The sequence below is a fragment of the Loxodonta africana genome, chromosome 9 (assembly GCF_030014295.1).
Source record: "Loxodonta africana isolate mLoxAfr1 chromosome 9, mLoxAfr1.hap2, whole genome shotgun sequence".
NCBI classification, from domain to species: domain Eukaryota; kingdom Metazoa; phylum Chordata; class Mammalia; order Proboscidea; family Elephantidae; genus Loxodonta; species Loxodonta africana.
The window spans coordinates 31867897-31939985 of NC_087350.1; the positions used below are offsets into that span (position 1 = coordinate 31867897).

Sequence of the window (72089 nt, forward strand, 5' to 3'; positions counted from 1 at the left end):
GTTGGTTAATAACTACTATCTAAGCCCTAACTATGTTGGCCTCAGTTGCCAACAGGAAAGACAGTGCACCAGGAACCACAGTGGGCTAACGCAGGTTGCTCATCTGACCCCCTGAGATTGTGGCCACCTACAGCCAGTTGGTGCCTTCCTGAGGTTGCCCTTCTGTGGTCACTTGCAGGAACTGCAGCCTCTGCATTATACCATACTAGTGGTGCAATATTTTGAGTATCACACACCAACTCTAACCCATGGCGAGCCAGTGGATTCCAACACACAGCGACCCTACAAGACAGAGTGGAACAGCCCCACAGGGTTTACAAGGCTGTGATCTTTACATTCCACATCTTTCTTTGGAAGAGGAACTTCCTGGGTCAAACCCCCGACCTTTCGGTTAGCAGCTGAGCGCCAGTGCTTGACCACTGCGCCATCAAGGCTCCTGTACATGAATTCTGAGAGAAAGAAAAATAATAAATACCGCCCCAAAAAGGTCCAAATTGCTCGTATCTCCCTAGTCCCTTTTCTTGATTAACTCCTGCTGTACCTTTGGGGGACTCTTCGTGGCCCAGTGGTTAAGAGCTCCGCTGCTAACCAAAAGGTCGGCAGTTCCAATCCACCGGCCACTTGCTGGAAGCTCTATGAGGCAGTTCTCTTCTGTCCTATACAGTCGTTATGAGTTGGAACTGACTTGACAGTAACGGGTTTGTTATTGGTTTATCTACCTTTGGAATCTCAGCTGAAATGTCACCTTCAAAATGCCAGTCTGGAGTGTGTCCCCTTACGCCTCACAGCACCTGTGTTCCTTTACCTCATACATTGTACTCATTTGCTGACTGGTTTATTGTCTCTCCAGCCAGACTGTAAGCTCCATGAGAGCAAGGATGATGGATCTCACTGCTTGCACCCAGCATTCCTCCATCCTGGCAACAGAAACCAGTTTACTTGGCCAACTACCCAGGTTTCCAGATGGTTTAGGTAGAGTTGGCCCCACCCAGCTCCAAGACCAGGCCCTGATTTACTCAAGCCAGTCAGCACTTTTCTTCTTCCCAGCCCTCGTAATTGGTTCAGGAATGAGAACTTGATCTAAGCCAGCCCAATCAGAGGGAGCCCCGACACCCTTGCTGAGAATGCTGGGATATACAGACCTACTCTTGTCATCTGGGCAACGTAGTGTGAAGAGGCAGTGTGGGAACTGCTGCTACCCTGACAGTTGTCATGAAGCAAGATGTCAAGGAGGGCAAAGCCACAGGAGTCCTAGAAAGGTGAACCCAAAGACTACATGTTATCTTAGTCTCTGGAGCAAACCGTACGTGGGGCTGACGCTACCTTAGGACTTCGCAGTTGTATCAACCAATAACCTCCCTCCCCTCCTTTTTTTTTTTTTTTTTTTAAGCGATTTTGGATCAAGGTTTCTCTCTCGTGTCACCAAAAAAATTTTATTTGATACAATACCTTGATTGTTTTGCAATGGGTATGGGTATGCACAAAAACTTTGTGCGTGGAGGATACTGAGTAAGTGTTGAATAATGTTAAGGGTGAAAGAACGTGCTGCTGGGAGAATAGGGCATGGCTTTAATGAGGGAAGTGACAATCAGTGGGCGCCTTAACTTGAACCTGTTTCCTTAGAAAATGTGTAATATCCCCCAGATTTAACTGCAGCAGAAATTCAGAAGTGTTTTCCCCTGTGTATTTGATACCAGAATGTTTGCTGCCTGAGTTATTAACGTGCTCACCTGTCATTTCTCAAGAACTCCCGAAGATTTCTGCTTCAATTCCTGGACTTTCCACCCAAAGAAAGTATGGTTTTAAACTGCGGGAGGGGAGCAGGAAAAAATGATTCCGCCTGTAGCCAGCTTTGACTCTGCTAGATGAGCTCGTTCCTCCACCCCACCCCGAACGATCTGCAGCTTCTTATATTTCAACCTCAAGTTTCATTTCTCAGCCACTTAAGATGCCTTCGGCTTTTTACCTGGCTAGATGGAAGCCCAGACTTTATTCTTCTCTCAGGGGTTATTCTGCTGAGCTAGAATCATCGGAAGTAACTTTAACTTAAGGCTGTTATATGGCATTTTTCAAAGGATAAAAAATTTTTTTTTTTTTTTTAACTCAGGCTGTGGTTCTTAGTCTGGCTATTAGATTAAAGGTCTGTGTTGTCAAAGGGCTGTATTTCTCAAAATACCGAGAGATAAACTTGACAGGGAGAGAAAATTCCACAAGTTAGCGCCTATATCCAGATGAGGGAACTCCTTGCCTGCTTTCCTGGTCCACCAAAAAGCACACTTTCTCAGAATATCCGTAGTATGAAAACATGTCTGTTACTCTTGGGGCTGCTGAGATACATATCCTCCAACATGGGTGTCTAGCTTTTCTACTATACTTTTTTTTCCTAATATATTTTTTGCTCATCTTTGCTTATATTTTAGGGGTGTTTTATGTATGTAAGCTTTTTCTAACATGCCCAGTTCCTTATTTTCTTACAAAATCCAATTTAAATCTTTGAGATTTCTAATACCACATGCCGTTTTTGTCACATCAATTGAACTATTTTATTCTTTAGCATCTTTTTTAAAAAATTCAATAAATCTTTGCTCATTGCTAGCTTTTTTCTCTCCCAACAGCTCTTTGATCAAATTCTTCCAACCACTCTGGAATAATTCAGGGGTAATTAGAACTTCTTACCTTCTTTAGCCTAAAAGGAGCCAATTTATCACTAACTGTCATGGATTCCGATTTTAAATTACCAAGAGGCCAATTACCGACAGAGGCCAGGAATCTTTCCAATTAAAGTGATTGATTTCTTAGCAGACCCAGGAACATTTCATTTTTTTAATTATGCTCATTCTGATCAAATGTGAGAAAATTCTTCCTCATCTTATTTTCCTTCCAAAGGATGCGATACAACAAACATTAATCATAGCGTAATACAAGGCCAGACCTGGTAATGCCTTCAGCCAAATTAGACGATATCTAATCTATCAGTGGGTCCTGTCCATTTTTATGAGTCTTAGTGGTTCCTTCAGCACCAAAGAAGAAATAATAATATCACATAGTTCCCCTAAGAGCATGCCAGACTTTGCAGCATCAGCTTGTGATGGGACAGCATTACCCAGTTGCCACTGAGTCACTTATCACTCATGGAAACCCTGGGTGTGTCAGAGTAGAGCTAGGCTCCGTAGGGTTTTCGATGGCTGATTTTTTGGAAGTAGACAGCCAGGCCTTTCTTCCAAGATGTCTCTGGGTAGACTAGAAAGATCTCCAACCTTTTGGTTAGCAGCTGAGCATATTAACGATTTACATCACCCAGGGACTCTGAGACAGCATTAGGTATTTTTTTTTTTTTTTAGGGTAGCAAGATGGAGCCCCAGTAGCACAATGGTTAAGTGTTCAAAAGGTCAGCAGTTCAAACCCACCAGCAGCTCCACGGGAGAAAAGACCTGGTAATCTGCTCCTGTAGATTACAGCCTAGGAAACCCTATTTACTGAGTCAGAATCTGCTCCGTGGCATACAACAACAAGATAGTTGGGACATGAGGAGTTAAGGGATGGAACACAATTTTGTTTCTTGTGTAGACACAGAGACAAAGCAGTGTGTGGAGGCAAACATACAAATTTGCTTTTTCTTCCTTGGATGGCAATAAAACGGTGATTACATGTCATAAAGAATTTTGAAAGGGAAAAATGACATAAAGTAGTCCCCCCCTTATCTACGGTTTCCCTTTCCGAGGTTTCAGATACTTTCAGTTAACTGCAGTCTAAAAACGTTAAATGAGTAGTGTGATGAAATCTCACATCCTCCCACTCTTTTATTATGGTATATTGTTATAATTGTCCTATTTTATTATTTGTAATCTCTTACTGTGCCTAATTTATAAATTATCATAGCTGTGTATGTATAGGACGAAATATAGTATGGGGGTATTTGTGGTTTCAGGCATCCATGGGGGGGTCTTAGAACATATCCCTGCAGGTAACGGGAGACTACTGTACTTTAAATTGTTTGGAGGAAGAAGTACAATTTAGAGGCTGCATTTCAGGAGGGAGCATAAAAGCAAGAACCAATGGTACCGAAAGAAGAAGTCCAAGTTGCACTGAAGGAATTGGTAAAAAACAAGGCCCCGGGAATTGACAGAATACCAATTGAGATGTTTCAACAGAAGGATACAAAGCTGGAAGCACTCACTTGTCTATGCCAAGAAATTTGGAAGACAGCTACCTGGCCAACCAACTGGATGAGATCCATATTTGTGCTCATTCCAAAGAAAGATGATACAGCAGAACGGGAAATTTATCAAGCAAAGTCATTAATACCACGTGACAGTGGTATTAATTTTGCTGAAGATAATTAAAAAAATGGTTGCAGCGGTACATCAACAGGGAACTACCAGAAATTCAAGCCAGATTCAGAAGAAGATGTGGAATGAGGAATATCATTGTTCACATGGATCTTGGCTAAAAGCAAAGAATACCAGAAAGATGTTTATCTGTGTTTTACTGACTATACAAAGGCATTTGACTGTGTGGATCGTAACACATTATGGATAACATTGCGAAGAATGAGAATTCCAGAACACTTAATTGTGCTTATGCGGAACCTGTACATAGACCAAGAGGCAGTCGTTTCAACAGAACGAGGGGATACTTTGTGGTTTGGGATCGGGAAGGGTTTGAGTCAAGGTTATATCCTTTCATCATACACATTCAATCTACATGCTGAGCAAAAAATCTGAGAAGCTGGATAATATGAAGAAGAATGCGCCATCAGGATTGGAGGAAGACTCATTAAGAACCTGTAATTATGCATATGATAAAACCTTGCTTGTTGAAAGTGACAAGGACTTGAAGTGCTTACTGATGAAGATCAAGGATTACAGCCTTCAGTATGGATGATACCTCAACATAAAGAAAACAAAAATTCTCACAAATGGACCAATAAGCAACATCATAATAAACGGAGAAAACACCAAAGTCGTCAAGGATTTCATTTTACTTGGATCCATGATCAATGCCCAAAGAAGCAGCAGTCACGAAATCAGTGTATTGCACTGGGCAAATCTGTTCCAAAAGACCTTTTTAAAGTGTTGAAAAGCTGAATGAGAGCTTCAGAACACAGCTGCCTGGCATATTTAAGGTGGCTGGCCCTGGAGGAGTGCTGGTTAATAAGAGCTCAGCTGCTAACCAAAAGGTCAGCAGTTCGAATCCACCAGCCGTTCCTTGGAAACAAGGTGGCTCTGCCCTACAGGGTCACTATGATTTGGAATCAACTCAACGGCAACAGTTTTGGTTTTGGTTTGACCTAGGAACAGGCCTGAATCCATTTTTGTTACAAGCTCCCGCTTCTGCGTTCCTGAGAATGTAATTTTCCATTTATATACATATGGTTGGGCCTCTCTCTGGTTGGGTGGGACCAACAGACAACGTGGCTGTGCTTAAACAAACCCAGAAAGCCCAGGGAGGGCCAACCAATCAGAATCTTGCTGGGCGGTGCCTAATTCCACCCCTTGGATTCGTTGGTCTTCACTCTGTGGGGGCTGTCTCCCCATTCGAATGTTTCTTATGCTTTCCATCAATCTTTGTTTTTACTTTAACAGAGTCTGAAAGTTTTACTGTAGGACAAAGCAAAGATGTCACTTTGAGGACAAAGATGCTCCTGACCCAAGCCATGGTATTTTCAGTCACTTCATATGAATGTGAAAGCTGGATAATGAATATGGAAGACTGAAGAATGGATGCCTTTGAATTATGGTGTTGGCAAAGAATACTGAGTAGACCATAGGCTGCCAGAAGAACGAACAAATTTGTCTTGGAAGAAGTACAGTCAGAATGCTCCTAACAAGCAAGGATGGTGAGACTGCATTTCATGTACTTTGGACATGTTATCAGGAGGGATCAGTCCCCGGAGAAGGACATCATGCTTGGTAAAGCAGAGGGCTAGCAAAAAAGAGGAAGACCCTCAAGAGATGGACTGACACAGTGGCTGCAACAATGGGCTTATGCATGATTGTAAGGATGGTACAGGACCGGGCAGTGTTTTGTTCTGTTGTACAAACGGTCACTATCAGCTTGAACAGATTCGAGGGCACCTAACAACAACAAAGAATCATGAGGTCATTCCTTTCAAAGCCTCCACAAGACTCCAAAGAAAGACATTGTCTACTTCGCTCTTAAAGGCCAGTCTCTTCTGGCCCCCACAGCCTGCAGACCTGGGAGCCTGCATCCTTATCTCCCCTTCCACCTCTCTCCACATGGTCAGCAGATTGTCATCAGTCCAGTGGAAACACACAAAGGTCAAGTTTTCACCGGAATTATCTTCCAGCAATCTGTGCTGCAGAGCCTCCCTGCCTGGCAGGACAATAGTAATTACCTCTCATGTATATGCAGCTGTTAACCATTTTCCAAAACCTTTCACCAGTTTAAAAGGATGACTGGGGGCCCTCTAAGGTCTTAAGTTTCCCTACTCAACCCACAGAATCATGTTTCATCATTTTAGTGGGAAATGAAATTGTATTTTTATTTTTTTTAATAAAAAATCCATATACGTGGGAGATGGTACCTATGGCTTTCCTTCAAGCTCAGCTTGGAGTATTCAGGAAGACCAACACGGAACAGGTAATTATTGAGCACCTCCGAAGGGAAAGGCAAAGTGCCAGGTGCTAGAGATCAAGTAACATGGTTCCTTCCACACTACTTCACTAGGCAAAGCAGGTAAGCACATACCTGAATACAGAAAATAATAAAATGTTCTGATGGTATAAGAGTCTCTAGATGGTGCAAATGGTTAAATACTCAGCTACTAACCAAAAGGTTGGCTGTTCAAATCCACCCAAAGCCACCTTAGAACAAAGGCCTGGCAATCTGCTTCCGAAAGATCAACCAAATGAAAACTCAGTGAGTCAGCGTGAGTCAGAATCAACTTGATGGCACCTGGTTTGGTTCAGAGTTCTGATGGGATAAAAGGGTCACCCTCGTGAGAACAGAGATTCCAATGGGGGAGATAAAAACAAGGTTAGGATGTCGGCAGGAGTCTTGAAGACAGGTTGGCTTTGCTGAGCAGAAATAGGAACTTTGATTTAAGAATACTATTTTTTCCATTTGTTTTTACGTTATAATGTGGGCAATATGTACCACATTCAAAGAACCATAACAGAAGGAAGAGAGAAGTGGTAAGAGATGCTGTAAAACTGTGCCAGGTTAAGAAGTCTGGCTTTTGTACACATCAATGAAAAGCAGGAGAATAATGTCCTCCCGGCATGAGGAGGGGACTGTGGCATGAGGAGGGGACTGCAGAGATGAGGCTGCTGACAAGCAGACCAGTCGGGAGGCTCCTGAAATAATCCACTGAGGGCTGACACAGCAGAATGGGTGGTAAATACATGAGTGGATGTAAGTAGACACTCAAGAAACACAGGTCAAAGGACAGGGACTTGTAACCATCACATGAAGCATGGGGAAGGAGAGTTGCTATTAAATATCTTAACGCTTAAGTTGGACTCCACGGACTGGCGGACTTTTGCTACTTACATTGTGGTTATCGTTCTCATTCAGCACTGAACCCTGACCTTGTTTTAAACTCTTAAACATCCCTGACTTAAGTCGGGATGTTATTTCAAGCTTCATTTTACAGACGAAAGAACCAACACTGGGAGGCTGTGGCCTGACCGGGGCAACCCACCTAGTTGGTGCACAGCTAGGACGAGAAATCCATGCAGTCCCATTACACAATCAAACGGAACATGAAGACAGCTCAGAACCATCACAGTGGCATGTTTCTGCTATACGTGGGACATAACTTTATACCACGAGCTGCGCTGGCAGGTGTTTTGCTGATAACGTTCACTCCAAAAGCAAGTGGAGAGCCACCACACTGTTAAGTCATTTTAAAAAAATGCATGCACAGGATTTAGGTTTTACACTTTTCATTGAACTAAACTACCACTCTCAGGTACTATTTTCAAACTCAAGTTCTTTTGGTTTTTTTTTTTCTTTCCATCATAAAGTTAAAATAAGAACCATTTGTCTAAAAAGCAGGTAGAGAAACCCAATGACAAAAGTTTAGATGGTTTAGTGTCTTTAATGTTCTTCACACGGTCAACATAAGATACTGACAATGTATACACAAGAGGGGAAAAGGCTCTTGAGCAAAGATTCTTCTGGAACTCACAGTATCACTCTGGTCAGACACAATGAAGAAAACAATCAAGTGAACAAGGGACAAGGGAGTTTAACAGAGATTTTTAGTTTGAAGGCATTACTAAAAAACCAACAGCAAACCAACCGAACAAACCTCTCTTCTAGCTACTAAATAGACAGCAAGAGTGAAGCACATAACTTCGAAATCTCATTTCTCTGAAGCAGCTTGTAGAAGGGTCACAACCGTTGCTAACGTAATGCACTACGTCAAGGATTCGAACAAACTCTAAACGTTTCTACACGTCACTGAGAACTGTGTGACTACAAATGAATAAAGGTATAAACTCTACGTCATTAAAAACAGGCCTTGCTATATAAAATACAGTATGCCACGTTTATCTCTTTATAAAAGTAACAGTATAAAGAAAGACCTACAGTTTGCCCTTGGCCTAGAAGTCCCAGATGCTCACCAAATGGCCAATCTTAATGACCTCTGAACCCAGGAGACCCCATTCGTGTCATTTTGGAAAAGTTCTAGACTCAGCACCCAGTGGGTCCCACCCACCTTCCATACTGTGAATCTGTGTGTCTCCAGAAATGATTAACTGTCATTTGCATAATTCAGTCCACCGGCAAGTTTGAATACTGAGATCTAGCTAGAAAAAGCAGCAGCAAAGACAAAATAAGCTTGAGTTAGTTAGAAAAGCAACAGTAAGATTTAAAACAATGCTTCAAGTCAGAGTTAGAGTCGCCGTCAAGTCCCACCAGCTCTGCAGAGCTCTTGATGTTTTGCTGCTGTGTTCTGAGAAAAGAAGAATCTAAATTAAGCGTGTTCATTCGAGAAAAATACTGTGTTAAGTTTTGGTAGCCATTCCCTTGTCATTTTAAATTTCATCCATCATTCAACGACAGAGTATACATTGGTCAGGATGTGTTCAAAGCTGATGCATCTCCAAAAAATTTTTCATGAAGGCTGCCAGCTTCTGAACATCTTCAATGGTGACGGCGTTATACAGAGAGGCACGGATGCCTCCCACGGACCTGGAACAACCAAAGAACCAGCCATTAGGACAAAAGCATCAAACTTAGCATCAAGACAATTCTCTTTTCAGCCACCTACTCCTGAGAGTCCCAGCACCTGACACCATCTTGTCCAACCTCCCACTTGAAAGCCCCGACAGGTGCCCGGGACCTTCGGACATTCTCAGTCATTGGAAAACTCCCCCGTATGCACCGAACATTCACTACGCTCACACTTAACTTAGAGTAATGCCACTCTTCACTCTTGGCAAAGAAAAAACAAAATTGGGAAGACTTTTAAGTTAAATAAGGTGAGTGATTCTGCTCACCACACCACTGAACGATCCCTGCCACACAGCACGGACAAGATGGGAACAGGGAGCCCAGGACTTCCTGAAGCAACGGCCTCTCACTGCTGCCTGGGTGCTATTCTTGAGGGTGAGGACGTCTGTTTTTCATAAAATATGCGAGATTAACTACTTTCTCTGATGTTCAGATGGAGCACACAGTGATCCACTATTAGATGGAAGAGACTCAAGAAACACAGGAGGCATCAGTGAAGAAACTTTACTCGTAGAACAAGTGAGACAATTTCTTTTTATCGGTATTAAAAGAGAATTTTAAGGCTGTAATGCTAGTTCTTTATTCCTCAAAGGGAAGTAGTTATTGTAATGATGTACTCTGAACCACACAGCTAGTTAGCACCTTCCCTCTTCACTGGAGAACCATGAAATCTATTATGCTCCCTTAGGAGGGTAGTTTTCAATGAGAAATTGCCACATTTATGAAGAACTTATTGACTATGATGGAATAATTTTATCCACACCGACACAGTGACGACAAAATTGGACATGACTGAAAGGTTTGGGCAGCCCAACTCCTAGCAGCAAAACCTAGAGACAAATGTCTTGGTGCCCATAAAAATGCTCTGGGGTGTTACAGGGCACTGATCTAAGCCTTCAGTTCACATCCCAGTGTGGGTGGCCTCGCAGGTGTTTCAGATCAGTGGTTTCCACATGTTTTTAGCAGAACACCTCTTTACTCAAACAAACTCTTACATGGAACCCAGATATGTAAATAAAAATAAAGCTGAACCTGGTTGGAAAATATGAAAATGGCACCCATGGAAGATGTGCCCCCACTCTACTCTCAGCCAGGAAGTCATGCAAAGGGTATATAAACAACAGGCAGAACTACCTCCGTGACAACTGGCTCTTCCCAACTAGGTTACATAACTGCCCCTCCACGCTGGGCAGGCTCCTGGATACACTTCAGTCTGCATGTGAAACAGTAACCCAATTCCCTGCCAAGCTTCTAGACCGGGTGTGCACTCACCTGTGCCCTTTCAAGGACAGCATGTTGAGTTCAAGAGCTTTATCAACAAATCTCTTTTCTAGAGCGTCGTCTCCTTTGGCATTGCCAATGCGGAATGGAATATTCATCTTGCTTCTATTCTGGGGCTCCACTGGACATCTAAAAAACAGGTTATTGTCCCATTTATTTGTGTGGACTGTCATTAGCAAGTCAACAGACTTTTTTCTTCTTTAAAATTTTGTAGGGACAAGCAGGAGATTGTTGTTATTGGGTGCCGCCAAGTCAATTCCAACTCATAGCGACCCCAGGTGACAGAGTAGAACTGCACCACAGAATTTTCCAGGCCGTAATCTTTACAGAAGCAGATTGCCAGGTCTTTCTCCCGCAGAGCTGCTGAGTGGGTTTGAACCATCAACCTTTCAGATAGCAGCTGAGCACTTACCCATCGCACCACCAGGGGTCCTCAGCTGGAGATTAAAAAATAAAAAAGGAGGACCTGCCCCCAGCACATTTATCATTTACCTGTGGAGACCATACACTTGCATATGGAACACTGAGTCAGCAGTCTCTTGTACGACTTAATTTCTATGAACCTCAGTTTCCCCATCTGAAAACAAGGACTAATAACCTCCATTTCAGACTCGTTGTGATGATTCAAGGTCCCTGGGTGGTGAAACAGTTTGCACCCAACGACTAACCTAATGGTTGGCGGTTCAAACCCACCCAGTAGCACTGCACAAGAAAGACCTGGAGATCGCCTTCCATAAAGATTACAGCCAAGGAAACCCTATGGAACAGTTCTACTCTGTAACACATTGGGTCACCATGAGTCAGAATCAACTTGACAGCAACAGGTTTGGTTTGGTGAAAATTCAGTAGTACAACATATATGAAATTTCTAACACATGGCAGCCTGTCTCTAAAGGATGCAGAGAAGTAAATAAGGCGGTACTAATAGTGACTGTAGGAAACCCTGGTGGTGTAGTGGCTAAGAGCTACATCTACGAACCAAAAGGTTGGCAGTTCAAATCCACCATGTGCTCCTTGAAAACCCTAAGGTGTGGTTCTACTCTGTCCTTTAGGGTCGCTATGAGTCAGAATCAACTCAATAGCAATGGGTTTTTTTTTTAATCCTGACTTTAAGACTTAAAAATTTTAAGTAGCAACTTTAAAGTACTATCATACTATATAAGCTGTGTGATTATTCTAAATTACCTAATCTCTGTGCCCCATTTTCTTCATCTTAGTGGGAACAGAAATAGAACATACCTCACTGGGTTGCTGTGAGCATTAAATGAGCCAATATTTACAGAGAATGTTTGTGCTACATTTAAAAATGACCATAAATTCTCTGCTCTCCCTTCCAAAAAGAATTGAGATCTTATTCTCCACCTTTTGAATCTGGGCTGAATTTGTGACTTGCTTTGACCAAGACAATGCAACAGCAGTGATGCTGTGCAATTTCTAAGCCTAGGCCTCAAGGGGCCTTGCAGCTTCTCTTCTTGCCCTCTTAAAAACGTTGCTGCCATGGAAGCAAGCCCCAGCTAGCCTGCTGGAGGTAAGTGGCCCAGCCAACAGCTAGCATCAACTGCCAGACATGTGAATGAGGCCATTTTAGACCATCCAGCTCCAGATGAGTCACCAGATGACTTCAGTTGAACGAGGGACCTCAGGTGAGACCAGCAGAAGAACCGCCCAGCTAAGCTCAGCCCAAACTGCTGACCCGAAGAATCATGAGCAAACAAAACGGTTGTTAATCACTAGGTTTTGGGGTGTTTTTCATGTAGAAGCAAGTAACTCATACAATTTAGAATAGTGTCTGGAACATACTAAATGCTATGGGGCAGTTCTACTCTGTCCTATAGGGTGTCTATGAGTCAGAATCGACTTGAAGGCAATGAGTTTATATAAGTATCTGTGAAATACAATAAATGTCTTTTTTATTTCCAGTATCTTACACAGGGTCTAATATGTATAGCACTCAAAAATGGATGATGAATGAATTTTTATCTAGGAAAGGTTAATATCTGACTTTAGTTTTAAATTTAGAAAATAAGCAGCCAAAATTACTTTTCCACTGACAACCAAAGGAGACAAAAGGAAAAAGAACTGATGTGTTATCCTGGAATAAAAATAAAGCACAATATGTAATAACCCTCTCTCCTCCCTTTCTCCAGCATATTCTGTTTTATTCTCGTACTTCCGCAGGGTAGGATTCATTAAAATTAAACAGCAAATAAAAGCAGAATGAGAAAGCCCCCATTAAAAGCCCCCTGAGGGCACATACATAATTCCTGTTCTCATAGGAGTCAAGTGTACACCTTCAGGCAGAAGAGACGCTGCAGGGAGGAGCCATATGTCTGGTATTAGACATGGAGCTTAAAATCCTAGACCCCCTTTTGTACAAGGCAGTAGATTTCATGGCTGACATCTAAAATTAAAAATTCAATGGCTTCCTCTTTTGATAGTCTGCTGCCTAAGGCACCCACTGTGAGGGCTCCTATTATGGGGTAGAGCAACATAAAACACAACTAACTTAACAAAGGAGTCCCTGGATGGTGTAAATGGTAACACGCTGGGACGTGGTGTCCACCCAGAGGAACCTCGAAAGGAAGACCTGGTGATCTAATTCTGGAAAATCAGCCATTGAAAATCCTGGGGGTGGGGTCTTAAACGCTAGCAAGCAGCCATCTAAGCTGCATCAGTTGGTCTCAACCCACCTGGAGCAAAGGAGAATGACGTACGCCAAGGACACAGGTAATTATGAGCCCAAGAGACAGAAAGGGCCACATAAGCCAGAGCCTACATCAGCCTGAGACCAGAAGAGCTAGATGGTACCTGGCTACAACTGATGACTGCCCTGACAGGGAACACAACAGGGAACCCCTGAGGGAGTAGGAGAGCAGTGGGATAAGAGTTAAATAAATAAAAATTATTATACAGACCCCAAATTCTCATAAAAAGACCAGACTTAATGGTCTGACTGAGACTAGAAGGACCCTGGTGGTCATGGACCCTAGGCCTTCTGTTAGCCCAACAGGAACCATTTCCGAAGCCAACTCTTCAGACAAGGATTGGACTGGACTATGGGACAGAAAATGATACTGGTGAAGAGTGAACATCTTGGATCAAGTAGACACATGAGACTATGTTGGCATCTCCTATCTGGAGGGAGGTGAGATGGCAGAGGGGGTCAGAAGCTGACGGAATGGACACGAAAAGAGAGTGGAGGGAAGAAGTGTGCTGTCTCATTAGAGGGAGGGCAACTAGGAGTATATAGCTAGGTGTATATAAATTTTTGTATGAGAGACTGACTTGATTTGTAAACTTTCACTTAAAGCACATTAAACAAAAAAACCCTGTAGGGCACGTTCAACTCCGACACACATGGGGTCTCCATGAGTCGGAGTCGACTTGATGGCAACTGGCTTTTTTCTTTAAGAAAAAAATAAAAAGGAAGAATTAAGAAACTGTATTTACAGTTCACCCTCCCCCTAAATTTACCCATCCTATTTTTTTTTTATCTTGAAAGCAGGAAACCCTGGTGGCGTAGTGGTTAAGAGCTGGGGCTGCTAACCTAAAGACTGGCAGTTCAAATACACCAGGTGCTACTTAGAAACCTTATGGGTCAGTTCTACTCTGTCCTATAGGGTCGCCGTGAGTTGGAATCGAATCGACGGCACTGGGTTTTTTGTTTTTTTTTTGGTTTTATCATGAAAGCAGAAGCTATCATACAGAAATAACATCATAAAAACTAGAAATTGAAGGTGAAATCTCCATACAACAGGTATTTACATAGTGCCCACGGCACTGTGTCTCTGGGAAGGAGCTGGGGAAGAAAAAGGATTAAGGGGAATGAACGGATCGCAGTCTCAGAAGGTGGTTATATAAAAAAATTACATAATTATAACCACAAATAGTAATATTAAGAGAGAACACTTAAGGATTGCTTCCTGTGAGCTAAACACTGTTTCCAGTGTTTTATACAAATTAACTGACAGGACAGCCCATGCTCTTAGCCCCTATACTATAAACTCCTCATTCACATACGTTTTCATTTAATCCCCATGACTATCATAAGAAATATGTACTATTACTACATCCATTTTATAGATATGAAAACTAAGGCTTGAAGTAGTTATTTGCCCAAGGTCACGCGTCAGTAAGTGACAAAACTAGGCTTCCAATCCCAAATGTCGCCATACCATCCTCATGGGCACAGCTCAGGGTCAGCTAGCACATGTAGGTGATAAAGCTATGGAACTAACCCACCGACTTCAGCAGTTGTCCCATCTAGGCTTAGAGTTCTCCTCCAGGGTCACTAGGAAGCCTCTAACATTGAGGGGGCTGGTGCAACCCAGAACTGTGCTCAAAAAAGGGGATGCCCCATGAGTTGGTGGGGGGGATACTGAAGAGGAAAGGGGCTCATCTTCTCAGAGACAAAAACATGGCGCACAGGGTGATAAACTGCAAATTCTAGGTGACACAGTACTGCTCGTTAGAGCTGCCCACCTTCCCTTTGGAGGCCATTTTGCTGAGCTTCCTCTACTTGAAGGAAAACTGAAGAAATTTCCTAAAGTGAGAATTTCCAAATGAGCACAGGAACAGCTGGTGAGTCTCCCCTGTTAACACCGAAGAGCAGCAGGGCTAAACCGCAAAGCTGACTTTGGTAACAAGGCCCCACAGGAACATCCTGGGCCCCAGGTGACGTTTTTCTGGCAGGCAGCTGAGGGGGTGGATGGAAACAAAAAGTTCCCAGGAGGAGGTTTACTCTAAAGAGGAGGTAGTTCCGGATCAGGCTGTTCATAGGCTGTGTGGAGTTCTGGGTAGCAGGGGTGAAGGGGAAGGGTATCAGACCCCTAGGACAGACCTACCCCATTGGCCTAACAGGCTGCCTTTTTAGGGAAATGCCCAGACTTGGAGCTCTGAGGAAAAGGAACCTCAGGGAAGAGAATTCTGGGGCTTCCTAGAGCTGCTTCTACACGTTTTGCTTCTAGTTCTCTAGAATTTTCAGGGGTGGTATCATTCTTCCTGTCCTTGGGTTTTCTGCCTACACCTCTCCTGAGAAATACATGGAGCCAAAAGCTCAGAGAAAGACTGGTCTCCCCTCCACAGCAGTCTGCAAGTGCTTTCACTCAGGCAGGTTCTGAGCACTGCGGGAGCCAAGGAAGGTGACTTCTTCATCTGTGTATCCTTAGAGCCTAGGACAAGGCTAGCCCAGAGTGAGTGCTCGGGAACTGTGTGCTGGATGGATGGATGAGTGGATGAATGAATGAACAAAAAGGTGGTCCTTAGACCTGCCACACTTTCCTTCTAATCCCAGCATAAGCCATCCTCTCCAGGCAGCCCACTCACTCTGTTCCTCATTGTGCCTTTGTGAGATCCGTTCTCTGCCTTCCAAGAAGTTCCTGAAAGTACTTCTGCTCTCTTCTCTAACTTCACTCATACCCAAGGCTTGGCTCATCCAGCCTTATCCTCCAACCAGAACAGTTATCTCCCTGTTCCAAGCTCACACTGTTATTCCTTAGGCCTTGGCTATGAACGACTTGGACAGTCTGCTGTTAATCCCGCATGTTAAAATGGCTCCAGTAAGCATGGCAGGGTCCTTTGGCTTCCCCACCCACACACCAGGACCAAGCACTTGGCCTGCCCTGACAGTGATGTGGGTGTGCACCCCTCCCCCTAGATGGCACAGCGCTCTCTGATGCTGCATTTGAGAGAACCCCAAGGCAGCCAGCCAAGCCGGACTCTCCCAGGGCTTGTGGCCAGGGGAAACTGCGTGCCAAGAAGTCACAGGAGCAGTCACGAGGCATTGTAAGGACAGAGGTGACAGCAGCAGGCCACTTAAAGTCCCAAAAGCATACCCCCCTGCACACATGGGTGGTTTTGGTGAAGTGTTAGGAAGTCTTGATCAAAACACACGGTTCTATGTTAGGATTGCGGAATCATTTTTTCTGTCCCCCATGTGGCCCACTGAATTCTCAAAGACAGTATAAATCCCTATGCAAGTGTCAGTCAGGTATTTTTTCATTACAACAAAACTGAATCCCAAAGTCATGACTGCTAAGAAGGGGGTCTTGGCTTTCATAAGAGAGTTTAAGTGTCTATGAATGTGTGTGAGAAGTGTGTAAAAATGTGCACATATTCACACACATACACATACATGCATGCACGCATGCACACACATAATATAAAGTTTGGTCCTTGCACACCTGTGCCCACCTGAGGGAGAGGGAAAAGCAAATAAAGATATCATTGTAAGCTTCTCTGTGTGCCAGGCCCGGCGCTCGGCTGCTTCACATCTAGCATTTTGGTGACAGGCCAATAGTGAGTTGAATGGTGCCCCCCAAAATATGTGTCCAAGTCCTAACCTCTGGAACCTCTGACTGTAAATTGCTTTGGAAGAAGGATCTTTGGAGCTGCAATTAAGGATCTCAAAACGAGATCATCCAGGATTATCAGGGTGGGCCCCAAGCCCAAGGGGAAGCATCCTTCTAACAGACAGAAGGGGAGAAGACGCACAGAGAGAGGAGAAGCCCACGTGAAGAAGAGGCAGACACTGGCATAAGGCAGCCACAAGCCAAGGAACACCTAGAACCACTAAAAGCTGAAAGAGGCCAGGAAGGTTCTGCCCTAAAGCCTCTGGAGGAAGCACAGCCCTGCAAACACCTTGATTTTGGACTTCGGGCCTCCAGAACTGTGAGACTAAATATCTGTTGTTTTAAGCCATTAAATTAGTGATCATTTGCTACTGCAGCCCTGAGAAACTAATATAATGCCCATGACCCCATGCTCAATACACATTCACTAGTCATTTGGTCACAGAAATATTTAACTAGGGATTACCTATCCCATAGCCAGCTCCATTCACAGATGGCAGGCCTGGGACGGGAGCCTCTGGGCTGCATTAAGGGAAGCAGTGAACTTTCCTAACCCAGGAGGAGACCAGGAGTGGGTGTTTACACCAAGAGTTGGCAGTGGGAGCAAGACGACAGCTTCCAGCAAGGAGGCATGTTTTTTTCCCAGCTGACATACAGAGAGAGTGGGAGAAGGGTTTGCCCAGGGCTGAAGTGAGGTTCTTCCCAAGGGCAATGTCTGATGTGAGAGACGTCACCACCCCGGGACGTAGCCTAGGGATATGGGGATGTGGATACAGGGAAGGACATACCCCTCATGCTCATGGGGCCACCCAAGCTCACCAGCAATGTCTCAGAGAGAGGTGAATGTGTCCTTTTTTCAAAAGTCCACAGTATATACATGTTTCAAAATTCACAAGAAGTAAGTTGTGAGGTAAAATCCATCGACTTACACATAGAATCCTTGAGAGTTATCAATGATATCATAAATCATTTCAGATTTGATGGAGCTAAGCTTCTCCATGGCTGCCGCACCACCGTTGTTCTTAATCCACTCCAGGACCAGGCCCATGACATAGATGCTACAATAAAGGTAAAAAAAACAAAAATTTAATTCAGCATTGGAAATGAGGAAAGACATCTGAGGGGGAAAAAAAAATTTTAAGAAACAGACTTACAGACTTCATGAGAAACAGACCCCAGAAAAGCAGGCCAGGTTTCCTGGGACTGGAGGAAGAAGGAAATGGGGAGTGACTGCTAAGTAGTGTAGGGTATCCTTTCCAGGTAGTGAAAATGTCCTGGAACTACGAAGACGTGATGGCTGCACAACAGTGCAAATGTACTAAACGCCACTGAATATACACTTTAAAATGGCTAAAACATAAAAGCGGGTGCTATTTTCTGCAAAGGGTGATGGGAAAATATGAAAATGGACAGTAATGGTGTTCACACAATACGATGAACATAATTAATGTCACTGCATCACACGTGAAAAATGTCAAAATGACAACTGTTTTGTTACACGTGTTTTTAATCCCAAAAAAGTTTTTTTGTGGTTAAAATGCTAAGGTTTGTGTTATGTGTATTTTACCACCAAAAAAAAGGGGCGGGGGGGCCTCTCCACAGCCTCAGTATCTGGTTCCGTGACTCTACTTAATACCAGGGCCTCCTGGCTTCCAACTCATTACTAACCCACCTTTCTATCCCCCTGAAATTCAAACTCTTGAAAATACAGAGGCCCTAATGCTTATGTGGAAACCCTGGTGGCATAGTGGTTAAGTGCTATAGCTGCTAACCAAAAGGTCAGCAGTTGGAATGCACCAGATGCTCCTTGGAAACTCTACAGGGCAGTTCTACTCTGTCCTACAGGGTCACTGTGAGTCGGAATTCACTCGACAGCAATGGGTTTTCATTTTTTTTTTAATGCTCACACGGAGCCCTGGTGGCAAAGCGGTTAAGAGCTTGGCTGCTAATCAAACCTGGCAGTTCGAATCCACCAGGCACTCCTTGGAAGCCCCACGGGGCAGTTCTAGTCTGTCCTATAGGCTCCTATGAGTCGGAATCGACTCGACAGCAACATGTAATGCTTATGTATTGGCAGCCCATGCACCTCATGCAGAGCCACCACCCGTGTGTCAGCAGAAGCTCGCGTGCTGCTATGATGCCGGACAAGTGTCACTGGGGCCTCCAGACTAAGACCAGGAAGCCCTGGTGACCTACCTTTGAAAATCATCCAATGAAAACCCCATGGATCACAATGGTCCAATCTGCAACCGATCATGGGGATGGCACGTGACTGGGCAGCATTTCATCCTGTTGTGCTTGGGGTTGTCACGAGCTGGAGGCCGGCTTGATGCCAGCTAACAACAAAATGCTTACACAGCTTTGTGACCTGGTCTCAATTCTCCCCACTACCACTCTTGTTGTTAGGTGCCGTCAAGTCAGTTCCAACTCATAGCCACCCTATGCACAACAGAACGAAACACTGCCCGGCCCTGCGACATCCTCACAATCATTGTTATGCTTGAGCTCATTGTTGCAGCCACTGTGTCAATCCACCTTGTTGAGGGTCTTCCTCTTTTCCGCTGACCCTGTACTCTGCCAAGCATGATGTCCTTCTCCAGGGACTGATCCCTCCCGACAACATGTCCAAAGTATGCAAGACACAGTCTCGCCATCCTTGCCTCTAAGGAGTAGTCAGGCCGCACTTCTTCCAAGACAGATTTGTTTGTTCTTTTGGCAGTCCGTGGTATTATTCAATATTCTTCGCCAACACCACAATTCAAAGGCATCAACTCTTCTTCGGTCTTCCTTATTCATTGTCCAGCTTTCACATGCATATGATGTAATTGAAAATACCATGGCTTGGGTCAGGCACACCTTAGTCTTCAGGGTGACTTCTTTGCTCTTCACCACTTTGAAGAGATCCTTTGCAGCAGATTTGCCCAATGCAATCCATCTTTTGATTTCTTGACTGCTGTTTCCATGGCTGTTGATTGTGGATCCAAGTAAAATGAAATCCTTCACAACTTCAATCTTTTCTCCATTTATCATGACATTGCTCATTGGTCCAGTTGTGAGGATTTTTATTTTCTTTTTGTTGAGGTGTAATCCATACTGAAGGCTGTGGTCTTTGATCTTCCTTAGTAAGTGCTTCAAGTCCTCTTCACTTTCACCAAGCAAGGTTGTGTCATCTGCATAACGCAGGTTGTTAACGAGTCTTCCTCCAATCCTGATGCCCCGTTCTTCTTCATATAGTCCAGTTTCTCGGATTATTTGTTCAGCATACAGATTAAATAGGTACGGTGAAAGAATACAACCCTGATGCACACCTTTCCTGACTTTAAACCAATCAGTATCCCCTTGTTCTGTCTGAACAACTGCCTCTTGATCTATGTAAAGGTTCCTCATGAGCACAATTAAGTGTTCTGGAATTCCCATTCTTCGCAGTGCTATCCATAGCTTGTTATGATCCACACAGTCGAACGCCTTTGCATAATCAATAAAACACAGGTAAACGTCCTTCTGGTATTCTCTGCTTTCAACCAGGATCCATCTGACATCAGCAATGATATCCCTGGTTCCACGTCCTCTTCTGAAACTGGCCTGAATTTCTGGCAGTTCCCTGTCAATATACTGCTGCAGCCGTTTTTGAAGGATCTTCAGCAAAATTTTGCTTGCATGTGATGTTAGTGATATTGTTCTATAATTTCCACATCCAGTTGGATCACCTTTCTTGGGAACAGGCATAAATATGGATCTCTTCCAGTCAGTTGGTCAGGAAGCTGTCTTCCATATTTCTTGGCATAGATGGGTGAGCACCTCCGGCGCTGCATCTGTTTGTTGAAAAACCTCAACTGATATTCCATCAATTCCTGGAGCCTTGTTTTTCGCCAACATCTTCAGAGCAGCTTGGACTTCTTCCTTCAGTACCATTGGTTCCTGATCATATGCCACCTCTTGAAATGGCTGAATATCAACTAACTCTTTTTGGCATAATGACTGTGTATTCCTTCCATCTTCTTTTGATGCTTCCTACATCATTTAATATTTTCCCCATGGAATCCTTCACTATTGCAACTCGAGGCTTGAATTTTTTCTTCAGTTCTTTCAAGTTGAGAAACACCAAGCGTGTTCTTCCCTTTTGGTTTTCCATCTCCAGCTCTCTGCACATGTCATTACAATACTTTGTCTTCTTGAGAGGCCTTTTGAAATCTTCTGTTCAGTTCTTTTACTTCATCAAGTCTTCCTTTTGCTTTAGCTGCTCGATGCTCAAGAGCAAGCTTCAGAGTCTCCTCTGACATCCATCTTGGTCTTTTCTTTCTTTCCTGTCTTTTCAGTGACCTTTTGCTTTCTTCATGGATGATGTCATTCCACAACTCGTCTGGTCTGTGGTCACTAGTGTTCAATGCGTCAAATCTATTCTTGAGATGGTCTCTAAATTCAGGTGGGATATATTCAAGGTCATATTTTGGCTCTCGTGGACTTGCTCTGATTTTCTTCAGTTTTAGCTTGAACTTGCATATGAGCAATTGATGGTCTGTTCCACAGTCGGCCCCAGCCTTGTTCTGACTGATGATATTGAGCTTTTCCATCATCTCTTTACACAGATGCAGTCAATTTGATTTCTGTGTGTTCCATCCGGCCAGGTGCATGTGTACAGTCGCCGTTTATGTTGGTGAAAGAAGGTATCTGCAATGAAGAAGTCATTGGTCTTGCAAAATTCTATCATTCGATCTCCAGCATTGTTTCTATCACCAAGGCCAGATTTTCCAACTACTGATCCTTCTTTGTTTCCAACTTTTGCATTCCAATTGCCAGTAATTATCAACGCATCTTGATGGCATGTTCGATCAATTTCAGACTACAGCAGCTGATAAAAATCTTCTATTTCTTCATCTTTGGCCCTAGTGGTTGGTGCATAAATTTGAGTAATAGTCATATTAACTGGTCTTCCTTATAGGTGTATGGATATTATCCTATCACTGACAGCGTTGTACTTCAGGATAGATCTTGAAATGTTCTTTTTGACGATGAATGCAACACCAGTCCTCTTCGAGTTGTCATTCCCAGCATAGTAGACTATATGATTGTCTGATTCAAAATGGCCAATACCAGTCCATTTCAGCTCACTAACGCCTAGGATATCGATGTTTATGTGTTCCGTTTCATTTTTGACGATTTCCAATTTTCCTAGATTCATACTTCATACATTCCAGGTTCCAATTATTAATGGATGTTTGCAGCTATTTCTTCTCATTTGGAGTCGTGTCTGTCAATCTGTTGGACTGTGGGGCTTGCGTGTTGCTGTGATGCTGGAAGCTATGCCACCGGTATTCAGATGCCAGCAGGGTCACCCATGGAGGACAGGTTTCAGCTGAGCTTCCAGACTAAGACAGACTAGGAAGAAGGACCCGGCAGTCTACTTCAGAGAAGCATTAGCCAGTGGAAACCTCATGAATAGCAGCGGGACATTGTCTGATATAGTGCTGGAAGATGCGACCCCCAGGTTAGAAGGCACTCAAAAGATGACTGGGGAAGAGCCGTCTCCTCAAAGTAGAGCCGGCCATGATGACGTGGATGGAGTAAAGCTTTCGGGACCTTCATCTGCTGATGTGGCACGACTCAAAATAAGAAAGCACTACCACCGCAATGCTTAGAACCTATTTGCCTTCACTACTAAAATGTCACACGCAAACACACAGCTTAAGTTTACCTTCTAAGCCTTCCTGTTAAATGAGTAAGTAAATCATGGTACATCTATTCTATGCAATACCATGTTGTTGTCAGGACCCATGTGACAGAGTAGAATTGCCCCCATAGGGTTTTCTAGGCTGTAATCTTTACAGGAAGAGATCGCCAGGTCTTTTCTTCTCTGGAGCCACTCAGGGGTTCGAACTGACAACCTTTCGATTAGAAGCCTACCACTTAACCATTGTGCCACCAGCGTTCCTAGGAATACCAGAAAACTATTAAAAAAAAAAAAAAGATAGGCTGACATAGGAAAGTGTCCATGGTATATGGTTCGATAGAAAAAAGGAAGTTAGAGAACAGTATGTATAAAAAAAAGTTCAATTTGCATAATTAAATATATGGCTCTGGGTGGGGAGTCCCTGGGTGGTGCAAATTATTAATGCACTTGCTAACCAAAAGGTTGGTGGTCAAGTCCACCCACAGGTGTCTCAGAAGAAAGGCCTCGTGCTCTACTTCCAAAAAATCGGGCACTGAAAACCCCATGGAGCAGTTCTACTGTAACACGCACATGAGGTCACCATGAATCAGAAATCAATGGCAACAGGTTACAGGTTAATATTTGCACAGGCCCAGTTAAGCGTCTGTTGGAATACACAGCAAGCAATTATCAGTGGCTACCTCGACAACTCTACACACTTCACAAATCTTTGCTATGACCATGTGTTACCTTTATAATTTTTTTTAAAACAATACTAAACATTCCCTGCTCAGTAGGGCTTAGAAAAGCATACCAGAAAGTCTCCAGGAAAACTCTCCCTGGCTGTTCTGGAGATGAACTTCTGGAGTTTTCCCAGAAGTCGGCAGGCTGGGTGAAGTGCTGAGCACAGGGCCCGGCATACAGCAGGTGGGCCACATAAATGGTAGACACTAGTACTGGAGCCCTGGTGGCGTAGTGGTTAAGAGCTCGGCTGCTAACCAAAAGGTGGGCAGTTCGAATCCACCAGCTGCTGCTTGGAAACCCTACGGGGCAGTTTTACTCTGTCCTATGGACTCACTTATGAGTCGGAATTGACTTCACAGGAACAGGTTTTAACACGTTGAATATTAGGTGCCACAGACCAAACCAAAATCACGTAATACTCAAGTGCAGCAAATGGTATTGCCCGGGCACAGTTTTCTAGGGATCAGTCAAAGTTAGTAACCATGTGGAGCACTTTTCCAAGAGGAAAGCCTCCAAAGCTGGTCCCACTACCCACAGCCTAGCAGCCCCCAGGCTAATCTCTCCCAGGGACAGAGGCTAAACTCTCAGGGCAGGTCCCATGCTTCATTTGCACAAGCTCCCATTGTGGTAAGAAAGGTGGCCCAAGTTCAAGGTTTGTTGGTTTTATATGTTTTTATTAGTTACTTTACCTCACACTGCAGCTATAACAAATTTACACTTGTGGGTTCAGTCAGTCACAGCAGGTAAATAATGTTTTGAGGAGAGAGAAGGAAAAGTTTAGGCATCCTCCGCCCTCCAAGCCACTAACTGGGCTTAGTTTGTTCTCCTGACGGGTTAAACAGAATGAATGACACTGTGGGCCTTTATTTCACCTAATTCAGTGCTCAGGCCTACAAAGCAACTATGTGAAGGCTGTTTACCCACCACAGTTAAAACAAACTTTCCAGGCCCTACCATCCTTCAGAAAAAAATAAAACTACGTCTCTTCAAAGGCGGGATGTCTTCTATGTGACACAAAGTTCTGAAGTGTGCTGGGAGGCTGATCAGCCTTACAGTCAATGATTGAGAAGGGTATTTCCACAAATCTTTACATCTCCATTTGGAGGCTGTTCTCACTAAATGAGCTACAATTTTCTAATCCTGAATGTTTAAACACTGCAAATGAACTCCAAGCATCTCACGGCAGCCCCATGCACAAAGAAACTCTGCCCCGTCCTGCCCCACCATCCCCATGAGCAGTTTTGAATCAGGCCTTTGTGATCCATAGCGTCTTCATTGGCTGATTTTCAGAAGTAAATTTCTTCCTAGTCCTTAGTCTGGAAGCTCTGCTGAAACCTGTTCAGCATCACATCAACATACGAGCCTCCACTGACAGACGAGTGGAACCAAACCCAGGTCTCTCACATGGAAGGCAAGAATTCTACCACTGAACCACCAAAACAAACAAACCAACCTAACCCGTTGCCATCAAGTCGATCGCTACTCATAGCAACCCTACAGGACAGAGTAGAACTGCCCCACAGAGTTTCCAAGGAGCGCCTGGTGGATTCAAACTGCCAACCTTTTGGTTAGCAGCCACAGAACTTAACCACTATGCCACCAGTTTCCACCGAACCACTGACGGCCTCATAACGTACGTATGATAATTCCTCAATCATACAGAACTTTTTTCCTTTTCTTTTCTGGTCCCGACTCAACACCAGAGCTTGTGTTTAAAAAAAAAAGACAAAACAAGTGAAAGCTTGGGATGGGGTGGTGGTGAGTGGTCCAAGGGTCAGAATACTTTTAATCCAGTGTCTTCACCTTCTATATTTAGTTTCTAATCAAATATTAACAATCCTGACATCCCTGACATGGTCTCAATCATCAGTATTCCAGCTGGTTTGGAAAGGAAACTTGGCCCCTTCTTTGCCCATATTTCTGGCTCAGCCCTCTCCTCAGGCAGGAATGCTCTGGGGAGGGGACTCCTACCCCACGGCCTCACCCTCAGTGGAGCAGCTGACCGACTGGTCAAGGCCGGGCCAAAGCCTGCACAGGGGCTGGAGGGGAATGACCCCATGAAAAATTTACTCCTTTGAAGACTCCAAACATTTTTTTCTCACAGTAGACAGACTAACTTGTTTTCACACTACTTCCACTAATGACTTTTCACCCTGATATTAACAGAGCATGCTAAAGTATGGGTGACATTTTTTATTAAAATTAGCTTAAAAGTAACTCTTGGAGAAGGTGCCCAAAGGAGTAACTGTCCCTCCTTCCTCCCAGGCTGTGCTCTGATCAGAACTTGCTGACTCTCACGCCACACTTCACAGTGCTCTCTGCCTCCTCCCCCTTCTCACTTCCCAAGTCAGTGGTGACCTTTTTGCCTCACCTGACTGGGTGGCAGACCTGAACCCACCTGCTTACAGGTAGGTATGGCCACCTCCTGCCACCTACTACCATGCAGCCTCATACCTAAGCCCCCTTTCCCTTCTTGCCCCTGGCACTTGAAGGTCACAAATGTGCCTTCACAGCCTATCACAACTAGTGCTTGTTTTCAGGTGGCCAGCACAGTGGTTAAGCTTTCGGTGGCTAACGAAAAGGTCAGCCATTCAAACACACTCATTGCTCCTTGGAAACCCTCTGAGGCAGTTCTACCCTATCCTATAGGGCTGCTTTGAGTTGGAATTGACTCGTCAGGAGGTTTGGTTTGGTTTTCTTAGAACCCCCAAAGTCAGATGACCAGTGAGAGACAGGATTCAGATCCCCTCCCCCCAAATCCTTTACAAGCATTTTAGAAACATTTTTCAACTGGGGCTAAAACACAGTGGGGTCTTCAGGTGACCAGGACAGTTCAGCAACCAGAACATCCCGTTGTTCCCTGAGGGAAGTGGGAGGGGCAAAACGATGAGCTGCTCTGTGAGCTGTGAGGAGAGCCGGTGGAAATTTCCATCTGAATTCCAAGTTTGGAAAAAAACTCCCTTCTTTCCTGTGATAAATTATGATGCTGGGGCAAGAGCTCTGGAAAGGTCCTGACCCAGATGAAGCCACTGATGGCACAAGGCCAAGCCCTCTCTTTTTAGACTCTTTTAAGAAACCTCCCACAAATCACAGACAAACTCTGTTGCGTGGAAGAGATGGAGTCAACGGTGATTTTCCTAAGACAGAAACCTTCAAATGACAGACAAGTCCACACTGGCAATTTTGCTTGTGATTAGGAGTAAGTGACAGCACACAGAGCGTACATACCCAGGCTCTAGGAATGCCATGGTTTAAATCCCAAATATGCCACTTACTAAAAATGTCCTTAGCTTATAATAGTATGCACTGGGTAGGACTGTTGCGAGGACTAATAAAGAAAATGGATTACAATCGACTGCTAACCTAAAAGTTGGCAGTTCAAACCCAACCAGCGGCATCATGGGAGAAAGGCTTCCATAAAGTCTACAGCCAAGAAAGCCCTATGGGAGCACTTCTACTCTGTAACACATGGGGTCACCAGGGGTCAGAAGTGACTAGAAGGCAACAGATAAAAATAAAGTATCAGCGTTATATCATTAGCTCATAGCTTCCCTGGGAAGGTGAATCCATAAACTCTGGCACTTCCAGTAAGCGCATTAATTGGAGTCCCAGGGTGGTGTAAATGGTTAAGCACTTGACTGCTAAGCTAAAGATTTGAGGTTCAAGTCCACTCAGGCCCTTTGGAAGAAAGGCTTGGCAGTCTTACCTTCAAACAAGGAGCACAGTTCTACTCAGACCTACATGGGGTCACCATGAGTCGGAGGCAGCTCAACCGCAACTGGTTAAATGCACTGATTGTATCAACTCATTTAATCCTTACCACACCCCAAGGAGGACGGTACTATTATTATTCCCAGAGCAAACTGGTGCACAGGTAGGTTAAGTGACTTGCCCAAAGTCACACAGCTAGTAAGTAAGAGGATTTCTCAGGCAACTGTTAAATCCTAGCTTGTCCTGAAGACCTTTAGGAAACACTTGAGTCAAGGAGTTACAAGCTCGTGGAGCTGACAGGCTCGCTCTTCCTGAAAGCGCCGCGGTGCATCCTCCCGCTAAGCTAACAGAAGCCCGGCTACCAAGACCCCTGTAGCCTGGGTTACAAAGCAGAAGGGGATTCCCAGGCCAGCATGTTTGTGGTGGAGCTGGCCAGCTTCATGCAGGCCCAGTCCGGAAAGAAAAGAAAGCCGGGGAAGCCCAGCCTTTCAAAGTCCCTCCTTTCAAAGCTGAGTTGGCTATCTGTGATGCTGGCCACAGCACTTTATCTTCAGAGAGCTTTTCGGTTGATGGTGAACCACCTGGTTCACAAGCAAAACATCCAGCAAAAGAGCAAAGAAAGAGCAAAAAGAAAAGCACAGCGCACAGAAGATAAAGGGGGAAGGCGAGCTGGGCTGAGAATCCTGATGGGATATCTGGGACCCTCAGATCACTGTTTTCTGGATGCATGCTCTACATTAATGTCACCCCACCCTGAAGTGAAGTAGTGAGGCCCCTCCATCAGTCCCCAACGTGGGGTCCCGGATGTACCTGAAACATGGCGGCGTGTTGTATAAGGAGTTGTTTCCGGCTTGCACTTTGTATTCCAGGATGGAGGGGCATTCCTGGAGAGCGAACCCCAATAGGTCATCACGAACGATCACCACCGTGACCCCAGCAGAGCCTACGTTCTTCTGAGCACCAGCAAAAATCACACCAAACTTAAAAAAAGGAAAGGGTGCTGCATTAGGAGTATTTGGTTATTTTTCACAAATTTGTTCAAGCTTCCCAATCTTCTTTCCAAAGCACAGTTTCTTTAATGAATAGACTCTATCTCTATGCCTGTTTCTACGTAGAGTACATTTCATTCCCTAAAGGAACCTCTATCAGAGACAGTGAATCAATACTCAGAATTCCGAGGCTGCAGGGTCTATGTCTGGTCCCTTTCACCAGTGAGATGCTGACCTAAGCCCACCATTTTAATGGCCTTACAGACATATTCATACTCCTATCCACTCTGTGGAGCCCTGGTGACGCAGTGGTTAAGGACTACAGCTGCTACCCAAAAGGTCAGCAGTTCGAATCCACCAGTCACTCCTTGGAAACCATACGGGGCGGTTCTATTCCATCCTATAGATCGCTATGAGTCAGAATCTACTCTACGGCAGTGGGTTTTTTAGTTTTTATTCACTCTGTATACCTCCTTTCTACAATGAAAGCAGTCTTTAAAATGGGACCTCTCTCTAACTGTCCTTGGAGTCCTTGGGGAGTGCAAGACATTAATGCGCACAGTTGCTAACTGAAAGGCTGGAGATCCAAGTCTACCCAGAGGCACCTCGAAAGGCCAGGCGATCTACTTCCAAAAAATCAGCTATTGAAAACCCTATGGAGCATAGTTCTATTCTAACATGCATGGGGTTGCCATGAGTTGGAGTTGGCTGAATACAACTGTTTTTTTCTCAAGTGTTTCCTTGGTAACCAAAAGCAGGCCTATGTATTAACCACACTTTACAAAGACACAGACTTTCTAACCTATTAATATCTGAATAAAAGGACCATCAAGAAAACCTATTGCCATAGAGTGGATTCTGACTCATGGCAACCCTATAGGACAGAGTAAAACTGCCCCATAGGGTTTCCAAGGAGCACCTGGTGGATTTGAATTGCCAACCTTCTAGTTAGCAGCCGTAGCTCTTAACCACCGCACCGCTGGGGCTCAGTAAGGAGAGGGAGTAAAGAAGATGACTGTGGGAACAGGGATGGGAACAAGGGATGGGATGGGCTGCCTGAGGGAGGAGAAATTTTAGAAAGCTACAGATGTTTAAAGACACCTGTTGCGTAAGATCTAGAACCCTCTCCCCCATCTTCCCGTGACACCTTTAATAAAATCAAGTAGTGTCCCAAGTGGGGAAAAAGGGACAGCTTGCCCCACTGGGAAGGAGCCTTTTTATAGCTTGCATCCTTTAGAATGGCCAGTGCCTGGTGATAATAAAAAGCAGACTACGTTTTAGTTGGGTTAATTGTTGCTGTAATATTTTTTACAGACACGCTACCCTATTACTGCATGTACCTGGGTAGACTGCTCCCACTGCCCCACCCTCAGCATGCCACTTGTAAAATCTGTGTCTGGTTGATACTCTTGGAGTGGAGGTGGGTGTAATGCAAGATGGGGCTCTTTCACTTAAACCCTTGAAGAGAGCAAGTCACTCATAGTGTGTTGACCAAAGAAGTTGCCTAAGAGCCTCTCTCAAAGGCAGCAAAATCATCAAGGACCTGACTAGACCCTGTGAGGCTGTCAGTATCTTGGGGCTGGGATGCTCAGTATCCTTAAATTTCCACAACCAGTAAAAAGCAAACAACTGTCCACCTGCTTATTCAGAGCTAGTCTGCGTCAAGGTTTGCTGCCCCAGACTCCCAGGGCCTTTCTGATCCTGCTTGCTCTTGTTAGCTGTTGATGAATCAGCCCCGAACTCATGGCAACCCCGTGCACAATGGGACAAAATGGTGCCCAGTCCTACACCATCCCCATGATTGGTTGTGGATCAGACTGTTTTGATTCACAGAGTTTTCGTTAGCGATTTTTGAAAGTAGGTCACCAGGCTTTTCTTCCTAGTCCACCTTAGTCTGGAAGCTCCAATGAAATCTGTTCAGCATCATGGCAACGGGCAGATGGTCGGTGGCTGCACATGAAGTGCACTGGTCAGGAATCTAACCTGGGTGTCCTGTGTCAAAGGCAAGAATTCTACCTCTGAGCCACCACTGATCCCTTTTCCTATATTATCCAAGCTCTGGGGGCTTATGGGAAAGAACCCCATCTATATACTATTCGCAAATAGTATATACTAAAATCCCTCTAAATGAACTGACAACAGTGAATTCCCCCAAAACAGCCTCTCATACGCTACCTTGGAAACATCCACTGGCTTGGATAGGAAGTTTGAGGACATGTCACAAACCAACACTGCTCCTTTGACATCTGGTATAAAATCAAACTCCACTCCATGCACGGTCTCGTTTGCGCAATAATACACGTAAGAGGAGTCTGGGTTGAGGTTCCAGGTGCTGGGATCTGGAATTTCTATCACAGAAGAAAAATATGACACTTTCCACATGTACTCTCCTTTTTCCATGTAAGGTTGGGAATCAACCAGAAGATTGCTATCCATCCCCTAGCAGCAAAAGATTAACTGATTCCAAAGCATTTCCCAAATAAAAAACACCCTATAGTCTTACATTAGAATCATGGCTCACATCCAAAAAGGATGATCTGTCCCACCGTTTCCACTGTGATTGGGGGCAAAAAGTCTTCAAGAATGGCATGGTGAATATCTGGCTCACTCCTTGTCATCCATCCTTCCTCCTTCCACTGATGAGCTAGTGATTTCCTCTTGGGGCCCCAGCCCTCCTTCACTCTCAGCCCTATGATTCCAGTGAAGCCAATTCCAACCCCACGCCCAGGGGCAGAATGTGACTCAGGCACAGCACTGAGGCTGATCCAGAGAGGGGCACCTGAGACCTCAGGCTGTTACTGGGAACACTCTGGCAAAGGCACTGAAATGGGGAGAATGTAAGGTCAGCAGTAGCTGTGGCCAAAAGGGAGGAGGAAGCTTTCCTAACTGTGGGGCCATCAGGGAGAGACATCAGGACCTAGAGACATTGTTGGGGCCCTTGATCAAGCCATACCTGAAACCAAACCAGCCCCTGGACTTGTCTGCTAAATAGTCTATAAGTCTTTCTGCACAAGCCAGTTAATAGTCTCAGCTAGTACAGCCAGTCACCCAATCTACGTCGTATCAAACTAACTACTGACAAGGGAAGTAAAGAATTAAAAACACCTGCAGACTCCCCTGGGCAGGGGTAACATGACATCTGAGGGTCACCCACCAGTCAGCATTTTACCATCCAGCTTCATCTCCCATCACTTACTTGTGTAGCTCCCAAGTTTGGGGTGGACGATATTAACAGTCCCAAACTTCTTGGCTTCTTCTGCAGCCTTAGCCGACCAAGCTCCTGTCACCACATAGTCAGCACACCTTGCTGCTTTCAGGCCAATCAGGTTCAAGGGGATGGCACTGAACTGGCCAGACCCACCTCCTTGCACAAAAATCACCTTGTAGTTGTCTGGAACAGCTCTGGGCAGAAAAACCATTGACAGTTAATTCACAGACTCACAGGACCAAAGACTGAGAATGAGTAATGCTCTACCACTGCTTTACCTTGGGTGGATTTACTACAAGACATACGGTAAAACCCCACTGCATCTAACTTTGTCTTCCCCATTCAGTCGTCTATCTATTTGTTCCTTTAGCAACTATTTATTAAGCACAGCGGTGGACACCTATGGTTACTCTATGGATGGAATCTATTCCTCCTCTTCCTAGTAACAACACCTGATTTTTCCATTAGAAAACCATCCCTCTGGCACTCAGCCACATGGTTCACTGTGGCCAACCCCAGCTCCAGGGGAAGAGCACATGACCCAAGTTGGCCAATGGAATTTGGTTCTGAGACCTTTGAATGAACTTCTGGAAAGAGGAACTGCTTCTGTTGAAGTGAAAAATAAACTTGGAGGAGCTAATCCTGCAACCATGGATGGCCATCTTGGTCTCCGTGTGGGAAAAGTACGCCCAAGAATGAAGCTAATACATAAGACCCAGAAGATAGAGAAAAGGGCTTTCCTGACATTATCTGAGCTCCTAAATCACTCCTATACTTTACTGTATGTAAGCTGATGCATTCCCTTTTTTGCTCAAGGTAGTGAGTTGGCTTTCCGTCACTTGCAACCAAAAGTCCTGAAATATCTATGTGCTAGGTGGCACCATGTTATCGACCAAGTCAACACTGGGGAGGGACCTTTGTTGTTTCAGGTCTAATCATGTACTACACTAAGATTAAAATTCTGAATAATTAAGATGCTGGTTGGAACGACTACAGGCAGCAGAATAAGGCCAGCTCCAGAAGGACTAGGCCATGGATATTGGACCCAAGCCGTCGAGTAAAGTCGGAGTGTGGGAACAGGTAAGCAGATGGCGGATGGCTAGGAGCACAGAGCTCTAGCACAAAGGTGGAAATAAAATAACGCAGGGCAATGTGATAGGATCTTAGAGAATAAGTGGTATGCAAGTATCTTCCTCTGAAAACACGCCTGGCCTTGAGCACTGCTCAGTAGAACAACAGAATCAAGCAGTCAGGTCTTAGGGATGCTTTAATCATGAGGTTCTAGTAGCTGGGCGGACTGGTAGCCCAAGGTTCTGGATTTATGTTATACAGATGCAAAGCAGTTTAACAAGGTCAGGACAGGAACTGGGTGGGAAGAAACCAGACAGAGGCCTAGTTACAGGGATGCAAAGTAGGAATTTGGCCAGAGGAAGAAAGCATAGGCTAGTAAACTAAACTGGGCTCAAAGGCTCACAGCCAAGTGGGTCAAACACTGTGTCTCCCGGGCTAAGGCTCAAACCCCTCCCCGCTCCATGAAAGCAAGATTGTTCTGTGGATTGCATGGGGCCCAGCAGGCAGACGTGGGAGTAGAAAGCAAGCAACGATCACAAGTTCTGAACACTCATATAGCAATGGGCTTCTATGCTTCTCACATGTATATCACTAAGCCTGCCTCACCTGAATCACTCTGTCAAGGCAGTTTAGAAGATGTTGAGACTAAATTATATCCCCCCCGCCCCCAAAAGATATGCTGAAGTCTTAACTTCTGAACCTGTGAAATGTGACTCTGTTTGGAAACGGTCTTTAAGGAGGATGTTACCAAGTTAACATGAGGTCATACTGTCTAGGGCATGTCCTAATTCTATGACTGGGGTCCTTGTAAAAGAAAAGATAAAACAGAGACAGGGAGACACAAGAAGGATGCTACATGACACTGCTGCTACAAGCGACGGAAAGCCCGAAGCTACCCAGAAGCTAGGAGAGAAGTATGAAACAGGTTCTCCCTCACAGCCTCTAAAGGACTCAACATGGCTAATGCCCCGATCTTGAACTCCCAGCCTCCTGAACTGTGAGGGGATAAACTGCTGTTCTTATAACCCACTCAGTTTGTGGTATTTTGTTACAGCAGCTGTAAGAAACTAATACGAAAGCAAAGTTATGTAATGATCAGTACGATTCCAATTTTCTTAATAAAATAACGCAAAACCAAACCAAAGCAAATCCATTCTTATCGAGTCAATTGTGACTCATAGCGACCCTACAGGACAGAGTAGAACTGCCCCATAGGGTTTCCAAGGAATGGCTGATGGATTCAAACTGCCGACCTTTTGGTTAGCAGCCGAGCTCTTAACCACTGCATCACCAGGGCTCCCAATAATGCAAGGATGGACCATAAGATATTAACAATGATTATTCCCCATTAGTGGGGCTACAGAAGATTCCAGTTCTCTTTGTGCATTTCTGTTTTTTCTAAACTTTCTACAATGAATGCGTACTCTCTTTGCGAGCAGGAGGAAAAAGTGTTTTTTTAAGGTTGCCGTATCTATATATGTATGTGAGTATATATTTATACAATACATAAAACCTCTCCTTTGAACAGCAATCTAAGATTAGAGTTTCCTCTGTGTATGAAAGTCAGTATACATAACCTAGGATTGTTCACTCAAGCAGTGGTTCCCAGAGCACAGAACGCTTAAAATTATCCAAACAGCCTGTTAAAAATGAAGTTTCTCCAGAGATTCTGATTCAGGAGGTCTAAGTAGAGCCCACACTTGAATTTTTAATAACCACCCCCCACCAGCTGATTCAAACCAGGCCCAGGCTTCAAGAACCACTACATGAAATCATAGCGGGTTAATGCTGACCAAGCCGACCATTTCTTTGTGGTTTAAATCTCTTTCAAGCCACTTAATTCCACAGTGCTAAAAACACTTTCCTAGTGTTATGGATTGAATTGTGTTCCCCAAAAAGATATGATGAAGTCCTAACTCCTGCACAAGTAAACGTGACATTGGGGAAACAGGCTTTTTTTCTTTGTATATGGTATCAGTTAAATTAAATCATGCCAGAGTGTAGGGCAGGTCTTAATTCTAACCTCTTCTGAGTGGCCTCTTATAAAAGAGAAGGACAAACACAAAAATGGAGTCACACAGAGGGTGAAGACAGCATGTGAAGACCCACTTACGAGCCAAGGAATACCAGGAAGTAGCCAGACTGCCAGAAGCTGAAAGAGACTAGGAAGGATCTTCTCCTAGAGTCAACAAAGAAAGGGCACAGCCCTGCCAAATGTCCTGAATTCAGATTTCTAGCCTCCAGAAAGGAGTCCCTGGGTGGCAGAAGAGGTTAAGCACCTCACTACTGCCAAAAGGTCAGCAGTCTGAACCCACCCAGAGACAGTAGACAGGCCCAACAATCTGCTTCTGAAAGGTCACGGCCCTGAAAATCCTACTGAACAGTTCTACCCTGCACACATGGGGCCACCATGAGTCAGAATCAACTCAATGGCCACTAACAACAACCTCCAGAACTATGAGAAAATAAATTTCTGTTCTTTAAAAAGCATTACGTATTAAGGTTGAATCTAGGAGGATCTTAAAAATAACATGTTTAACTATGGAATATTACAGACACAAAAAAACAGGTACAGAAAATAATGTAACAGACGTCTGGGTATGGAACTGTAAAGTAAGAGTAACATAATTTGGTCTTTAAAATTTTAACTTACAACAATTCCCGCACAAGATTCTCCGTGGTGTTAATAATCTTAGCGAAATCTGATGATCTGTGGCTCATTTCTGTGGAGAGGAAGATAAACAACAAAAAAGCTTCAATTCAAAACCAAACAAGCAGAAGGGACTTTAGAAATAACTACAAAATTTGCAGGTAAAAAACCCTAAGGATTTCACATACAAAAACACATCAGAGCTAACAAATTCACCAAAGTTACAGGATATAATAAGATCAATATTCAAAAATTCATTGCCTTTATATGCATTAGCAAAGAGCAATCCAAAACTGAAATTAAGAAAACAATTTTATTTACGACAGCACCAAAAAGAATAAAATACCTAGGAACAAATTTAATAAAATAAGTGTTAGAATTGGACACTGAAAACTATAAAACATCATTGAAAGAGATTAACAAAAGCTTAAATAAATTCGTGGATTGGAAAATTGAATACTGTTAAGACGGTAATGCTCCCTAAAGTGGTCTACAGATTCAACTCAACTCCTACCAAAAACCCTGCTGTATTTTCGTTGCAGAAATTGACAAGCTGATCCTAAAATTCATACAGAAATGCAAGGGATCCAAATTCACCAAAACGATCTCGAAAAAGATGAACAAGGCTGGAGGACTCCTACTTCCCAATTTGAAAACTTACTACAAAGCGGCAGTAACCAAGACTGTGTGACACTAGCATACAGACAGAAATTAGATTCATGGAACAGAAATTGAGAGTCCAGGGAAAAAAAACCACACATTTATGGTCAACTGATTTTCGAAAAGGCTGCCAAAACAATTCTATGTGGAAAGAATATTCTTTTTCAACAGAGGGTGCTAGGACCACTGGATCTCCACATTAAGAGAATGAAGTTGAACCCTTACCTCACACCATATACAAAAAGTAACTCCAAAAGGACAAAGACCTAAATGTAAGAGCTCAAATTATAAAACTCCTGGAAGAAAATACAGGAATAAATCTTTTTGACCTTGGATTTGACAACAGACTCTTAGGTACGACACCCAACACACAAGCAACAAAAGAAAAAATAGACTTCATCAAAATTAGAAACTTTTGGGCATCAAAGTATACTAACAACGAAGTGAAAAGATAACCAGAAGGGAATAAAATATTTGTAAATTATACATCTAATAAGGGTCTAGTACCCAGAATATACAAATCATTCTTAAAACTCAACAACAAAAAGACAAACGACACACTCTAAAGATGGGCAAAAGATCTGAGTAGGCATTTCCAAGGGAGGCATAAAAATGGCCAATAAGCACATGAAATGATACTCAACATTAGGAGTCATTAAGGAAATGAAAATCAAAACCACATTAGATACTACTTCATACTCATTTGGATAGCTACAGTTTAAAAAAAAAAAAAAGGACCGCGGAGGCTGGATAAACACCTGAAACTATTGCCCTCAGTTCATCTTTAAACCTTAAACCAAAAATATCCCCTGAAGTCTTCTTAAAACAGTAGTGGTTAAGTGCTACAGCTGTTAAGCAAAAAGTCAGCAGTTCGAATCTGCCAAGTGCTCCTTGGAAACTCTACAGAGCAGTTCTGCTCTGTCCTATAGGGTAGCTATGAGTCAGAATCGACTTGATGGCAGTGGGTTTGGTTTTTTTTTTTTTTTTTAATTTGTTTAACTAGTAAAGAATGTCTACCTTGAGCATTATGCTCTTTTAAGAACTATTGATATGGGATCAAATTGACAAAAGCAACTCAAAAGATTAGATAGGAACCTTAGGGGCCAGTGAGTTTATATTGATGGTAGAGGAACAAGTCAGAAAAGGAGCGTGAGAATGGTTGCACAACTTAAAGAATGTAATCGGTGGCACTCAATTGCACATGTAGAGATTGTTGAATTTGTGTACGTTCCACTGTGTATATTTCTCAACGACACCAAAAAGTAAAACAAATTATTTTTTATAAACAGGGAAAAAAATTGCATAATAAAGGGAGATTTCAGTGATTTCTGCATTCAAATTGTGTTTGAACCCCAAGATTCAGATTACTTAGATTAGGGAAGATCCAAATTGATTTCCAAATTGCAAACATCTTAGCCTTATAATCACAGCAGAGTAATTTTTCAAGTGACAGGTTCATTGAATGAGCCCTTTACTAATTCATCATTAGGTATCCTGACTCCTCAATGTCTCTTTCTCAAGAACAGGAATCCGTGGCAATGCTGTTCTTCAGGACAGCTGCAAATTTCACATTGTGAGCTCACTTCACAGAAATCTAAATACATGTCCCAAGTCCAGAGGAACAAAGTAACAGCAACAAGCACACAGTTAGTCCTACAGTCTCCTAACACTAAGCACCCTTTGGAACTACCAAAATATAAATAAAAGAAGGTAAACTTTAAAACTCATAGGTCCCTCTTGCCCAATAATACACCAAAACCAAAACCAAACACGATTCTAACTCATAGTGACCCTACAGGACAGAGAAGAACTACTCCCTAAGGTTTCCAAGGCTGTAATCCTTACAAAAGCAGGCACCCACATCCTTCTCCCACGAGGCAGCCGGTGGGTTCAAACCACCGACCCTTCGGTTAGCAGTCCAGTGCTTAACCACTGTGCCGCCTGGGGCCCTCCCCAATAAGAAAGAGGAGAGAAACTAGCAAAGAAATTATGAATATGCAACATCTTCACTTCTAAACTTTAATAAGTTAGTATTTACAGAAAATAAAACTAAATTGAAACGTGAAGCAATATGGTAAATGTCTGGGGCACTGTTATGCAAATCAGCAGTACCTTCACTTCAGATGCTGTGATTAGCAAAAATCAATTATTAAACGAGACAATGAGATGTTACCATCACCACTAGCTGTGGGAAGGAAACAGAGTTTGCTTTTAAATGCTGGTTTCAAAATTGTCTCTATCAAGCGTGCAACCAAAATTATTAAAGTTTAAAAGTGTATCTACAGGAGGCGGAGCCAAGATGGCGGACTAGGCAGACGTTACCTCGGATCCCTCTTACAACAAAGACACGGAAAAACAAGTGAATCGATCACATACATAACAATCTACGAACCCTGAACAACAAACACGGATTTAGAGACGGAGAACGAACTAATACAGGGAAGCAGCGATAGTTTCCAGAGCCTGGAGCCAGCGTACCAGTCAGGTACGGCACAAGCACAGAGACCTGCTCCACCCGCCTGAACTAACCCCGGGAGGGGGACCAGCCGGTTCCACGGGCGGCGTGGGACGCAGCCGGTAGGAGAAGTCCCCGGGAGGCAGTGACTGATCTTGGAGCAGAAAGAGCAGCATCCGAGCCGGGGAACCGTCCCGCAGGGATTTGGACTGCTCACAGGTACGCCATAAACACGGAGAGTTGCTCCACACCCTGAACTAACCCCGGGAAGGGGACCAGCCGGGTCGCGCGGGCGGCGTGGGACACAGCCGGTAGGAGAAGTCCCCGGGAGGCAGCGACTGGTATTGGAGTGGGGAGAACAGCGTTCCAGCCGGGACACTTGGTCGCGGCACAAGCACGGGGAGCTACTCCACCCATCTGAACTAACCCCGGGAGGGGGCCCACCTGGTTCACGGGGGCGGCACGGCCACGCGGCTGGAGGGACGAGAAGTCCCCGGGAGGCAGCGACTGATTTTGGAGTTGAGAGTGCACCGTCCCAGTAGCGGAGCCTTGACGCTGGGCGTGGGGCTGGAAGCGGAGGATCTGACCGTGACTCCAGCGGGCCAGACCCCCTGGGGGCAATCTCCACACAGCCAGCACACATAGGCGACGCGCCCACGGGAATCTCAGATATAACAGTCATTCCAAGCAAGACAAGCAACTCTGGCTATATTCTGAGGTGCTACTCTCCTATCTCTCTGTTCCCTCCCCCACCCTCCCCAGGCGGCTTCATTAACATCTGAATAGCCTGAGCCAGAGGGAGAACTCTGATAGGGATCTGACTGCAGTTTTTTTTTAGCGGATTTTCTGGAAAAACTAGTTTCCCAGTGATGGCTCGGAGACAACAATCCATATCAAACCACTTAAAGAAGCAGACCATGACAGCTTCTCCAACCCCCCAAACAAAAGAATCAAAATCTTTCCCAAATGAAGATACAATTTTGGAATTATCAGATACAGAATATAAAAAACTAATTTACAGAATGCTTAATGATATCACAAATGAAATTAGGATATCTGCAGAAAAAGCCAAGGAACACACTGATAAAACTGTTGAAGAACTCAAAAAGATTATTCAAGAACATACTGGAAAAATTAATAAGTTGCAAGAATCCATAGAGAGACAACATGTAGAAATCCAAAAGATTAACAATAAAATAACAGAATTAGACAACACACTAGGAAGTCAGAGGAGCAGACTCCAGCAATTAGAATGCAGACTGGGACATCTGGAGGACCAGGGAATCAACACCAACATAGCTGAAAAAAAATCAGATAAAAGAATTAAAAAAAATGAAGAAACCCTAAGAATTATGTGGGACTCTATCAACAAGGATAACCTGCGGATGATTGGAGTCCCAGAACAGGGAGGGGGGACAGAAAACACAGAGAAAATAGTTGAAGAACTTCTGACAGAAAACTTCCCTGACATCATGAAAGACGAAACGATATCTATCCAAGATGCTCATCGAACCCCATTTAAGATTGATACAAAAAGAAAAACACCAAGACATATTATCATCAAACTCACCAAAACCAAAGATAAACAGAAAATTTTAAAAGCAGCCAGGGAGAAAAGAAAGGTTTCCTTCAAGGGAGAATCAATAAGAATATGTTCTGACTACTCAGCAGAAACCATGCAGGCAAGAAGGGAGTGGGACGACATATACAGAACACTGAAGGAGAAAAACTGCCAACCAAGGATCATATATCCAGCAAAACTCTCTCTGAAATATGAAGGCGAAATTAAGATATTTACAGACAAACACAAGTTTAGAGAATTTGCAAAAACCAAACCAAAGCTACAAGAAATACTAAAGGATATTGTTTGGTCACAGAACCAATAATATCAGATATCAGCACAACACAAGGTCACAAAACAGAACGTCCTGATATCAACTCAAATAGGGAAATCACAAAAACAAACAAATTAAGATTAATTAAAAAAAAATACACATAACAGGGAATCATGGAAGTCAATAGGTAAAAGATCACAATAATCAAAAAGAGGGACTAAATACAGGAGGCATTGAACTGCCATATGGAGAGTGATACAAGGCGATATAGAACAACACAAGTTAGGTTTTTACTTAGAAAAATAGGGGTATATAATGAGGTAACCACAAAAAGGCATAACAACTCTATAACGCAAGACAAAAACCAAGAAAAACGTAACGACTCAACTAACATAAAGTCAAACACTATGAAAATGAGGGTCTCACAATTTACTAAGAAAAACGCCTCAGCACAAAAAAGTGTGTGGAAAAATGAAATTGTCAACAACACACATAAAAAGGCATCAAAATGACAGCACTAAAAACTTATTTATCTATAATTACCCTGAATGTAAATGGACTAAATGCACCAATAAAGAGACAGAGAGTCACAGACTGGATAAAGAAACACGATCCATCTATATGCTGCCTACAAGAGACACACCTTAGACTTAGAGACACAAACAAACTAAAACTCAAAGGATGGAAAAAAGTATATCAAGCAAACAATAAGCAAAAAAGAAGAGGAGTAGCAATATTAATTTCTGACAAAATAGACTTTAGACTTAAATCCACCACAAAGGATAAAGAAGGACACTATATAATGATAAAAGGGACAATTGATCAGGAAGACATAACCATATTAAATATTTACGCACCCAATGACAGGGCTGCAAGATACATAAATCAAATTTTAACAGAATTGAAAAGCGAGATAGATACCTCCACAATTATAGTAGGAGACTTCAACACACCACTTTCGGAGAAGGACAGGACATCCAGTAAGAAGCTCAACAGAGACACGGAAGATCTAATTACAACAATCAACCAACTTGACCTCATTGACTTATACAGAACTCTCCACCCAACTGCTGCAAAATATACTTTTTTTTCCAGCGCACATGGAACATTCTCTAGAATAGACCACATATTAGGTCATAAAACAAACCTTTGCAGAGTCCAAAACATCGAAATATTACAAAGCATCTTCTCAGACCACAAGGCAATAAAACTAGAGATCAATAACAGAAAAACGAGGGAAAAGAAATCAAATACTTGGAAAATGAACAATACCCTCCTGAAAAAAGACTGGGTTATAGAAGACATCAAGGAGGGAATAAGGAAATTCATAGAAAGCAACGAGAATGAAAATACTTCCTATCAAAACCTCTGGGACACAGCAAAAGCAGTGCTCAGAGGCCAATTTATATCAATAAATGCACACATACAAAAAGAAGAAAGAGCCAAAATCAGAGAACTGTCCCTACAACTTGAACAAATAGAAACTGAGCAACAAAAGAATCCATCAGGCACCAGAAGAAAACAAATAATAAAAATTAGAGCTGAACTAAATGAATTAGAGAACAGAAAAACAATCGAAAGAATTAACAAAGCCAAAAGCTGGTTCTTTGAAAAAATTAACAAAATTGATAAACCATTGGCTAGACTGACTAAAGAAATACAGGAAAGGAAACAAATAACCCGAATAAGAAATGAGAAGGACCACATCACAACAGAACCAAATGAAATTAAAAGAATCATTTCAGATTATTATGAAAAATTGTACTCTAACAAATTTGAAAACCTAGAAGAAATGGATGAATTCCTGGAAAAACACTACCTACCTAAACTAACACATTCAGAAGTAGAACAACTAAATAGTCCCATAACAAAAAAAGAGATTGAAACGGTAATCAAAAAACTCCCAACAAAAAAAAGTCCTGGCCCGGACGGCTTCACTGCAGAGTTCTACCAAATTTTCAGAGAAGAGTTAACACCACTACTACTAAAGGTATTCCAAAGCATAGAAAATGACGGAATACTACCCAACTCATTCTATGAAGCCACCATCTCCCTGATACCAAAACCAGGTAAAGACATTACAAAAAAAGAAAATTATAGACCTATATCCCTCATGAACATTGATGCAAAAATCCTCAACAAAATTCTAGCCAATAGAATCCAACGACACATCAAAAAAATAATTCACCCTGATCAAGTGGGATTTATACCAGGTATGCAAGGCTGGTTTAATATCAGAAAAACCATTAATGTAATCCATCACATAAATAAAACAAAAGACAAAAACCACATGATCTTATCAATTGATGCAGAAAAGGCATTTGACAAAGTCCAACACCCATTCATGATAAAAACTCTTACCAAAATAGGAATTGAAGGAAAATTCCTCAACATAATAAAGGGCATCTATGCAAAGCCAACAGCCAATATCACTCTAAATGGAGAGAACCTGAAAGCATTTCCCTTGAGAACGGGAACCAGACAAGGATGCCCTTTATCACCACTCTTATTCAACATCGTGTTGGAAGTCTTAGCCAGGGCAATCAGGCTAGACAAAGAAATAAAAGGTATCCGGATTGGCAAGGAAGAAGTAAAGTTATCACTATTTGCAGATGACATGATTATATACACAGAAAACCCTAAGGAATCCTCCAGAAAACTACTGAAACTAATAGAAGAGTTTGGCAGAGTCTCAGGGTATAAAATAAACATACAAAAATCACTTGGATTCCTCTACATCAACAAAAAGAACACCGAAGAGGAAATAACCAAATCAATACCATTCACAGTAGCCCCCAAGAAGATAAGATACTTAGGAATAAATCTTACCAAGGATGTAAAAGACCTATACAAAGAAAACTACAAAGCTCTACTACAAGAAATTCAAAAGGACATACTTAAGTGGAAAAACATACCTTGCTCATGGATAGGAAGACTTAACATAGTAAAAATGTCTATTCTACCAAAAGCCATCTATACATTTAACGCACTTCCGATCCAAATTCCAATGTCATATTTTAAGGGGATAGAGAAACAAATCACCAATTTCATATGGAAGGGAAAGAAGCCCCGGATAAGCAAAGCACTACTGAAAAAGAAGAAGAAAGTGGGAGGCCTCACCTTACCTGACTTCAGAACCTATTATACAGCCACAGTAGTCAAAACAGCCTGGTATTGGTACAACAACAGACACATAGACCAATGGAACAGAATTGAGAACCCAGACATAGATCCATCCACGTATGAGCAGCTGATATTTGACAAAGGACCAGTGTCAATTAACTGGGGAAAAGACAGCCTTTTTAACAAATGGTGCTGGCATAACTGGATATCCATTTGTAAAAAAATGAAACAGGACCCATACCTCACACCATGCACAAAAACTAACTCCAAGTGGATCAAAGACCTAAACATAAAGACTAAAACGATAAAGATCATGGAAGAAAAAATTGGGACAACCCTAGGAGCCCTAATACAAGGTATAAACAGAATACAAAACATTACCAAAAATGATGAAGAGAAACCCGATAACTGGGAGCTCCTAAAAATCAAACACCTATGCTCATCTAAAGACTTCACCAAAAGAGTAAAAAGACCACCTACAGATTGGGAAAGAATTTTCAGCTATGACATCTCCGACCAGCGCCTGATCTCTAAAATCTACATGATTCTGTCAAAACTCAACCACAAAAAGACAAACAACCCAATCAAGAAGTGGGCAAAGGATATGAACACACATTTCTCTAAAGAAGATATTCAGGCAGCCAACAGATACATGAGAAAATGCTCTCGATCATTAGCCATTAGAGAAATGCAAATTAAAACTACGATGAGATTCCATCTCACACCAGCAAGGCTGGCATTAATCCAAAAAACACAAAATAATAAATGTTGGAGAGGCTGCGGAGAGATTGGAACTCTCATACACTGCTGGTGGGAATGTAAAATGGTACAACCACTTTGGAAATCTATCTGGCGTTATCTTAAACAGTTAGAAATAGAACTACCATACAAGCCAGAAATCCCACTCCTAGGAATATACCCTAGAGATACAAGAGCCTTCATACAAACAGATATATGCACACCCATGTTTATTGCAGCTCTGTTTACAATAGCAAAAAGTTGGAAGCAACCAAGGTGTCCATCAACGGATGAATAGTTAAATAAATTGTGGTATATTCACACAATGGAATACTACGCATCGATAAAGAACAGTGACGAATCTCTGAAACATTTCATAACATGGAGGAACCTGGAAGGCATTATGCTGAGCGAAATTAGTCAGAGGCAAAAGGACAAATATTGTATAAGACCACTATTATAAGATCTTGAGAAATAGTAAACCTGAAAAGAACACATACTTTTGTGGTTACGAGGGGGGGAGGGAGGGAGGGTGGGAGAGGGTTTTTTTATTGATTAATCAGTAGATAAGAACTGCTTTAGGTGAAGGGAAAGACAACACTCAATACATGGAAGGTCAGCTCAATTGGACTGGACCAAAAGCAAAGAAGTTTCCGGGATAAAATGAATGCTTCAAAGGTCAGTGGAGCAAGGGCGGGGGTCTGGGGAGCATGGTTTGCGGGGACTTCTAAGTCAATTGGCAAAATAATTCTATTATGAAATCATTCTGCATCCCACTTTGAAATGTGGCGTCTGGGGTCTTAAATGCTAACAAGCAGCCATCTAAGATGCAGCAATTCGTCTCAACCCACCTGGAGCAAAGGAAAATGAAGAACACCAAGCCCACATGACAACTAAGAGCCCAAGAGACAGAAAGGGCCACATGAACCAGAGACCTACATCATCCTGAGACCAGAAGAACTAGTTGGTGCCCGGCCACAATTGATGACTGCCCTGACAGGGAGCTCAGCAGAGGACCCCTGAGGGAGCAGGAGATCAGTGGGATGCAGACCCCAAATTCTCATAAGAAGACCAAACTTAATGGTCTGACTGAGACTGGAGGAATCCCGGCGGCCATGCTCCCCAGACCTTCAGTTGACACAGGACAGGAACCATCCCCGAAGACAACTCATCAGAAATGAAAGGGACTGGTCAGCGGGTGGGAGAGAGATGCTGATGAAGAGTGAGCTAATTATATCAGGTGGACACTTGAGATTGTGTTGGCAACTCTTGTCTGGAGGGGGGATGGGAGGATAGAGAGAGAGGGAAGCCGGCAAAATTGTCAAGAAAGGAGAGACTGAAAGGGCTGACTCAAGACGGGGAGTGTAAGTGGGAGTAGGGAGTGAGATGTATGTAAACTTATATGTGACAGACTGATTGGATTTGTAAACGTTCACTTGAAGCTTAATAAAAGTTATTATAAAAAAAAAAAAAAAAGTGTATCTACAAAGGCCTATAGGAAGACCCTGGTACATCTAGGCTTGATGCATTTAGGTTGCTTTCCTCTGAAACCTGGACATTCACAGAATCCACAAGTAAATCTTACCAAGAACACTAATCCCAACTCCTCTGTAGTCTAATAATTCTTTTTGTATCTCCAACAGGACCTAGAAAAATAAAAGAAAATAAAATGACTTCTGTGTACTGTGCACAGCTTTCCTTCTGTACAGCCAGGCCTGAGAGGCGCGGGGGCGGGGTGGGGTCGCCTCACAAGGCCTTCGGAGTCAGGAGACGGTCCCCACCATCGCCCACAGCCGGTGATGCAACTTACACTCAGCTTGAGTGTGAAATTACACAACACGACTGACACTAAGATACAGTTAGTTCTTAAGGCATGGATTTACTTAGATATAAAAATTCACTCTGGTTAAAAAAAGGATGAGATGTCATAGTTATCTAGTGCTGCTATAACAGAAAAACTACAAGTAGACGGCTTTAACAAACAAATTTATTTTCTCAGGACTCAAAGCACTGGTTCTAGGGGAAGGCTTCCTCTCTCTTGGCTCTGGAGGAAGGTCCTTGTCTTCTTCAGCTTTTCCCTGGTTCCTTGGTTTTGGTATCTATCTTACCCCATCTCTCCTTCTTTTGCTTGCTTATTTAATCTCTTTTATATCTCAAAAGAGATTAACTGGAAAAGTACCGTACACTAAACATGCCTCATTAACATAACAAAGACAACCCATTCCCAGATGGGCTTATAAACGCAGGCATAGGCTTTAGGAAATTACTTGCATGGTCCCAGCTCCACAATGGTGCCAGTGCCACGCACCTTATTTTCATTATTAGCAAGTTATACAATACCCTTGGTGGGTCACAAGGACCTCGTTTGCATAGTTCCACCCAGTCATCTGGTGGGAGCTACAAAAACTATGGCTAGAAAAAAAAAGAATTTTTTTTTTTTTATGGCTAGAAGGGCCATATTAAGTAATTCACTGCACCAGAGTCACATAAAACCCAAATAACTACAAACTGAAAAAAAAAAAAAGACATTATCTTTTCTTTTTTAAGAAGGAAGCCCTTATCAACTAGCGATGCATATGAGTGATATGACAGAATATCTCGGATTAGCTTTAAAATAATCTGAAGGGCAGGGGGTGCTGAAATAAGATTGTCAAATTGTTGTCAGTTGTCAAACTTTGGATATGTGTCTGTGGAGGTTCATTATATTACTCTATCTTTGCATATGTGAGAAATTTTGCAATAAGACGAAAGAAAAGTTCTAAAAATAAAAACGAACAGAAACCAGGGGCCATACGCCCTCTTGTAGAAGCATCCCCCAGCAGAGATGTCTACAATGGTTTCTTTAAAAGATACTGGCTAAGGAGGACATCATTAAAACAATCTAAACTGGATTTTGACTTGTCTAAAATACAATATTTTGACAATAATTAAGCAAGATTCCCTTGAAATTGGCTCAAGAATACGTCATTGTTTTGAGAAGAGCTGAATGCCATTAGCAGGACCCGCTCAAGCAAACTTTTATGAAGACATTCCTTCAGTAAAGAGAAATTTTCTGTGATAAACTCATCTTTGAACTTCCGTTTTAAGATTGTACTTTTGTTCCTTGGGGAAAAAACACAAAAAACCCGTTGCTATCAAGTCAATTCTGACTCATACCAACCCTATAGGACAGAGCAGAATTGCCCCATGTGGTTTCCAAGGAGTGGGTGGTGAATTCAAACTGCTGACTTTTTGGTTAGCAGCCAAATGCTTAACCACTGCACCACCAGCCCTCCAATCCTTGAAAAGCCATCTAGAAAAGTCTAGAATCAAAATCATTACAAAGAGTTTTAAAGACTTCTACCCAAAAAAAACAAGCTCCTTTAATCCAGTGGGCTTTTTTTTTTTTTTCAAACTGCAGATCACAGTCAGTTTTGAGGATCACAACTCGTTTTTTCAATGAAAAAGAACCAAGTAGAATTGAATAGAATACAAAATATAAAAAGTTACATCTACCCCCGCCCCCATGTTAGAGAGTGCACCTGAATGTAAAAATTCTCTTAAGGCAATGAATAGCAAATAAATAATGGTGCCAACTGCCATTACAATAAGCGCATAACAAAATTACAAAAGAAACAAATATACTGGAGATTCCAAAGACGGATGAGGAGGGAAGTTTCCACAGCTCCAGCAGGAAATCTCACCTAAAACTGACTAGAATAACTAAGAAAAAAATCAGCCCTGCTCTCTGTTAACTGAGAACTGGCCCTATGTAAGCAAAAGGCCCTTCCCCCTCCAAAATTGTAGAATTCTCTGTTCTTACCACGACACAGAGAAGGCTCAGTCCCAAGGAGAGCGCTACTCTATTCAACAATAAGTAATTGTGAAGTACTTGGCTATGCCCCCTGTGGGTTGCTACAAGACATTATCAAATTTATCTGGTTAAAAAAAACAAAATATAACAGCAGCAGCAGCAGATCGTCAATAGGTTCAAGGCACTTGAGAGACTGCCTTTTTCACAGGTGGAGGGCGGGAGGCGGGGGGAGTGGCACAAAGCGCTGGCTACGAAGTGTTAGGAAGCGGGAGGAGCCGAAAGCTCCCGGGGGGCTGGGAAAGCAGGGACTGGTTGCCCTTGGACAACCGGTCAGGGTCAGTTAATGGCCTGGGGGAATACCTAATCATTCCATTTGCTCCAGAAAAAAAACTGCAGAGTACAGAACCAGTAACCCCATGCCCACCAAGGTGAGAATACACGAATATCCCTGGGGCAAACAGGTTTTAAAAAAAACTACGCGTAAAGCAGATGGAGTAAAGCCTTTAAGAAAGGGTAGGTTCCCTACGGGGCAAGCGGTGAAAGGTTGGGCTGCCTTACAAACGTAAATTCTTGAAAAGCAAATTTCCCAAATGCTGGCTAAAGGAAACAGTCCGAGGGAGGCCAAACTGGAGCGTCTGCATTCCCCTACGGTTGACGCATTCACCACGGTCTGTAAAGCCCATCACCCGTTCCCTCATCCCCACTCTTCGTTCATTCACGCCTGTACTCAACACGGCCTGGGTTCGCAGCACCGCACCGCGATGGGAACGCAGGGACGAGAACCTTCTCTTCCCGCCGCACCCCCGCCCGGGTCCGGGAGAAGACACAGCACCCGGGTCAGCAGGTGCGCTGCCGGGGCGCGGACGGCACGCCCCAGCGGGCCTAGTCGTCCACGCCTAGCACGACAGTTGGTGCCAGCGGCAGCTGCACAAACATGCCTCGCCGAGCTTTTTTCACGAAGTGCATTCTTACAGAAGCCCGCCCGCGAGACATCCTGGACCGGGCGGGTGCAAAGCGTTAGCGAAGAGTCGGGGCGGGGAGGGTGGATCCGAGCGCTCGGGGCGGGGATGCGAACCCCCAACGACGCGTGCTCCCGCCGGACCGCGCTGTACGCGCGCCTCGCGGGGACTTACCGAGTGCGGCAGCTTGGCGGGCCCTGGCCCGAAGTTGACCACCAGCTTTGGGGCATCCATGGTGCAGCGGCCAGGTGGCAAATCACCTAGGAGGACCGATAGCGTGGACAGCGCACGTGCGTGGAGAGCACACGTAACCTGCCGTCAGCGGCGTCAGTCTATAGCCGGACTCCGACTCGCCTGCTTCCAACGCGGAGCCGGCTTCCCCACAGCCCCGCGCTACCGCACGCCCTGCGTTGATTGGTTCCCGTGACCGGGCTCGCATCCCCATTGGTCGCGTGGTCACCAGCCGAGGCCCGGATGCAGTTGCCCCTCCTCGCGTTTACTTTTTCGGCCCGCCCCTTTTCGGTCGGTGCAAAGCATGCAGGAGATTGCACCATCCAGCAGACTTGGCCGCACGCCCACCTGAGGATCGTGGGCGGAGGGAAGGGGCTGCCAGTGCCAATCTGCGTTCTCGCTTCGGAGCCCTCGAAGGGGCTGCCCGTGCCAACCTGCGTTCTCGCTTCGGAGCTCTCAGTCAGCCCAGTTCCAGGCTCTCAACCCTGACGCAGCCTCTTCTCTCTTGGCCCTACGGGGGGATGCAAAGCAAATCTGTCGCCCCCCGCCCTTCTCCCACCTCTCCTTCACCAGCCCGCTGGGCTGGGCTCCGATGCTTTTGTTACAGAATCAGCAGCCATTAATTCACCAAACTTTTATAAGCATCCCCAAGGACGCCAGATACTCCTGTGGAGAGGAGGCCTCCCAAGAGGGTGGAACTGTGGGTTGAAGAATGGGCCAAGGGGCGAATAAGGGGCTCCTGAAATATGAAAGGATGGGGCAGCCAAGGACCGTGGGAGGAACGTTGGCATGGAAAGTCTGGATGTCCCAGATAAGTTATTTAAAGTCGCTGACTCTGCATTTTCTACCTTATGAAACCGGCAGGCTGGACTGTAGCCGCGGCTCTCACGTTTCGCCTGCGCTGACAAGCTGTGAGTTGAGAAACCTGAGGAGACATTAACAAGAATGTGATACCCTTCCAGAGAGGCAACCCTAGCACCTGAAGAGGCCCCGGGCCGGACCCAGCGCAGGGCCAGAGCTGCTCAGACTTTTCCACGCAGATGCCCTTCTGTTAAGAACTTGATCGATGGGGACGCACTTGGGGCCCTGAAGCAGGCAGGGCCCCTTCCCTGCAAGAAAGAAGTTCCTTTGAACTCCGAAATTTTATCTTTTTTTTTTTTTAATCACCTGTATTTTGTATTCTGCCCCGTAAAAAAAACAACCAGTTGCCATCGAGTTGATTCAGACTCATAACGACCCTATAGGACAGAATAGAACTGCCCCATAGGGTTTCCAAGACTAAATCCTTCTGACAGCACACTGCCACATCTTTCTTCCCAGAGCAGCTGGAAGGTTTTAACAGCCCGACTCTTGGGCAACCTTTTCTTTAACAGCCACATTAACCCACGTTAGCTTAACCACTTCGCCACCAGGGCTCCTTCCAACCCGGAAACCCAGCTAATATAAAAATACTCTTTTAAAGTCTTTCAGGAAATTTAGTGCTCCAGGAATACGCCCAGTACCTATGCTGGGCTTTCTGTAACACTAGGCACAGTTTCAACTACTCCGGTTTGAAAAGACGTGATCAGGGCTTTGGCTTTTGTTTGCTTTTGGTGGGAAGTATGTGGGCGAGGTGGGGCTGGGAGCAGGGGTGCTGCTTTAGGTCTGGGAGTTAGAGGGCAAAGTTTCTAGAAAAAGCAAAACTGAGCAAGGTCACTGCTTTCCTGCATACCTTATGAATCTCAGCCCACACACTCTGGTGTGCAACAATTGTCACATATTATTTAATGATTTTAGACCCCTAGCAGCTAATCAAGTGGGGGAGTGGAAGAGTTAACCTTTATCCTTCCTAAAGCTCTTAACCCCAGTTGGGCCTCAGTTCCAGGGATTTAGAGGGTCCTGTGGTGGGTGTTACAAACAGTTAATCCCTTGACTATTAAGCAGAAAGATTAGTGGCTTGAATCCACCCAGAGGCACCTCAGAAGAAAGGCCTGATGACCTGCTTCTGAAAGGTCACAGGCTTGAAAACCCTATGGAGTGTAGTTCTACTCTGCAACACATGGGTCACCATGAGCCAGAATCGACTGCAATTGGTTCCAGTAAGGAAATGGCTGCCCATCCAGAATCCACATTTCCCAGCCTTCCTTGCATTTAGGTGGGCCACACCACCTGTTCCCACCAATGGAATGTGAACAGGGTGATGTGTCACTTTGAGCCCAACATGGTTGAGAAACAGGCTTGCTTCTCTACTGTCTTTTTCCCTTTGAATGAGGTAAAAACAGAAGACTCCAAGGCCCTCAGGGATGATAGAGACAAGATAGAAGGGGCCCTGGGTCTTTGAATCACCTGTACTGGATTGTAATATATAAGTGAGAAATCAGTGTCTTTTGTGTGATACCACTGAAATTTGTGGGTTTATTTGTTAAAATGGCTAGTGTTACCCTAATTAATGAGCCTTTTTTTTTTTATATACATAATAGCTGCAGCTCCGAGGCAGTTGGTTGTTGCCGAGTGTGCAAACTAGGTTGCTCAAGCTAGCTTTTCATTTTTTGAAAAGCCAGAAACCCAGATTTTTGTTTGAAATCTCCTGATTTTTAAATGTCTACAGATTCAAATTTGTGGAAACACTGTACAGATCAATGTTGTGTGCAGCCTGATTCCACCTGCAGAGCATCAGTTCTTAGGGCTGTTGTATAGTGTTCTACCACACATTTCCCCTGATTCATCAAGGAACACACTTGGCTGTTTGTGTGTGTGTGTGTGTGTGTGTGTGTTCTTTAAGTGAGAGTTTACAAATCAAGTCAGTCTCTCATACAAAAATTTATGTACACCTTGTATATACTCCTAGTTGCTCTCTCTCTAATGAGACAGCACACTCCTTCCCTCCACTCTCTATTTTCATGTCCATTTGGCCAGTTTCTGACCCCCTCTGCCCTCTCATCTTTTCTCCAGATATGAGCTGCCTGCATAGTCTCACGTGTCTACTTGATCCAGTATACTCACTCTTCACCAGTATCATTTTTTATCCCATAGTCCAGTCTAATCCCTGTCTGAAGAGTTCGCTTTGGGAATGGTTCCTGTCTTGGGCTAACCGAAGGTCTGGGGACCCTGACCTCTGGGGTCCTTTTAGTCTCAGTCAGCCCATTAAGTCTGGTCTTTTTACGAGAATTTGAGGTCTGCATCCCACTGCTCTCTGCTCCCTCAGGGGTTCTCTGTTGTGTTCCCTGTCAGGGCAGTCATTGGTTGTAGCAGGGCACCATCTAGCTCTTCTGGTCTCAGGCTGATATAGTCTCAGGTTTATGTGGCCCTTTCTGTCTCTTGGGCTCGTAATTACCTTGGGTCTTTGGTGTTCTTCATTCTCCTTTCCTCCAGATGGGTTGAGACCAACTGATGTATCTTAGATGGCTGCTTACTAGTGTTTAAGACCCCAGACGCCACTGTCCAAAGTGGGATACAGAATGTTTTCTTAACAGATTTTATTATTTGGCTAACTCTTTTAAGGAAACAGGAAAAGGGGAAATATCATGTAATGTCTCAAAATATTATTCTGTCACCTTGGCCTATTTTGCAGTACAGAGGTATAAAGACAGCTGTGGGGGGGGAGGGGAGCAGAGGCAGGAGGTCCCCTTCCCCCTTAGTAGAATCTCACTGTGCGGGTAAAAAGAAGCATCTTTACAAAATGTATATGTTGTAAAAAGGCAGAATTTCAGTTTTCACAAGCATTATTTATTTCACAAGCACCTGTATGAAAGGTACCGAACTTGGCAGCTATTTCCAGTCAGGTCCGGCTGTTTGGAATGAGATAAGATTATTTCTGCTATCCTTTTTGTAGTTGGAGCTGAAAATCCTTTCCCCTTATCATTATTCCGAGACCCTGGGTGGTGCAAATGGTTAATACGCTCAGCTGTTAACAAGAAGATTAATCGCACACGCTGTTGTTTTTTTTGCTGCTGGTGTTTTTATAGTGGTTAATTTTGTTAAATTTTCTGTGATTTTTTTTTTTTTTTAGCTACAGTATTGTGGTAATTAGCATAGGGAGGGGTGTGACACCATGAATTACCACACTGGGTGATACCAACCCTAGTTACACTACTGTTTACAAACCAGAGGCAAAGTTACCCAGGGGCCTGCACACTGCTACTGTCTCCTCACATCCGAAGCAGGTTCTGATATGGACAACGCATCAGGCATTTTTAACATGGAAATGTACTTATTTTATTACTTTTATTTATTTTTTTAAGGAAAGGCACAGAAGCTCCTGGCACCATCTCTGTAGCACGTAGACACACACCAGCAGACTCTCCATGCCCAGTCCTGCTGGCCCGCATCATAAACAAGCATTGTTTGGATCACCAGCTGTCAGCAGGGCTTCTGCTCTCCAGCGTTCCTCATGCAAGCACGAAAATGGGCCACAGAGCACTTGTTAAATCACCCGTGCCAAGTCGGAATGTGCCTGTCATCGGTAACCATGAAGGCACAGCTTTATAATGACTTCTGGAGTATTAATAACCGGTTGCTAGTTTTGCTCTTTCATTTTCTTTTTCCTTTAACTTGTTGCTGTCGAGTTGATTCTGATTCATAGCAAACCTATAGGACAGAAGTAGAATTGCCCCCGTTGGGTTTCTAAGGCCGCAAAGCTTTACAGACGCAGACTGCTACATCTTTCTCCTGCTGGTGGGTTGAAACCACAGATCTTAGCAGACAGCTGCTTAAACACTGTGCCACCACTGCTTGCATAAGACCAGAGGAAACCCTGGTGGCACAGTGGTTAAGAGTTCAGCTGCTAACCAAAAGGTTGGCAGTTCATATCCACTAGATGCTCCTTAGAAACTCTTCGGGGCAGTTCTGCTCTGTCCTTAGGATTGCTGTAAGTCGGAATTGACTTGATGACAACAGGTTTGGTTTTTTTTTTTAATGTCAGAGAAGCCCTGGTGGTGTAGTGGTTAAGTAATACATCTGTTAACCACAGCAGTTGGCAGTTCGAATCCACCAGCCGCTCCTTGAAAACCCTATGGGGTAGTTCTACTCTGCCCCTCATAGGGTTGCTATGGGCTAGAATCGATAGTGACAGGTTTGGTTTGGTTTTTGGATAAGGCCAGGGGAGCCCTGATGGCAGAGTGGTTAAGAGTTCAGCTACTTACCGAAAGGTTAGCAGTTCTAATCTACCAGCTGCCCCTTACAAACCGTACAGGCAGTTCTGTTCTGTCCTGTAGGGTCACTATCAGTCGGAATCAACTAAATGGCAGTCGGTTTGGTGGTTTTATATAGTACCAGAGAAAATACTAAGGCAAAAGAAGTAGATGAAGCAAAGCCAGGGTGTAAGCCAGTTCAGGACTTGAAGTTCCTGCTTCTTTTCCTTTTTCTCATGCCCCAAACAAGACCCAACGCTGAAGGACCATACACATTGCCTCAGAAATAAACAGTGATTATTATTTCATTTTAGTTTTCTGGCTTATATTTGATACAGAAGCTGCCATGAGTGAGGGGAGCCATTTCTGTCATCATAAAAACAGAAGTGAGGAACAGAAAGGCAAGGAGTCTGGCTGTGAAGCAGGCAGCCATGAAAAGGTTATTAAGGGTATCCCATAATAGTTGTTTTTCAGAAAAGTCTACTCTTGCTATATTTTTGATACAAAATTTACAGCACTTCATCATGATTGGTTGATTCCCCAGGTTTCCTCTGTTCTCCTAGCAGTAGGCCTACAAGCAGGCCCACTAACTCAGAATTTACCCTGTAAGCAGGCCCACTAACTCGGAATTTACCCCATACAGGACGTTCCTGGGGGTGGCAATAGGGAGCCAGCACCATTTTTTTTAGGGCTGCGTGCCATATTTTTAGAGCCGTGTGTGAAAACTCATTCACAAAAGTTTTGCAGGCTGCGCACACATCACAAGATTGAAGACCCTCCCCCTTTGTTCATGCATATGTATGTCACTTCCTTTAAAAGGAGCAAATCTGCCCCGGCTGAACCGAGCTGGCGGCCTTAAGTCAGGAGACTCTACCTACCTCCTAGTTTGCACACTGTGAATAAACCTATGATTTTCCATCCCTGTGTCTGGCTGACTTCAATTTTCCAGTCTGCTTGACAAGAGCCTATTAGTCTCCAGACTTCAGCTGGAGAGAGTGAGCTGGGAGCACAGGGGAATATTGATAAACATGTCCTGGTTTATGCATATGTGCCTGACTGCTAACAGGGAGTTCTGAGTCTACACAGAAGCGTCTCCGAAGAAAGAACTGCTGATCTACTTCCAAAAACTCAGCCGTTGAAAACCCTGTTGAGCACAATTTTACTCTGACACACATGGGATCACCGTGAGTTGGAGTAGGCTCAACAGCAGCTGGTGGCTACGCATGCATATGATAAACTGCTATCCCACCGTTAAAAATGACGCCGTGAAGTTTTTTTTTTTCCCCTACAACATCCTTTTTTAAAATCTTTTTTTGTTGCTGTTGCAGAAAATACACCAATTCAATAATTTCTACATAAACGATTCAGTGACATTGATTACATTCTACAAGTTATGAAACCATTCTCATCCTCCTTTTCCAAATTGTTCCTTCCTCGTTAAGATCGACTCACTGCCCCTTAAGCTTCCTATCTAACCTTTTGAGTTGCTGTTGTCAGCTTAATCCCATATAGACAATTCTTTAAAAGAGTGCAGTGCTCAGCAGACATTCTTGACTAATTAGGCTAAATTATTGTTTGGTTTTAAGCGATCGGCTGCTAACTGAAAGGTCTGTAGTTTGAACCTGTTACCGGAATAAGGTTCTTGCCTCTCACTGGTCAAGAATGAGCAGGTAAGGCACCATAGTTTTCTACATGAGCGAAGCTTTATTGAAGAGGCTTGCAAGCAGAGACAAGGAGAGCCTAAAGCAATGCTTACCCTCATCTCACAGAACAAAAGACAGGCCTGAGTTTTTAGAAGTTCTTGCGGGGGAGGGAGATTCATGTTTATTCATAGACACAGGCGGGGATATGTTAACTACAGCGCACATGCAGCAGCTCTCCAAGATGGCTCCTGTCCTGGAGGCCTCTGGGATTCGTACGTAGCAGGACTTATTATGGGGTGTTGCGCCTGTGCAGTCTCTCGCTCCCTGGGTTTGATTCCCTGGCTGGGGCTGTAGCCCCTCACTGCCCCTGGCGGAAGGTCACACAGCAGTCACAAGTGGATGTTCTGCGCATGTCCCTGGTCCTGGTTTTCTCCAGCTGCTCCTGAAAGGCAACTTTAAAGTTTGCTGGCTATTTTTAGATATCCTGCCCCATTGTTCTGGGGAATGGCTTTGATTCTGCACCCTGGCCCATTTCTTGTTACTTGGTTTGCAGATTTGGGGGCCCCTCTGTTCTCTGTTTTACTAAGTCTCTAGGTTCCACACTCAACCCCCTATTATTTCCCTGATAGTATAGCCTATTTCTCTTTTACTTGCTTCTCCTCCAACCATACCAGTCTCTTTGCTATTTCTCAAACAGGCACCCTCCGATCTCAGGGCCTTTGTTCCCTGTCTTAAACCCACCAGCCACTCCTCGGGATGACAGCAATGGGTTTTGGCTTTTGGTTTAAAGAAGAAGGTGAAGTCTTCTTAATGTCATAGGAACATGGTTAGTGTGAAACATCAAATAGGAATAAAAGAGGCATCCATCATGGAAACAATTAACCATCTCCGTTCACACACAACCAAAAATAACAATTGTTCCACCACTAAAAGAAACAAGAAAAACAGCGCACCTTCTCAGAGTCAGAATTTCTACTTAAACTTAGACAACAATCTATAATTCCAAACCAGAACACTGAAAAATGCATTCAAATTCATCCCTCCATTCATTCCTTCAACAAATATTGCCACCATGCCACCATGTGCCACCATGTGCCATGAAGAAAGCAGGCCTAGTCCCTGTTCTTGGAGCTTCTGGTATTTGGTACGTTTATATAGAATCATTTTATGTTTTACAAATATCATCCAGTGAAGTCTGCCCTATTTAATACTCTATGACCACCTCTTGGCTTAGTCTTTACCAGGCTCCACTCAACCTCCAAACTGTTCACTTTAGTTGGGGGACACTCTGAAGCTCTCCCCCTTTCTGGCATTCTCTACCTCCAGCCTTCTCCAGGCTGCCTCTGCTCATTGCTCGGGCCTCCATTCAGACACCACATCCCCACGCCTCACCTGACCACCTTATCAAAAGTACTCCGCAGTCACCCCTCCAGTTACTCGATCACATTTCCTGTTTCATTTCTGAAATAGCAGTGTACTTATTATTATTATTTTTTTTTTATTATTCATTGTCCACCCCTCTCTACAATGTAAGTTCTTTGCAAACCAAGACTATTTCTGCCTTGATCATTGCTGCATCCCAGCACTGAGCATAGCAGGTGCTTGCTAAATAGATGCATATTTTTGCAGAATTTATTGAGGTGAAATTCATATAATAGTAACCATTTTAAAGTGAACAGGTTAGTGGCATTTAGCACATCACAATGCTGTGCAACCACTACCTCTAATTCCAAAACACTTCCATCACTCCAAAGTAAAACCTTATCCCCATCAAGCAGTTTCTCCCCACTCCTCTCTCCCTAATCCCTGGCACTGGCCAATCTGCATTCTGTCTCTATTCTGGATATTTTATGTAAATGTAATCATATACTATGTGGCTTTTTGTGTGTCTGGCTTCTTTCACTCAGCATAATGTTTTGAGGTTTATCCATGTCAGTACTTCATGCATTTTTCTGACTGAATAGTATTCCAAGGTGTGGATATATCAAAATTTGCTTATTCTTCAACTGTTGATGGACATTTGGGCAGGCTACCTTTTGGCCATTGTGAAGAGTGCTGCTATGAACATGTGTGAACATGGACTTGTTTGAGTATCTGTTCTCACTTCTTTGGGTATACATTTAGGAGCAGAATTGCAGGTTCATAAGGTAATTCTAGAGTCCTTGGGTGGAGAAAACTGTTAGTGCACTTGGCTGCTAACCAAAAGTTTGGATGTTCAAGCCCACCCAGAAGTGCTTCAAAAGAAAACCCTGGCCATCTACTTCCTAAAAAATCAACCATTGAAAATCCTATGGAGCCCTGTTCTACTAAGACAGAGAGCAAAGGCCCTGAGATCGGAGGGTGCCCATTTGAAAAACAGCGAAGAGACTGGTGTGGTTAGAGGAGAAACAAGTAAAAGAGAAATAGACTATACTATTTTTTTTTTTTTTTTAAATCAGGGAGGTAATAAGGGGTTGAGTGTGGAACCTAGAGACTTAGTAAGACAAGGAACAGAGGGGCCACAAATCTGCAAACAAAGTAACAGGAAATGGGCCAGGGCGCAGAAACAAAGCCATTCCCCTGAACAGTGGGGCAGGGTATCTTAAAAATAGCCAGCAAACTTCTTTAAAGTTGCATTTCAGAAGCAGCTGGAGAAAACCAGGCCCAGGGACATGCGTAGAATATCTACCTGTGGCTGCTGTGTGACCTTCCACCAGGGGGCAGTGAGGGGCTACAGCCCCAGCTGGGGAATGGAACCCAGACAGTGGGGGACTGCGTAGGCGTGACACCCCAAAATAAGTCCTGCTACGAATCCCAGAGGCCTCCAGGACAAGAGCCATCTTGGAAAGCTGCTGTGCACATACCTTAGTTAATATATCTCTGCCTGTGTCTGTGAATAAACATGAATCTTTTCCCGCCCAAGAACTTTTAAAAACTCAGGCCTGTCTTTTGTTCTGTGAGATGAGGGTAAGCGTTGCCCTAGGCCCTCCTCGTCTCCGCTTGCAAGCCTCTTCAATAAAGCTTTGCTCATGTGGAAAACTACACGCTTTACCTGCTCTTTCTCGACCAGTGAGAGGCAAGAACCTTATTCCAGTAACACTACTCTGACACATGGGTCACCATGAGTCAGAAATGACTAACAACTGGCTTTTTTGTTTTTTGTTTTTAATGGTAATTCTGCTTTGAGGAACCCAGAGATATTTTTTGAGTGAATGTCCAGGGCAGGAAGAAGGAAATAAATGAAAATGCTAACAATATTTGTTGCTGAAAGGATTATGGGTGTTTATTATTTCTTCAGAATTTTCAATAGTGAACAAACTTTAATAATCATCGTTTTTTTTAATTGTGGTATATATACATATATATAAAACAAGACATCTGCCATACAACTTTCCTTCCATGTTCTGTTCAGTGACACCAATCACATTGATCATGTTGCACAACCACCACCGCCATCCATTTCCAAGTTTTCCCATCCCCCTATTTTAAAAGAGTGGCATGAGGAGGGGCATAAGATCAACAAGAAACCCTGAAGTTCCTGGAGACACCACTTTGCAACCTGCTCTAACTGCTGAGGCCCATCCTCCCACAATTCAATTCTGTCGAGGCTGACCGTTTCATCACTGCAGCTAGTGCTAGCACGTCCCTGTGCAATTAGAATTCCAGGTCAGTGTTTTCGCTGACGAAGGACTACCAAGTAATTCCATTCTATTCACCTTGCATTTGATTCAGTCACCCTTCTCTGACTCTGCACAACTACCGAGGCTCACTGTGGGGTGGGGGAATTAGAAGAGCATGGGAAAAGGGTGGTGTATATTTGTTTGTCAAACTCGCAAAGCTGGAAGGAATCTTGGAATGTCATCTAGAATCATCTATCCACACACCCTGAGAGCCAGCCTCTCCCAGCATTCTACAGGCTCAGTGAGGGGGAAAATTACGTTACCATGTAAATCAGCACAAAGTGTTCTCAGATTGCTGCTTCAAGGATTTGGGTGGAGGTTGGCAGAACTGGAGAATGAGATGAAAGAATTAAAAAAAAAAAAATCTTTATATTGACTATCTACTAGGATCCCTGTAACTTGCACCACCAAAATGGAACCCTTAGGGAAAACAGAATGACTCAGTGTCTCCAGGCTGGCTTCACAGCATTCAACTCTCTAAATGAAAATGAACTTCCTTAGATGAATAAGATGATGAATGAACTGTATAACCAGATGTACTGCCCATATGGAACTCAAGGGTGAAAAGAATCTGGTCCATCCTAAACTCTAAGGACAGTGATGGAAGAAAACAGCCAAGTGTGCTCCTGCAGAATAAAACTGAAAGCACCCACTCTTTCAAACGGCATGAGATTATCTCCATGCTTCAAAGTATAAAATATTTTTAAATGTATCCTGCATATATTTTGGGGTGTTTGTTACCGAATTGGCATTCTCGGGAGGTACAGTTTACACTCTTGATTGCTAACTGAAAGGTTGGAGGTTCAAGTCCACCCAGAGGCACCTCAGAAGAAAGGCTTGGCAATCTACTTCCCAAAAATCAGCCATTGAAAACCCTATGGAGCACGGTTCTGCTCTGATGCACATGAGGTCGACACAAGTTGGAACTGACTCAGTGGCAACTGGTTGGTTACTGAATCATCAAATTCAAGTCACAGACCTCAGAAATTGAGTGCAGCTCCTTCACTTCCTGATGAGGTCATTGGCCCAAGAAGGTGATGCTGCAGGCCCGGGCAGTTCTCCTATCGGTGCCTCCACTGGTGTCCCTTCTATATCAAGCAGCTAATGTATTTCCCCATTTCATAAAAGGAAAAGCTGAAACCCAGACAAATTCAAGGATTTGTCTAGGGTCACTAAGAATCTGGTAATTGAACCAAGGAGAGGGCACCAAACCACAATAATTCTTATACACCATTTAAAAATAATTTAAAGGTGTCAGTAAAGTAGTTTAAATTCTCCTATGAGAGAGCAAGCTCAGTGAAATACAGGCAGAACCTGAGCAATCAGAGTGAGATCTAATAAAGCCACACGAGCAGAGAGACAGTTGCACAAGCAGGTTACATGTCTTGCCTTGTCCTGTGCCATGGAATGCTGCCGCTCCCTCAGTAAAATGCCACATCCTCTCCAGATAAGAGGCAAGGGCTTCACGTAGTGTTCCTGGGACTTTTTACTTGTTAGGTCCACCTATTCTGCTAGCCTCAATTTGATCCATGGACTCTTAAGCTGAGGAGTCCCTGGGTGGTGCAATGGTTAATACACTTGGCTGCTAACCAAAAGGCTGGAGGTTCAAGTCCACCCAGAGGTGCCTCAGAAGAAAGGCCTGGTGATCTCCTCCTGAAAAATCAGCCACTGAAAACCCTATGGAGCACAGTTCTACCCTAACACACATGGGGTCGCCGTAGTTGGAATGCACTCAACGGCACCTGGTTATTATTATGTTAAGCAGCCTTGGTTAAGGTTTTCCATTTTTGTCTGTTAGGTACATGGCATCTTTCATCCCAAGCTAATTTTCATCTATTATCAAGTTATTTGTTGCATTGTCCTGTCTTTTGCAATTGTCGTAGGGAAATTTTTAACCATCCTAGGGTATGGCTCAGAGGGGACACTTTCTGACTGGTTCGCAATGTAAATTTTGAGACATGTTTATATAGAAGACCCAATGGCCGGAAGAGTCTCTCACTTCCGCTTCTTTTTGAACTTGGCTTGCTTACACGTTGCTTTGGTCCCTGGAGATAAAGCTGATACTCTGCCTTTGCCTTCCTGTAATGCAATGCAAATTGCTGTCAGGTCGATTCTGACTCATAGCAACCCTATAGGACAGAGCAGAATTGCCCCATAGGGTTTCCAAGGAATGGCTGGGAATTCAAACTGCCAACCTTTTGGTTAGCAGCCCAGCTCATAAGCACTGCGCCACCAGGGCTCCTGGATCTCCTTATATAGAAAAATGTGAATAGCACTTGCTGTTCCGTAATAATTTTCTCCTTTTTTAAGTTGTCCTGATTACAAATGTAACACAAGATCACTTTGTTGTTGGTGTTAGGTGCCCTCTAGTGGGTTCCAACTCCTAGCGACCCAATGTACTACAGAAGGAAACACTGTCCAGTCCTGCGCCATCTTTACAATCATTGTTATGCTTAAGCCCACTGTTGTAGCCAGTGTGTCAATCCATCTCACTGAGGGTCTTCTTCCTTCTCGCTGACCCTCTACTTTACCAAGCATGACTGGTCCCTCCTGATAAAAAAAAAAAAAAAAAAATACGTGAGATGAAGTCTCACCATCCTTACTTCTAAGGAGCATTCTGGCTGTACTTCTTCCAAGACAGATTTATTCATTCTTCTGGCAGTCCATGGTATATTCAATATTCTTTGCCAACACCATAATTCAAAGGCATCAATTCTTCAGTCTTCCTTATTCATTGTCCAGTTTTCACATGCATATGAGGCGATTGAGAAGTACGTGGCTTGGGTCAGGTATGCCTTAGTTCCCAAAGTGCCATCTTTGCTTTTTAAGATTTTGAAAAAGTACTTTGCAGCAAGCAGATTTGCCCAATGCAATAGGTCGTTTAATTTCTTGACTGCTGCTTCTATGAGTGTTGACTGTGGATCCAAGTAAAATGAGATCCTTGACAACTTCAATATTTTCTCCATTTATCATGATGTTGCTTATTGGTCCAGTTGTGAGGGTTTTTGTTTTATGTTGAGGTGCAATCCATACCGATCTTCATCAGTAAGTGCTTCAAGTCCTCTTCACTTTCAGCAAGCAAGGTTGTGTCATCTGCATATCGCAGATTGTTCATGAGATGATCATTCTAAAATGTGCACTATTACGGAAATTTAGAGCAACAACAGAGAATGCCCAAGCCTCAAGGACAATGTTAGCTTAGGAACTGAGTATGTTTTTTTGAATTGGCGATGTATTCACATGATTCAAAGATCAAATGTACAAAAGATGTACAATAAAAATTTTTTGTTCACCATCCATCTAGGCCCCCACCTTCACTAGTACCCACTTTTATCAGTTTCTTTTGTATCTTCCCAGACTTTCTTTAGCAAATATGAAGAAATACAAATATATACTTATCCTCTCCTCCTATGAGACAAAAGATAGCATACTATGTGTAATGCTTTGTACCATGATTTTTTCTCATATCACGGATATTAAGCATATTTTAGAATGCAAAGAAAATAGAAAAACTGACGCACACACACCTTTTTTTTTTCCTTTTGGTATCACTATGAAGAATACAGTGATTGAGCCAATAATTGTTCAGTCCACCCCTCTGCAGAGGCCTTAGGAAGAAATAAACTGGCCAGAAGTCCCCACTTCTGAAGAAACAGCTGTGGATAAGAAGATCCTTTTTGATAGACAGTAGCAGAAGTTGGGGACAGGCGAGCCCTGGTAAGAGGCAGAACTGACCAGGTACAATAACTTGCTTGATCAGAAGATGCCAGGAGACCCCACTCTTTTAGGGTCAGTCCAAACTGGGGATGCCTCTCCTGCCAAAAGAATGAACAAATCAGTCTTAGAAGAAACACTACCAGGATGTTCCTTAGAAACAAAGATGGTAAGACTTCGGTTCTCTTACCTTGGACATGTCATCAGGAAAGACCAATCGCTAGAAAAGGATATCCTGTTTGGTAGGGTAGAAGGGTCAGCAAAAACAAGGGAAACCCTCAATAAGATGGATTGACACAACAGCCACAACAATGGACTCAGACATACCAACTGTCACGAGGATGGCACAGGGCCGGTCAACGTTGCCTTCTGTTATGCCTAAGGCCGCCATGAACTGGAGCTGACTGGGTGTCAGCCAACAACAACAGCAAGTCCTCTCTGGGCACTTCTACCCTTTGATTCTTTTTATTACAAGGAAACAGAAATCACAGCCTACCAAGAGACAGAAACCAAAGAAAAGGCTTTTTTCTTCTTTATTGCCTGTTAAATGTAATGTCAATACAAATACTTGTCGTCTGTTTGAGAGTGAAACTTTTCAACAGTCCAAACAGTCCCAGGCTCCAGAGCTTTGGGTGCAGCCCACCAAGGGTTTTCCTGAAAATGTCAGCAGAGACTCTGCAAGCACAATTGTTCAGAGACCTCCTCTGCCCCGTTTTGTTATTTCTCCCAACTCAAAAATTAAAGGCTCCCGGTGGTTAAGAGGAAATCCTGGTGGCGTAATGGTGAAGAGCCATGGCTGCTAACTGAAAGGTCGGCAGTTTGAATCCATCAGGCACTCCTTGGAAATCCTATGGGGCAGTTCTACTCTGTCCTATAGGGTTGCTATGAGTCGGAATTGACTCAATGGCAACAGGTTTGGTTTGGTTTTGGGTGGTTAAGAGCTCAGCTGCTAACCAAAATGTCTGCAGTTCAAATCCACCAGCCACTCCTTGGAAATCCTATGGGCAGTTCTACTCTATCCCGTAGGGTCACTAGGAGTCAGAATCGACACCACAGCAAGGGGTTTTTTGGTGGCAACCAATCACAGTCTTCTTTAACTTTGGATACACAAACATTTCAAAGGAACGAGCAAATATTTTTCAGAGAGACTTGGAACAAAAAACCTTTGGTCACAGCATAATTCTTAGGAAAAAAAAATGTTAAGACAGTGCTTTCAAGAGACACATTCTCCTTCTTCACAACATAGACAAGGTAATTCTTGAAAGGAACACAGAAACCCTGGTTTATTTTGTTTAAGAACACTAGTCACAGTCTGCTAAAAAGATTTTACAGAGTTTTGTTGGTGTTACTCAGATCTATAAAGGGAATTTTTCCAAAGATCTTCCATAATAACAACTCAAACCACGCTTCAAACAGCAGAACTTAACTCCTGGCTACATATCACTTCTATCCTGTGGTAAAATACAGCATCCAACCTTGGGTCTAGGGTATGCCATGGACAGTTTGAGATTTTTCCTTCTTTTGTCATCTTTATGCCCTACAACGAGTTGCTGTCGAGTCAGCAACCCTGTCTGTGTCAGGGTAAAACTGTGCTCCGCAGGGTTTTCAGGGTTGATTTTTCAGAAGTAGATCTTCAGGCCTTTCTCCTGAGGCACCTCTCATGGGCTTGAACAGCCAACCTTTTAGTTAGCAATTGAATGTGTTAACTGTTAGCACCACCTAGGGACTCTTTATGCCCTCCATTGCCGCTAAATAAATGTCTTTTCTTTATTAAATATTTGAGGGCTCAATTTAACTGGGGAGAGATAGGATACACTGTTTTTCCCTGCCTTAGTTCCTGTGAGTCAGATTTGACTCCATGGCAACAGGCTTTTTTTTTTTTTTTTTTTAATTCCTCTATCTAACTAAGGAAGGACCAAAGTTAAACCTTGCTAGAGAAGCGAGCAAGACTTGAGCAAAGAATTCAAGGCAGGGTTTGGAATAAAACAAAGAGAAGACTCAGTAGTACAAATCAAATCTACATTTAAGTATTTGAAAGAATACAAGAGCTGAATGAGCACTTCAGAGGTTGTCGTCTAATCACTCTTTTTTTTTAAAAAAATTTTTTTTAATTTTAAAAAATAAAAATGGTTTCTTTTTGGCATAGCCAAACCATTTCAACAGTTTTTGTATGTCAATTCAGTGATATAGGTTACATTCTTCAAGTTGTGCTGCCATTCTCACTACCCTTTTCCAGATTATTCCACCACCATTATCTTAAACTCATTGCCCTCTAACTTCCCAACCAACCTTTCACGTTGCCGTTGTCAATTTGATCTCACATAGATAATTCTTTAAAAAAGCACAATGCTCAAAGCAGACATACTTTACTAATTAAAATAAGCTTTTCTTTGGTTCAAAGAAGACTTCAGGGGGTAGTTTTAGTTTAAGATTTAAAGTTTAAAGACTTTCAGAGCAATACTATATTTTATGTAAACAATGCACACCTTCTGAATTTTTTTTGCTGGCCACGCACCCTCCCACCAGGTATTTTCTTAAGCATGCTATGCTAATTTTTTTTTTTACAGCAAAGTATAGAAGAGAAGTGGCATGGTGGTGCTTGTGAGGGTGCCCTGAGGGAGGCGGGTGCGGCTGGAAAATAAAAGCAGAAGGTGTGCATTATCTGCATAAAAATACTGTGGGTTCAGGGGCTCATCCAGTCTCAGTGGCTCCAGAAAGTCCGGATTCTATTGAGCATTTGAAATTCTGTCTGCATTTCCCCCCTTTTGATCAGGATTCTTTTATAGAATCTTTGATCAAAATGTTCAGTAACGGTGGCCTGGCACCATCCAGCTCTGATCTCATAGCAGAGGAGACAATTGTTCATGGAAGCAACCCCTCTCTTTACAGAGGACTAGAAATGTTAAGTAACTATTCCAAGATTACACAGTGCATTCATGGTGGGAGTAGAAACCAGATATCTCTCCTTTGCTCTTAGTCCAGTGTTCAAGAGACCTTTTCCCAGCTACTTCTTGTTTGCTCATGAAGAGAGGGAGGCAGGCTGATCCTATCACTAGTGCATCTTCAGAGGGACATCTCCTTTACCCTAGGAATGCTGGGTGGCCTATGCTCAATGCCCTGGGTTGCATCCCTGGACTCTTTTCATTGCGAGTGGCAAAAATCTATTTCCAATCAACTTAGGCAGAAGGAGAACTAATCTGTTAATCTAACCAAACTTGATGTGAGGAGGGGTGGACAAGGGTAAGGCTATATGCTTTAGGAACAACTGGAACAAATCACTCAAATGCTGTGAAGTATTTGTGTATGACTTTCTCCCCTACCTTTGCGCCTCTTTTCATATCCCCTCATTCTCTCAAACTGGCTTCCTCCCCAATCCTATAACCATGGCCACTGACTGTCCCACCTTTGCCATTGGAGAAGAAGGAGCTCTTTTCCCTTGTTTCCAATCTGAAAGTCATCTGGTAAGACCCCAGAGTCTTTGGGCCACATGCCCACTCTTGTGCCCAGGGATGTAGAGCAATAGGATTGGCAGCACCCACTAAGCCATGGCATTGAAATGAGGTGGGAATAGTTCAACATGAAAAGGATGCTCTTGGCAGAAGAAGGGCAGAGGGCTGGGAAGGCAAATGTTACATATCCGCCTCACCTTCCCCCTCTCCTTCACACAGCTCTGCCCAGTGACTGATGCCAACTTTCCTCAGCAATCGGAATTCTGAGATGTTTTGCTGATGTACATGGTCTCCCAGACATTCCAGTCCATCACCCACACAGGTAGCCTATTTAGAATGAGATACTAGTCCAGCAGAAATCCAAGTTTCAACAGAAAATCAATGATTAACATTTTACCTTGAACCAAAGTGCTAGGTGATCTTACAAAAGAAAGGTGTTTTTATGGTAAAATCACTAAATCCTTATTGCTGCAAATTGCACATGACCTGAAATGGCTGAACTCAGAAGGTGGCATACATTATTGGGAAATATTTATTATGTGAGAACATAAAATCTGCCTTTCCTATACTCCCTGTTGTCATCTCAGATTGAACCTCTGAGATTTATTAGTTGTATTCTTCTGAGCTTAGACAACTAAAAAAAAAAAAATTAAGTTTCACTTCTTCCTTTTTTGTGAATAATTTATTTTATTTTGTTGTTGTCGATGAGAACATACACAGCATCACCAGCTCCTTTTGACTGGTAAGAAAACGACAGAATTGTTACCTCTGCAAAAATATCAATAGCTCTTCAGTTCCATTTACTAATTTCTTTACCAGAGATATTTTTCAGCCACAGGATTCTAGAACTTTCCAACATCTCACTAGTCTTCAAATTAGATAAAGGCCAGCAGTAGCGGACATTCACGGTTCCTCCCTTTACCTGAGTGGAGGCTCTTACGTTCTGAGCTGACCCCACACCTTGACCGCAATGGATTGCTTCAGGAGTGATTCCCTGACTCAACGGGTGTTCATCAAAAGTCTTCCTCAGGAAATGCTGGGGGATCACTAGCCATTAAAGAAATGTAAATCAAAACCACAATGAGATACCATCTCACCCCAGCATTACTGGCATGAATCAAAAAAACAGGAAATAACAAATGTTGGAGAGGCTGAGGGGAGACTAGAACACTTATGCACTGCTGATGGGAATGCGAAGTGGTACAACCGTTCTGGAAAATAATATGGTGCTTCCTTTTTTTTATTATTATTATTATCATTTCCTTAGGAAGCTAGAAATAGAAATACCATATGACTCAGCAATCCCACTCCTAGGAATATATCATAGAGAAATAAGAGCCATCACATGAATAGACATATGCACACCCATGTTCATTGCAGCATTCTTCACAATAGCAAAAAGTCGGAAACAACCTAGATGCCCATCAACAAATGAATGGATAAACCAACTATGGTACATACACACAATGGAGTACTTCTCAGTGATAAAGAGCAATGATGAGGCATCTCGTAACATGATTGAATCTGGAGGGCATTATGCTGAGTGAAATAAGTCAGTCACAAAAGGACAAATATTGTAGGAGGCCACTACTATAAAAACTCATGAAAAGGTTTACACACAAAAAGAAACAATCTTTGATGGTTATGAGGGAGGGCAAGGGTGGGGATGGAAAATCACTAAATAGACAACACGTAAGTGGCAACTTTGGTGGAGGGTGAGGCAGTACACAATACTGGGGAAGCCAGCACAATTTGTCCAAGGCAAGGTCATGTAAGCTCCATAGATACATCCAAACTCCCTGAGGGACTGAATTACTGGGTTGAGGGCTGTGGGGACCATGGTCTCAGGAAACATCTAGCTCAACTGGCATAACATAGTTTATCAAGAAAATGTTCTACATCTTACTTTGGTGAGTAACGTCTGGGATGTTAAAACTTGTGAGCAGCTGTCTAAGATACTCTACTGGTCTCACCCCATTGGGAGCAAGGGAGAATGAAGAAAACTAAAGACACAAGGGAAAGATTAGTCCAAAGGACTAATGGACCACAACTACCACAGCCTCCACCAGACTGAGTCAGCTTCCAGCAGACTGAGTCCAGTACAGCTAGATGGTGCCCGGCTACCATCACCAACTGCTCTGACAGGGATCACAGTAGAGGGCCCTGGACAGAGCCGGAGAAAAATGTAGAACAAAATTCTGACTCACAAAAAAAGAGCAGACTTGCTGGGCTGACAGAAACTGGAGAAACCCTGAAAGTATGGCCCCTGGCACTCTTTAGCTCAGTAATGAAGTCACTCCTGAGGTTTACCCTTCAGCCAAATATTAGACAGGCCCATAAAACAACATGAGACTAAAGGGGCACAGCAGCTCAGGGTCAAGGCCCAGAAGGCAGGAGGGGACAGGAAACTTGGTAATAAGGAACCCAAGGTCAGGAAGGGAGACGGTTGACATGTCATGGGGTTGGTAACCAATGTCACAAAGCAATCTGTGCACTAATTGTTTAATGAGAAGCTAGTTTGTTCTGTAAACATTCATCTAAAATACAAAAAAAAAAAAAAACAACTACCAAGGAAGACTTTTTAAACCATGCAGAGATTCGTTTATTTTCCTTTGAGAAATTGTGTATCCCTGCTTTCAGGCTGATGCTTAGATTTATCAAGTTCTCTATATTAATTTTTTTATTGTACTTTAGATGAATGTTTACAGAACAGACTATCTTCTCATTAAAGCTAGCACACTTTTTTTTTTATGACATTGGTTAACAACCCGACAACATGTCAATATTCTCCCTTCTCAACCTTAGTTTCCCTGTTACCAGCTTTCCTGTCCCCTCCTGCCTTCTAGTCCTTGCCCCTGGGCTGCTGTGTCCCTTTAGTCTCATTTCATTTTGTAGTCCTGTCTAATCTTTAGCTGAAGGGTGAACCTCAGGAATGACTTCATTACTGAGCTAAAAGGGTGTCGGGGGGGGGGCATACTCTCAGGGTTCCTCCAGTCTCTGTCAGGCCAGTGAGTCTGGTCTTTTTTGTGAGAATTTTGCTCTACAATTTTCTCCAGCTCTGTCTGGGACCCTCTACTGTGATCCCTGTCAGAGCAGTTGGTGGTGGTAGCCGGGCACCATCTAGCTGTACTGGACTCAGTCTGCTGGAAGCTGACTCAGTCTGGTGGAGGCTGTGGTAGTTGTGGTCCATTAGTCCTTTGGACTAATCTTTCCCTTGTGTCTTTAGTTTTCTTCATTCTCCCTTGCTCCCAATGGGGTGAGACCAGTAGAGTATCTTAGACAGCTGCTCACAAGTTTTAACATCCCAGACGTTACTCACCAAAGTAAGATGTAGAACATTTTCTTGATAAACTATGTTATGCCAGTTGAGCTAGATGTTTCCTGAGACCATGGTCCCCACAGCCCTCAACCCAGTAATTCAGTCCCTCAGGGAGTTTGGATGTATCTATGGAGCTTACATGACCTTGCCTTGGACAAATTGTGCTGGCTTCCCCAGTATTGTGTACTGCCTCACCCTCCACCAAAGTTGCCACTTACGTGTTGTCTATTTAGTGATTTTCCATCCCCACCCTTGCCCTCCCTCATAACAATTAAAGATTGTTTCTTTTTGTGTGTAAACCTTTTCATGAGTTTTTATAGTAGTGGCCTCCTACAATATTTGTCCTTTTGTGACTGACTTATTTCACTCAGCATAATGCCCTCTAGATTCAATCATGTTACGAGATGCTTCATCATTGCTCTTTATCACTGCGAAGTACTACATTGTATGTACCATAGTTGGTTTATCCATTCATTTGTTGATGGGCATCTAGGTTGTTTCCGACTTTTTGCTATTGTGAAGAATGCTGCAATGAACATGGGTGTGCATATGTCTATTCATGTGATGGCTCTTATTTCTCTATGATATATTCCTAGGAGTGGGATTGCTGAGTCATATGGTATTTCTATTTCTAGCTTCCTAAGGAAGCGCCACATTGTTTTCCAAAATGGTTGTACCACTTTCCATTCCCACCAGCAGCGCATAAGTGTTCCAGTCTCCCCTCGGCCTCTCCAACATTTATTTTCTGTTTTGATTCATGCCAGTAATGCTGGGGCTTCCTTAGGATTTTCTCTCTCCTATGACAGAAACCATGGAGGTGTGACTCTGGAGTTACTTGCCTTGTTTCTTGACATATCATGAAAGGAAAATTCTGTGTTGAGCTTTTAGGGTACGAAATTAATCTTTCTTTTCTCTGCTCCAACGTTCTGAACCCAATTGAAACCTATTCACAGAAGCCCAACAGGATCTCATAGGGATCAAAATAGCAGCCTCAGTACTTATTAGGGTAGACTGGAGTCTATGTCTGGAACCCAAGTCCAGGAAGGTTTTCCTGTTCCTCCTCCCACCCCCTAAATGGAATTTACTTAGCAGGCAATGGCAGGCCTCCTCTGTCCCACCTGACAACAGAGGCAGAGCAGGTCTTGGAAAACTTGCCATAGAAAAAAGAACAGAGGGAGGCTGCAGGATCCAAAAAAGAACCAGAGGGAGGAGGCCAAGCCTGTATAATGACCCTTTCACCAATCTCACCAAGTAGAACAAGTCACTCCATTCTCCTAGGGGAAAGAAGGGAGTCTGAAAATAAGAACGAAAGCTTAGTGCTCCAAACCTCTGAGAAAGCACAGACCACTTCGTGTGCGTGAGTGTGTGAGGACGGCATAGCACCAGGCAGTCTTTCGTTCTGCTGTTCACAGGGTTGCTATGGGTTAGAACTGACTCAACAGCAACTAACAACTTTTTTTTTAATTGTTGTAAAAAATACATATACTTGCTAATACAATGTTGGCACTACTTTTTTCTGTACAAGCAGACACTGCTCTTTTATGGACTTGAGCTGAACCACGAAGGAAGAAAAAAATGTCACTACCCCACCTAGGTCTCCAGGATGTGATCTTCTTCACACATTGGGCTCAGATTAAATTTTTCGAGGGCACACAATGTGAAAATTCACTTCCTGATCTGTTTTTCATCTTACATTTTCCCAGGTAGGACATTCAGTAGAGCTCACTGGAGATTATGCAATAAACCCAAATGAAAGCATAAAACTACTCCGAATAATACAATGCCGGCAATATTAAAATGCCCCGATTTGAACTATATGAAATGTGTCACATTATTAAACTCTCAAGGAGGAATAAAAGTCTAAAAAACAAAGTCCTTTCTCCTGAAGGTTGAAGTCTAAAGAAATTAGAGTCCAAAATAATTTCCTCCTCAATTTTTTTCTGTTCAGGGTCAGTCAGAAGATTCTCGTTAACCAGAGCTTGGTAAAGTCTGGTTCCTTCCTCGGCTGCAGAAAAATCTCGGTTTCAGGCCCTTCAGGATGTCAGTCCTTTGGCCAGTTGTCTGGAGTCCGTGACCTGTGAACTTAAACTTACAGGGAGAAACCACCCTTGTGAAATCAGCCCTGCTGCACGGCCCCTCCCCAAATCTGGCAGAAGTCCAAGGCTACTGAGGCCCGTGTTGCTGCTAGGGTAGCTCTCTTCAGAAACTGCTTCTCCTGAAAGCCATTCAAAGTTAACCCATCTCCAAGAGGCATCTCTGCCTGCTTTGAGGTAAAACTTTCCCAGCTCTAGCAAGCACCTTGCCTCTTCCTCATGGGACTCCGCAGTCGCTGAATAAATAAAAGTTGCTTCTGATTTCCCCTGGAGTCTCTCCTGTCAGTGCTAAAGTCACCTGCACGGCCTTCAATGGTGAGGACCAGCCTAGAGGGCTGAAGCAGCAACATAAACTGCTACAGACTTAGAGGGCCAAGGACCAGCAAGATCAAAGGCACTGGGCTTTCCATCAAGGGATAAGGAGTGAGATGGAGAAGTAGTCAGGTTGAAAA

The 72089-nt window shown here is 43.5% G+C and overlaps 1 protein-coding gene across 1 annotated transcript; it reads right to left on the minus strand.

The window, feature by feature from the left end:
- Nucleotides 1-8045: 8045 nt before the first annotated feature.
- Nucleotides 8046-48782, minus strand: PSAT1 (phosphoserine aminotransferase 1). Its single transcript, XM_003407293.4, has 9 exons — nucleotides 48596-48782; nucleotides 45255-45315; nucleotides 34862-34931; nucleotides 31126-31331; nucleotides 30105-30277; nucleotides 27751-27920; nucleotides 17768-17896; nucleotides 10480-10617; nucleotides 8046-9165 (listed from the first exon to the last, which is right to left on the minus strand). Exons 1-9 carry the CDS (start codon nucleotides 48653-48655, stop codon nucleotides 9060-9062), a joined length of 1113 nt encoding a protein of 370 aa, XP_003407341.2. The 5' UTR covers nucleotides 48656-48782; the 3' UTR covers nucleotides 8046-9059.
- Nucleotides 48783-72089: the final 23307 nt, after the last annotated feature.

What these genes read in the sequence shown, in the direction of transcription:
- PSAT1 (XM_003407293.4), bottom strand. Translation starts at nt 48,655, where the DNA reads ATGGATGCCCCAAAGCTGGTGGTCAACTTCGGGCCAGGGCCCGCCAAG. An exon ending in AGTTGGGATTAGTGTTCTTG is followed by an intron (nt 34,932 to 45,254) that starts GTAAGATTTACT and finishes TCCTCTCCACAG; the next exon opens with AAATGAGCCACAGATCATCA. An exon ending in CTGTCCTTGAAAGGGCACAG is followed by an intron (nt 9,166 to 10,479) that starts GTGAGTGCACAC and finishes TGGTTGTTCCAG; the next exon opens with GTCCGTGGGAGGCATCCGTG.